The sequence below is a fragment of the Pantherophis guttatus genome, chromosome 2 (assembly GCF_059756535.1).
Source record: "Pantherophis guttatus breed Tessera chromosome 2, ASM5975653v1, whole genome shotgun sequence".
In the NCBI taxonomy this organism is placed as follows: domain Eukaryota; kingdom Metazoa; phylum Chordata; class Lepidosauria; order Squamata; family Colubridae; genus Pantherophis; species Pantherophis guttatus.
In genome coordinates this window covers 200232907-200304995 of record NC_142064.1, presented here as the reverse complement: position 1 = coordinate 200304995, position 72089 = coordinate 200232907, and the positions used below count along the sequence as shown (strand labels likewise).

General features: G+C 37.7%; 2 protein-coding genes and 1 long non-coding RNA gene across 6 annotated transcripts; 2 read left to right on the top strand and 1 right to left on the bottom strand.

Annotated features, from left to right (window-relative positions):
* Positions 1-19606: 19606 nt before the first annotated feature.
* MFAP3 (microfibril associated protein 3) lies at positions 19607-27340 on the bottom strand. The gene is made up of 3 exons (XM_034401908.3): positions 27271-27340; positions 24575-24988; positions 19607-23415 (listed from the first exon to the last, which is right to left on the bottom strand). Exons 2-3 carry the CDS (start codon positions 24855-24857, stop codon positions 22640-22642), a joined length of 1059 nt encoding a protein of 352 aa, XP_034257799.1. The 5' UTR covers positions 24858-24988; positions 27271-27340; the 3' UTR covers positions 19607-22639.
* FAM114A2 (family with sequence similarity 114 member A2) lies at positions 27232-48858 on the top strand. Of its 4 annotated transcripts, none has more exons than XM_034401889.3 (15): positions 27232-27397; positions 27930-28012; positions 31723-31916; positions 33141-33240; positions 34612-34707; positions 35169-35281; positions 37525-37659; positions 37833-37991; positions 38435-38564; positions 40450-40529; positions 42981-43109; positions 43314-43453; positions 45586-45658; positions 46637-46690; positions 47955-48858. In XM_034401889.3, the coding sequence occupies exons 3-15, from the start codon at positions 31737-31739 to the stop codon at positions 48054-48056; spliced, it is 1491 nt and encodes a 496-aa protein (XP_034257780.2). In that variant the 5' UTR covers positions 27232-27397; positions 27930-28012; positions 31723-31736; the 3' UTR covers positions 48057-48858. The 4 variants fall into 4 exon arrangements, with proteins under 4 accessions (XP_034257780.2, XP_087743649.1, XP_034257773.2 ...); XM_087887523.1 differs by having other exon boundaries at positions 27366-27397; positions 27904-28012; XM_034401882.3 differs by having other exon boundaries at positions 27384-27549; positions 27904-28012.
* A 4593-nt stretch (positions 48859-53451) lies between these two features.
* LOC117654944 (uncharacterized) lies at positions 53452-68740 on the top strand. The gene is made up of 5 exons (XR_015732591.1): positions 53452-53586; positions 54290-54426; positions 57631-57749; positions 67650-67706; positions 68572-68740. It is a non-coding gene; the product is annotated as an uncharacterized LOC117654944 (long non-coding RNA).
* The last annotated feature ends 3349 nt before the right edge of the window (positions 68741-72089 follow it).

The following is a 72089-nucleotide window of genomic DNA, read 5'->3' as shown; positions in this document are numbered from 1 at the left end:
TCTCATGTAGTTGAAAATGTTCTTGAATCTGCTATATCAGATTCAAGCATCAAGCATTATAGCATCACCAGGAAAACATTTTTTTACAGTAAAAAATCTTGTGTAAACTATGTGTAAACTTAAATCTAAACGATTTAGTGAAAAAATGATGAACAATGAAGAATACCAGAAGTTTCAGTAATAAATAGAGTACGTTAAACTTTGCAAGACCATAAGAAAATGTATCCAAGAAGAAATGCTTCAGTTTAACATGAGGTTTGTGAAAAAGGCAATTGAAGAAAACAAAGGGCAAAGATGCAAGCTTATATACAAGAAAGAAGGTTTTAGCATTAAAACGTGAAGGTGGCTCTGTGTGTAGAACAAGATAGTTAGAAATGTTAGAAATTATTGGAAAATTCTATTCAGAGCTATACAAAGATCAAGATCACGCAAAAGCAACAACACTCACAAAAGAGGAGATGCCGGACATCCTAGTGGAGGAAGTATCAAGTGCCATAACATCAGGGGTGAAATGCTCCCAGTTCGGACTGGCTCGGGCGAGTAGGTAGCAATGGTGGTGGGCAGTTCGGAGAACCATAGCAAAAATCCCTTCCCGCCCCCCAGCCTCCAGCTTGCTTACCTTCGCACGCCTGCCTTGCTTCGCTTGCTATAATCCCTGCAATCGATTGCATCAGCAAGCAACTGAATCTCCCTACCTGCAATCAAACTCATCGGTGAGCAGTTCTTTCTGCCTGCCTACCTGCCTGTAAGTATTTTTCCCCTTTGGGAGCTTAAAAAAAAATAGTTAATTGGAGTTTTTTTTAGTTGTTGTTTTTTTAGACCTAGCCATTTAAAGTTTAAGAAGTTTTAAATTTAGCTGCTTTTATATAAAAATAAAAATAAAATAAAATAAAATAATATTTGTGCAGCTTTCTGAGATTTTGTGTGTTTCTGTAGTGTTTCACTCTAACTACACAAACAAACAAAATCTCACAAAGCTGTATGTGGAATTTTGTGTGTGTAAAGTGTGAAAGTTGGTTTTTTGGACTTTTTGTGGCTGTGTGAGGTTCCTGCTTGTTGCAGGGGCCATTTTGGGTCTAGCACAGCTGCTTTTACATTGTGGGTGAGCCAGTTGTGTTGTGTTGTGTTTTGTAGGTTAAAAAAGGGCAATGAAGTGACATCGACTTGGCCACGCCCACCTGACCAACAAGCCACACCCACCCAGTCACCTGACCACAAAGCCCCACCCACTAATTAAGCCACGCCCACAGAACCGGTAGTGAAAATTTTTAGATTTCACCCCTGCATAACATCAATGAAAAATGGCAACGCTTCAGGAAATGACTGTGTTACAGTTGAAATACTGAAAGTTGGCAATCATAGTTTACACAAGATACTAGCAAAACTATACTCAAGATGCCCTAGAGAAGAAAAAATACCCAATGCATGGGAAAATGCTGAAGTGATTCTTATACACAAGAAAGGAGCCCAAGATACTTTAAAGAACTATTGCCCAATAAGCCTTCTTTCAGTCATCTATAAGATTTTCACCAAGATAATAGCAAAAAGAATATTGAGAATATTAAATGATGCACAACCAAAGGAGCAGGCAGGGTTCAGAAGTGGCTACAGCACAATGGATCACATCCAGGTTGTTCAGCAAGTCATTGAAAAACACAAGATGTTCACCATACCTCTGTGCATGACTTTCATTGACTATGAAATGGCGTTTGACTCAGTATTCCAGCAAGTAATAATTAATGCGTTGCTCAGCCAAGGCATAGACACCGCTTACATAAACTTACTACAATCAGTATATGAAAAAAATGGTGACAATTTGCCTTAATGATCTTAAAGTGGAAATCAACATAGAACGAGGTGTATGACAAGTTGATACAATATCACCTATCCATTTTTCCGTATGCCTTGAAGAAATATTTCGCAAACTAGATTGGGCAAAAGATGGAATAAAAATCAATGGCGCAGATGATGTTGTTCTCTTTGCACAAGACCCAGAAGATCTACAAAGACACATACAAGAGCTGCACAAAGTAGGAAAATTATTTGGTTTAAAAATAAACCTGAAAAAGAGCCAGGTTATGTTTATTAAATTCATCAAAGGAAAAAAAAAAGGTATCTGGAGAAGAACTAGACATACCGTGTTTCCCCAAAAATAAGACAGGATCTTATTTTCTTTTGAACCCTGAAATAAGGGCTTGGCCTTATTATTGGGCGATCTGGCAGAGAGAGGCTCCCTCTATGCGCCATCAAGACCCATCCCTCCTGCATGGGGGATGCGAGCAGCCAGAGCAGAGAGTCTTCCGACAGCGGCTGCTCTGGGAGTGCGCTTCCCGCTCTATGGTTCCAACTCCATGCGGCTGCCCTGGCTCCCAGAAGACTCGACAGCAGGCGGTTAGCCCAACCAACCTCTTCACATAGCAAGAAGAATTAATGGCAGGTAGACCAAGGCAGTCATAGAATGGATTCCACTTGATAAAAAACCTCCATGAAAGAGACCCAAAACAAGATGGATCAACGACATCAACACATATTGCAGGCCCAATTGGCAAAAGAAAGCTCGAGACCGTATTGGTTGGAAACATGCAGAAGAGGCCTTCGTCCTGCAGTGGATAAACAATGGCTAAAGTGATGAGCTGATATCAAAGTATTCAAAATGGAGAATTATTCCATAATATCCAATGCTGGTATTGCTAGGAATTCTGGATGCTTAAAGCAACACCAGTATATCTGATTGCACTCTCAACATTGTGCATAGACTGTTTTTCTCATAACCGAATCTTCATTTTTGCTGTAAAAAGTTAACTACAGCACTGTAATAGGGATTAAAAAGGTAGGCCTGTTTTTATTTTGCCATCCCATATCATGCCCCCTAGGCTTAGCACCTCACTGATGAAGCTCAGGCTGCCCTATCTTGAGAACCCCTTCAGGAGAAACTTTTCAGTGGCCAATCACATGCCTCCCAGCTTCAGAATATAGCTCTGCATTCAACTTTTCAATTTTATGCTAATTTATCCACAAAAATAGCCTACGAGTATATAAAACTGGAATAAAGACCCAACAGCAATCACAATACTGGGAAGCACAGCAATAAAATAAACAGTGATTCATTTCTGATAAATGAATGATACATTTCAGTTGGCAAAAAATAGCACAATCAATTTATGAAGCCTGAATCCTCAACATTTTTGTGCCAGTGAAGATGTCTGAAATCTTGAGATCATGTTAATAACCCATTTGCAAAATGCCATGATGGATATGGCCAATACTAGTAATCATACAATGCATTAGAGTGCTGTCCCCTGCTCTTCTTCCTAAGATGCTTCTAGCATCCAGCACTATTTGGAACACAAGTTATAATTCAGGCACATGTTTTGCTTTGCAGCAGTTAGCTTTCCATTCATTTTTAAAGCTAAAAATATCTTTAAAACAAAAAACAATACAGAGCAGGAAGTTTGCCATTTTCCCTCCCCACCTAAAAGTGTTGGAGTTATGCTGTCATCCCAGGTGGCATTCTAGGGACTTAGGCCCCAGAATAAATCTTTTGAATTTGTCATGCTGATCTACCTTATAACGAGCGTTAGGCGTACAATATATAAATTGAAGAAAAATAGGAAGGGATGTAAGCAATATATTAAATCCTTAATGCCCAATCTTGCTCCTTCCTTCAGTCATACTGGTTGGAAATTATGAGAATTGAGCTCCAAGACCTCTTGGACCAAGGTGGGCTGGCCTGATTGACACAAAAAATAGGGGAAATGCCAGATTATGCTTGTAGGTCTGTTGGTGAAGTTATAGTCCCATGTTGATGTGGAAAACAGAGTTGCTGCTGGGAAAGGTTAAGTTTGAAGTAAGAGTTCTGGATATCTTCTAATGACTAGCTGCATCTTGCGCTGTATGAGAAAATTTATACTGAACTTCACATTGACCTTGCCTTTCCCATGTACCCCCCTGCTAAAGACCCAAGATTGTGCCAGGAGGAGGAGAAGGAGGAGGTGAAAAAATCATGTTGATGTCCTTAGGACCACACACACATAAAGTAAGGAAATTGAAGGCCATGCTTTTTTCTAAATGCCATCAGCTGAGTATTATTTAAGTAAATATCAGTGTTGATCCCTAATTCACATTTTGCATGGAGGAAGGCATCATCAGAAATCAAACACTTGAGTTTTAATTTCCTACATCAATATGTTTCACTCAGCTTGATGAATGTTCATCTATTTATGCTGTGGTGTTCCTGAAATCAAATTCCGTAAGTGGCTCTAAATTGGATTTCTTCACTCCTTTTACTGTAAGACAAGTGCTTAATGTCAGATGAATCAAGAGGAAATGTCTAAAAGAAGGCAACGCAAATGCCTATAGCTATGAAATAATTAGAGAATTAACAGCAGCTTCCTGTTATTTAAAAGCTACCCTGAGCAAAGAAATAATCCATCCTACTTGGTTTATCCTATCAATTACACATTTTATGTAAAGTCAAAATTAAAGTCAGGGGAAAAAAGTCATTCTGAATCTGGCCAGGTTACTATGAGCATTTTCATTAAAATAAGAGTTGTACCCAGAAAACAAATGTGTAATCTAACCCTAGGCTTATTTATTCCAAATTATGCCCTACTGAATTCAGTGCCGTTTACACTCCAGTGAGTACAATTGGATTGCAATGAATATTCATTTTTCTACCAATATAGCCATGCATGAAATGAATGTCGAAATATTCACTGATTCATTTATTGTAAACATTTTAGTAAGACAATTTCCAAATACAGTGCCGTTATAACAATTAGGAAAAAAAAACATGCAAGAGCATCAGTGGAATAAAAAAAAAATGTAACAATTCATTATAAACATTTGTTGAATGCACTAAATTAGATGTTCAAATATAGGACAGCATGGAATGCCCTGTATGTAATGTTTCTATTCATTCCAAATTTTGATGCATTCAGAAAAATGTTATAAAACACTTATGTGCTTTTTCATGAAGGGTTCAATTAAATGCTGGGGATATTTTGTTCCAACTGCAGCACTACAGCAGTTGACTAGATCATGTGATGTGATCATAGGCTAGTATAGGTCCCTATGGAGCAGAAATCATTTCAAGTATTCATGTTATTCTGGAAGACTCATTGGTCTTTATTGATGCTGACGGGCATTAGGTCAATAGTTTGGGAGCTAAAAATACAATGGGAATGAAAAATGCTCATCTTTATGACTGCAAATAAGCTGATACCACTGTATAATGCAAGAAGGGCATCAACTTTGGTTTAGTTATGCAATGCATGGAAGAATTCACTTCTCTTTCTACATTTGAATAAGTATTTTATATTGGGAACTCCATTTGGGGGGCAATTTGCTTAAACACAGAAGTATACTGATTACTTCATTCACATGACTACGGGATCATTTCCAAGTCTCTAAGACAGATGATTAGGCTATCTGAGAACGATAGGAGAGGAGGATTGATATTTTTTCTCTCAGAACTCCATCTTGTTCTTCTGCTAGATGTTCCTTCCAGATTATATGCCTCAGTGGTAAAATCTAATTTTTTTTACTACCAGTTCTGTGGACGTGGCTTGGTGGGCATGGTGTGCTTGGTGGGCATGGCAGGAGAAGGATACTGCAAAATCTCCATTCCCACCCCACTCCAGCAGAAGGATACTGCAAAATCCCCATTCCCTTCCCACTCCTGGAGGAAGGATATTGCAAAATCTCCATTCCCACCACACTCTGGGGCCAACCAGAGGTGGTATTTGCCGGTTCTCTGAACTACTCAAAATTTCCGCTACCAGTTCTCCAGAATCTGTCAGAACCTGCTGGATTTCACCCCTGATATGCCACCGTTGTTATGTTTTCTGTTTCACTGGTATTTCTGCAGCATTCCCAAAGATTCCAGTAATCCTTTGAAGTCGCGATTTGACTGGGGGCTATCAGCCTTGTCTTTGGTCTTTGTGACTGTCTCTTCAGGCTGTCCAGTCAATGCCTAAGAGGCCAGTCGCTATGATATCAGCACCCATTTATTGGTTGGTTAATTGGGATAACCAATAATTGCCAAATTTCAAGAGTTACTTGTAGTTGCAAATAAACTTAACAGTCATGAAGTTTGGAGCACTTTTAAGCATACAAAATTAGGCAGAGAGCAATCAATATTGGGTAATTATCAAGTGGTATTGTCATATTTCCATGTATAGTTCTTCTATATTAAAACTGGAGGCACAGTGCTGTTTTTATCTGAAAATAAATCCAGACAAGCAAGGGCTGATATTACCTAGTTAGGTAATAAAACCTTTGAAGCAAACCACCAAGGTCACAAGAGCACCAAGATCTCCACAAATAAAATCTTGGAAGAATTCTAGCCCCATATGAAATACAGGATAAGGAAATGTCAAGTAAGATAATTAAAATTTCCTTATACTTCATATACTCATTTATGCGGTTTTCTTGGGGTTTGCATTCTCTCTCTGTCTGTCTCTGTCTGTGTCTGTCTCCCCCTAGTCTATTCTACAGCCCTGGTATTCATTGCAGATCTCTCCTACAAGTACTTACCTTCTGAACTGAGACAAGATGGGCCAAGTACCTTCTAAGGTAAAAAAAAAAAGCCTCTTCCTAAAGATACAAAGGTAGCCTGATGAGGGGAAAAAAAGTGTATCCAGAGCTAGCAGGGTAGACTTTAATTATTTGTTTACAATTTCTTGTATTACTCTGACATCATATTAATTTATCCTGGCACTCAACTTGAGAATGAATACAATAGAGAATTATTATTTCATTGCAGTGCAATACTTGATCAGCGATGTTGTTTTATATTTAGAAGCATTTCATAGGTGACATGCTATGATATGCAATATAGCTGGTAGGAACTGACAGGAGAGATGCATTGGTAATACACCTTTACAGTTTCAAAACTTTGATTTATTTAAAATTTAATGGGTCCCCATAACTATGTAAGAAAGTTAGCACCCACCCATCTCCTAGAAGAATGAGACATTCCAGGAAATATTAAAAAGGCAGAATATTATATTTCCCTGGATGAGAAAAGGAGAAACATGTTTTTAAATACAAAGCAGCTCCCTGCAGCTCCCTGCCCCCCACTTCAGCTCCAGGGTAATGGTATTAAGACCTTCACCCTCAGGACATGATAGGATTAGCTTCATTACCTCATCACCCAACAAGATTCAACCAAGCCTGGTACTCAAGATATCCTACAAAGTTACCCCTGCATAGCCCCATGGGAGTCTGACAACCAATCAGGATACCTGCCCTTACACAGGAACAGGAAGCTCCAAGGCGGGGCCCAAGAGAGGGTATAAATCTCTCTCTCTCTCACATACACACACACACCCATGTGCTCGATTGCCCAGGACCTCAAACCATGTGGTCCTGTCCACCATTAAACCATCTATCCAATCAGCCTCCATGTTTCCAAGTATCTTTCTTCCCACTTGGAACTGAACCCAGCTGGACATTTCTTCCAACAACTACATACACATAAGTATTAAATATTTATATTTGGAGATAATCAAAATTCAAACAAAAATACGAAGATTTAAGTTTTTGTTTAGAGATGTTTGATTCAGCTCTGTGATGAAGATGATAAGTATATGCCACAGGACATTGGAAGCAACCAATCCAGTGGTGGGTTCCTCCTGGTTCGGTCCGGTTTGGCCGAGCCGGTAGTGGTGACGATATGACGTCACCGAACCGGTTCTCCCACCCCCCCACCCCCCCACCCCCCCACCCCCCCACTTTATTCTTACCTTTTATTTGGTCCCACCCCCAATCTATTGCTGCCTCCTGAGTCCCAGCTGATGACTAGAGGGAAAAAAACTGTTTAAACTCTTGCTGCGGGACTTCAAAGGGCCGTCCTACAGCTGATCAGTGTTAAAAGCAAACAAATGAGTTGGGTCGTAAGTGCGAGGACTGGTCGTAAATGCAAGGACCTTCCAGAAATGACTGACCAGCTAGCCACGCCCATCTAGTCACATGACCTCCAAGCCACACCCACAAAATAAGCCACGCCCATAGAACCGGTAGTAAAAAAATTTAGAACCCACCCCTGAACCAATGTCCTTCTATAGGGAAACTGAATCCAGATAACATTGATTCTGGAACTTCTCACTACATCCAGGGAGATGGTAGCAATGTTCTGAGGTTAATATATTGCTTGGTCAATAAAACCAAGACTGGTGTGAAAGTAAAACCACTTTAAGCAAATTATTTAATATCACTTACTATTTTTCAACTCCTCCAAATTTTGCAATGCAGTCAATTCAAAGCATTGTAAGTTTTAGGCCAAAATACATTAATCCCAGAGTTCTCAAACCTGTGAATTTGTGCAATTGCTCGTCTTTTATAAAATTAATAATAATGGTTTGCTTATGCTCAATTAATAGAGAGGTTTAAATTGGATAAGAAGAGTTATGTAATTACCAATGAGAAAACTGACTTTGAGTTAGACATATATGTTAATGCTGATTGTGTGATTGCTAAATAGTACAACCTACTGGAAAATGAATGCTGAAGATGAATATGTCAAAGATTGCATGATTAAATGGGCAAGCAAATTTGACTAGGCAATTTTGATTATGATATAATATAGGATCAAGATGACAGTATGTGGAGTAAAAGACAGAAATTTACACTGACTTATAATTTGAAGGATACTTTTTAAAAGATGATATATTGGTACCTAACAACTGAAAATATTATATCTGGTATACCAAAGATATGTTGGAAATGTAAACAATCTGAAAGCATTTTTTGCCATCTCTGGTGGACATGTAAGAAAACTAAGAATTACTGAAATCTGATTTGTATTTTAATTCAGAGAATTCTTAAGCTGGAATGTACAAATGAAGCCAGAGGCTTTACTTTTAGATCTGATGGACAAACAGATTTAAAAATATGAAACTTTATTTTTATGCATGATAACTGCAGTATCACACTTCTTTATGTACAGCAATGGAAAGGCTCACAAATACCAAAATGGAAAAATGGATGGTGAAACTAATGGAGATGATGGAGATGACAAAATTGACTGATTTGGTTAAATTAAAAAAACTTTGTTTAGCTTTATCTTTACTTGGAAATCATCCTTGGACATTTGCGTGAAATGGAAAGAAATTAAAATTTAACTTTGGAATTTGATGACTAGACTTGTTCATTGATTATAGAAGTATTGTACATTACGATATAACATAGTTCAAAAAATGATTGCATTTTATGCTTGTGTCTGCACTGAACAAAGTTGGAAATTAATTTCTTTCATAGCTCTTTTCCTGTTCGACTGCCACCCCTTATTTTGTTTTTGCTCTCTCTTTTTCCCTTCCCTTGAATGTCTTTTTTCTCCATTTCTTCATATTTTATACATTTTTTAAATGCATTTTTAAAAAATCCTATAAAACTAATAATGATTCTTTGGCATTAGGGCTGGACAAGAAGTAAATATACAATTTATTTTTATTAATTACATTTTAAGCTATTTTTTCAAATAAAGAAGCAATGATAGAACTTTTAGTTGTGTCTTATTTCCTAATCACTGCCTGGACAAGTCCACACAGTTTTCTTGGCAACATTTTTAGAAGTGGTTTGCCATTTTTCTTTCTTTCTGGGGCTGAGAGAAAATACTATAATTGGCCCAAAGTTGCCCAGCTGGCTTGGTGCCTAAGTGAGGAATAGAACCCACAATCGTCTTCTTTTTAGCCTGGTGCATTCAAGAATTACACTGGAATGTTATAAAACTATTTCACTGAGGGAAAGTAAAAACAAGGAAATCACATTTCAACAATTTTTTTTTTTTATTAGGAGCTTGGTTATTTTTGCCATGCAGCTGGAAGGCAGAACATTGTTCTATTTACTTAGCAAAATATCCCTCTCCCACGTTCCTTAATGGTATACTGTTATTTTTGCTCTCCAAAGTCAGGAATGTTTTTTAAAATATTGAGCACCAGACATAACAGTGTCCCTGTGGCTCAAGTCAGTTTCTTTTAAACTGCTTTTATATTCCTGCTGTTTGCAAAACATAGGCAGACTGTAAATTGTTTTTGGGACTCTTTCCCAATGCAGCTACACTAAGCTTCCTCCATCATTTCTACAAGCGTGATACTTCTAAACCTTTCCCTCTCTCTTGTAATTCCATCCTCACTGCAGTTTAACAGCCCTTTCTCTCTTTCCCACAGTTTGTAATTCCCTCTGTAGAGAGAGAAACAAATCAGAGGTTTGCATACCTTTTCTCTGAAGGACAAAGGCAAATTAAAACAACAACATAAGCACTCAAACTCTGGAAACCTTGCTTTGTACTCATATGTTTGCATCAAACTGGGTATGCCACCTTGAGAGGATTTGCTAGAAAAGCCCATTAACATGCCTACCATCCATTATCTTGAGACCCGGTGGTGTTTGTGTGTGTGTGTGTGGGTGGGTGGGTTGAGGGGGATGAACCTTGTTGAGAATCACTGTATTCATTTACATGTAATTGGAGAGAAATGAGAAAAGCTATTTGAAGAGTGCATATTTGAATCCCTGTGATTTTCCAAAGAAATATGTCAATTCATAAGAAATGGAGCTGGGATGAATCCACGTGACATTGTCATGGATCATCAATAATATGATCATCATCCTGCAGTGCTCTAGCAAGCAATAAGAGGGAGGGAAGGGAGAGGAAGGAAGGAATAGCTGTAGACCAAAAGAGGTTTCTAAGTTTGTCTTTTCACAAAGAGAAATGATTGATTTTAGCTTTTTGAAAGTGTTCTGTTTGGGTCTGACTGCTCCTTGTTTAGATTGGCATTGAAAATATGAAAACAGCAAATATGTATATCATTCAGGCATGCTTATTGAAAGCCGTGACTGGCTGCAGCTTCCTATTGAAATGACAATTCTAGATTTCCCTCTGCATCAGGTTATGAAGTGACATCATTAATTTCTGATTCGGATGCCCATATTTATGTATGCTTAATGGCTACTGAAATAGATGACTGTAGGAGGACATGACTGGACAGAGGATTACAGCCAAAGGGAACATATTCATCTTAATGTTTTGGAAATTCTAGTCATTGCACAATGGCAATTTGGCCAGAGTCTCACACAGAGGGAAATACATTGCCTAGAACTAGAAGCCAAGTTTTTAATAGGAACCAAGGGGCCATTTTACTCAAGCAAGCAAACAATGTTGAGCTAATATGCTAGTTCAGTTGTTCTTAGGCAGTGGTGCTGAAATTATGTGGTTGTTGACTTATTCAACTGGCTTACCATGATACTGCCGATCCAATTACAGATCTGAAACAGTATTATTTCTCTCTGATATCTTGCATGGATGGGTGATTAAATCCAAGGCCATTTAATGCTTTCACAACTTCTGTGCTCCCATTGCGCTTTCAGAATGGCTGGCTATTCTGCATTCCTTTATATATTCCATGCCTGTCTCACTCTGGGTGTCAGCAGGTGTTTTTCAGGCATTTCTCTCTTTTTAGCTTTTATGGCCTTTGTAGTTGATATTTTATATATGCCAGCAGTTCTACTCGCATCTGAAATGCTGCACAAATGGAAGGAGGAAGCAGGGTGGAAGGGGAGGGAAGGCTAGCGAACAAGCCCCAAACAATGATTTCTTTTACTTTTTGAAATGAGTCCAGTGTTGCTTCCTCCAGCCTATTTATGTATGATGGAGTTTGCAGACTGCCTCTTTTATGAGGGCATTCTCAAGCTGTAAGCATTTTGAAATCTAAGAGGGTGAACGAAGTAGATAGATTGCCAGTCATTCTGCAGTATGAAGATGACAAGAGTTGCTAATTCCCACCATCCTAGCCACAGACCCTTACACTCCCAACTGTAATCACACCATGTATTATCCATAATTCAGCGTGATCATCTTTGGCTGATGTGGCTATTTGCTATGGCAGCTGTGAATAATGAGATTTATATTTTGGCACATTTAGAGAACACCAAGTTGGAGAAGACTTTTTCACATAGGAGAGGTCTACCAATATTGTCATTCTTAGTGTTTGCTATTGCTGGGTCTCTAGAGTATAGTGAGCTTGACCTTTATAGTCCAGGATATGTATCATCCTAACATTCTTCTTACAATCATTCACTCCCAGCCCTCCTTTATACTGTAATGATGACTTTACCTCACTATCTTCGACCATCTCCACTTCCTTTTCCAGCTGTAAATGATATGTAACCCTTTGCTGTTGAAAGCCCCATGGACATTACCTGTGGTGTCCTGCAAGTCACTTTTACATAGGCCAAACTGACAGGCTCAACTCATGTTCAACACTGAAGTTTTTATTCTGACTATGAGTATTGGAGTCCCAGCCAACCTGTCTAATGATGTGAGATGCTGGGAGCCTCAGTTCAGCAACATCTGAAAGGTCCCCAGTTTCTATCTTCCTGCCCCTTTTTTCCCCACCTTCCCCCCATATAACATGTCTGACTTTTTGTACCTGTTTCATTCTAGGATCACACAGAGTTTTTGGTTCAAGTTTTATGATAGCTCTCCCTTATGCACAGATGGTGGCATTTTGGTACCAGGGCTTGAACTTTCAGAAATAAAGGCTGTGGCATTTATAACTGGATACCATAGAACATAAATTGTACTCTATAATCGGTAAGCAGTGAGCCGCACTTTAATATCCTTCATTTGGGACTCTGCAGTGCCATGTATATGCAAAACTTGTATGCTACTTCTGGCTTATATGCTTGGCATGTGTCTGAACTATTTTCCTGGTCATTGTATGTGGATGGATTCTGTAGCAGACGCAAAGAGGGCACATGTGTTAACTGAACAGTAATTATGCCTGATGTGAACAAAATATCAATAGCAATTGATTCAGCGGCACGGTGAATCCAGATTAACATTGACCATCCATCCTCTTCACCATCAAACTAATGCCTGGACCATTGGCTTGCAATTTTTGGGTATGTGTGTGCCCTTTCTGCCCAGAAAACATGACTGACGTGCCAGACTTTACATGGGAAGCTTGCATTGGAAATGCAAGCATTGGAAATGCAAAATGACCACCACTTAACTATAATTGTTTGAGAAGTCCATTGCAATGGTGTGTTGCATCAGACCAGCTTGCAGGCTCTCCAATGAGGCAGCAGTTCATTGTGGGTAGCAGGAGAGATTTAGGCCCTCAAGTCACCATGTAAGATTTAAGTCTTTCTTGGGAGTTCAAAGAGGTACATTTAGTACCCTTCCAATTTGACCTTCAGGATGAGTCCTCTGTGTAGGTAACTGTGCTGCCATGAGGCAGCTGATAGCCCAAGACACTCTATCACCTTCCAAGGCTAATAATCATAGACTTGAACCTGGACTTCTTTCATCCTAATATAGTTCTAATCCATATCATGATCTTGTACTTCTCTCCCTTTCTCTATTTGTTTTATGTTTCTCTGGCAGCACTAGGACATAAAGCTAACACTGTGATCAGCATGATGGGGATAAACCTGGGACCCTAGCATACCTATATGAAGAAGAGAGAAGGATTTGTTTTTGATCTTCAACTAATTTTAGTTTCCTGTCATATCTGAAATGGGTAATGCTGCTAATTTTAGTTTATCTAAGCCAAGATTATGTACCACGGTTGTAAGATATATAACAACAATATGGAAACCAATATCAAAGAAAATCATAATCTTTTGAACATATAATAAACTTAAATGCTTATTTGTCCAGCGAAGTAAAATAGTTCAAGGTTGCTAGTATTTTAAAACATGTCTTCTGGCTGACTTGATATTGTCTCCATGTTCTTCAAAACAACAGCTGCCTCTAGCGTTAAATGCATATAATTACAATTTTTTTTTAAAAAAAAACACCTTACATTTAAGGAGGACAGAACCAAAAATAAATATATGATTACCAGCAAGGTTCCATCACTGGCTGACTCTAGAATAATTCTTTATAAGGTAATGGGTGTGTTAGATTAATTTAGCTGAAAATAAGCCCCACAAAAATAAATGAAATCCAAATACGTAGTGCCTTCCAATATATATGTGCAGATAACCAACAAGAGATAGACAAATTCTTTATACAGATATTTTTCTTAGGTTGGAGGGTTTATATGTTTAATGGTGCTCTAAACCCACTACATTTTCTTTTGATTTTGCTATTATGCAAGAATTGTGAATTTACCCTATTATTTAGTGATTAGTATTACACATAAGGATTTTACATTCTACTGGCTTGTTTAGAATAGTCAACCATTATATAATTGTCCCCTCTTGAATTGTATTAGATGATCAAACAGTGTGAATGGAATGAAAGCAGATACAGTAATACTATTTTAAAATACCCGTATGTACTCACAGATAAGCTCTTCCTTGGATAAGCCAACCCTTGAATTTTTAACCCAAATACCGTGAAAAAATGTGCCACCCACAGATAAATCAACTGTGAAGATTAAAATGTATATAAATTATGAGGGTCATCTTATCACAAGTGGTACATTTTTCACAGTATTTTGGTTAAAAAAATTAGGGTTGGCTTATCCAAGGATGGGCAATGTGTATGTATATACAGCACTTTATTTTGATAAAGGTTCCTCCAATGAGTACCCTTCCCTTATTGCTGATTGTGCTATATCTTGATTTAGGAATGGAGAATAAAGTAGGACCTTTCTGAATATTATATAGTGCTTAGCAAATTTAAGCTAAGGGCTGAGCGTTATGGATGAAAAAAAGTAAGGGAGGAAAATAAGAATTGATTGTCTAAGTGATGCTCAAGACTTTTTAGAACAACTAAGGGGAGGAGAGGAGGAACAAACCAGTAAGGAGGATAATGAGATAGCAAATACGGAAGAAGAGATATCCCAAGAGCAAATTACTAGGGAAGACATAGAAGAGGAGAAGAAAAAGGAGGATACTGAGGAAAGAGGGAAAAAATCAAGGCCAGTGAGAGCAGTAACTTTAAAAGGTAAATAAGAACAAGAGTCTAGAAACTAATTTCAGGAATGAACGATACCAAGATCATATCGGTAAATGTGAATGGATTAAACGATTACAAAAAAAGAAGGATAATACTGTCGAAATTGGTGAAACAAAATCCCGATATTATCTGCATCCAAGAGGTCCATATAAAAAAAGATGAAGCCGAATATTTAAATTACTGTAAATTTGGTAAAGTATTTTCCTCACTAGCTGAGAAAAGGAAAAGGGGGGTTGCTATCTATGTTAAGAAAGGAATAACGGCAGAATGTAAATATAAAGATGAAAAAGGGAGAATACTCATAGTTGAAATAATGAGAGGTAATTCTAGACTGTTATTAGTAGGGGTTTATGCACCGAATAAAAAACAAGGGAAATTCTATAGGAAACTGCAGGAACAGTTGGCAAATTGGGCACATCTTGAAATATGTATGCTAGGGGATTTTAATGGAATTGTAGATCCAAAGCTTGATTATAAGTGCGATATAACCAAAAAGAATAAAAGACCTCCCTTACCAAAGATTTTCTTTGATTTGGTGGATGAGATAAATTTAATTGACATGTGGCGTACCTTACACCCCCAGGACAGACAATATACATTTTACTCCATCCCACAGAACTCCTGGTCCAGAATCGATATGGTTTGGGTTACTAGAAAATTGGCATTAGAAATCAAGAAAGTTAACATGGGCATCAATACTTGGGCAGATCATAAGCTCCTTGAAATCAGTTGGTCCCATGATACGAAGAAAATACAACAGAGATGGAGCTTAAGGACCAATCTCCTAAATGAAAAAGAGTTCACACTCAAATTGAATGAAGAAATCAAACGCTTCTTCTTAGAAAATGGAAATCGAGGGACAGCCAAAGAAATTGTGTGGGACACTATGAAGGCCTATGTCAGAGGAGTAGCCATCTCATATACTGCCTTTAAAAATAAGGAAAAAAGAAAGAATAGAGAAGAACTTACTCAAAAATTATTACAAACTGAGGCTGAATTACAGCAACGACCGGGAGATGAGGCGACGAAACAACAGTGGTTGATGATGAGACATAGACTGAATCTATTGGACCAGGAGGAGGTAGCTCAAAAAATAAGAAGATCTAAGCACTATTGTTTCGAGAACGCTAACAAGTTGGGGAGATGGCTGGCATATAAATTAAAAAAAGAGAAGGAAAAAAACCAAATACTAGCCTTAGAAGATCCACAGGGCATCCTGTTGACGAAGGAAGAAGACAAATTAGAAAGCATAAGAAAATTTTATGAATGTCTTTACAAAAATGAAGGAATTGAGTTAAACAAGGTAGAACAGTATTTGTTGGAAGCCAACCTTCCTCAAATTCCGGAAGAAGAAAAGGAAATGTTAAATGGGAAGATCACCATAGGGGAGTTAAAAACCACCTTATCCAAAATAAAGAAGAATAAAACCCCAGGCCCTGATGGTCTCCCCGGAGAATTATATCAAAAATTTGATGACGCTCTGAAACTGGAATTGTTAGAAATTCTAAATGATGTTATTGCTGGCATAACAATCCCAGACTCCTGGAGGGAAGCGTACCTGACGATCATTCTGAAAGAAGGTGCCGACCCGAAGCAGATTTCCAACTATAGACCTATCTCACTGCTTAACGCAGATTACAAATTATTTATGACTATAATAGCGGAGAGATTCAAGAAAATTTTAAATAGATGGATACATAAGGATCAAAATGGTTTTCTCCCAGGGAGACAGATTAGAGACAATTTGAGAACAGTTTTAAATACCATTGAATATTATGAACAATACCCTGGAAAACAGATGGCTTTAATGTTTGTCGATGCCCAAAAGGCATTCGACAATCTGAATTGGACCTTCATGATAAACCAAATAGATCTAATGGGATTCGGGACTAACTTTAGGAGGATGATAGAGAATATTTACCAAAACCAGAGGGCAAATATATTAGTTAACGGAGACAGAACCCAGACATTTCAGATCCAAAGAGGAGTCAGGCAGGGATGTCCCCTATCCCCCTTACTTTACATTCTAGCATTAGAGGTCTTACTCAGAAGGATTAGAACTAATGAAAATATCAAAGGCTTGAAGATTAGGAAGGAAATATTTAAAACACAGGCTTTTGCGGATGACATTGCCTTCATATTAGAAGACCCATTAGACACCGGCCCAAAATTAATGCAGGAAGTTCAGAATTATGGAGAAGTCGCGGGCCTTAAACTTAATAAGAACAAAACCAAAATAATTGTGAAAAATATGACGAACCCACAAACGAAAGAATTAGAAGATTTATTAGGCCTCCAGGTAGTTAAGAAGATAAAATATCTGGGAATATGGATTACGGCGAGACTCTCTTCATTAAAAGATGATAACTATATCCCTTTATTGCAGAAAACTAATCAAGACCTTGATAGGTGGAGGAGGCTTAAATTGTCCCTGACTGGTAAAATTGCGGCGATCAAAATGAATATTTTACCGAAATTTCTATTTCTATTTCAAAATATACCGATATCACTAGATAAAAAAAATTTTTCGGATCTGAATAAACATATCAGGAATTTTTTGTGGGAGGGTAAGAAATCGAGGATTTCTCTCAAGACACTTCAAGGGAAAAGAAATTTGGGAGGGTTCGGGCTCCCTGACTGGGAATCATATCAAAAGGAGGCAAAAATAATTTGGATAAAGGAGTGGATCAAATTACAAGAAGGTAGAATCTTGACACTAGAAGGACACGATCTCCTTGAAGGATGGCACGCTTATCTCTGGGACATAAAGGATAGGAAGAAAACTCATTTCTATAAACATAAAATTAGAGAGACATTGATCCGTACGTGGCTGGAAATTAGACAGAAGATATATACCAAGGTTCCTAGCTGGTTGTCGATTATGGATGCTCTAGTGGCCCCAAATAGAAGAGAGAACTATAAAATGGGCACATATAAGGATATCTTGGATGAAGAAGGGAAGCTCAAGCCCTTGGAAGAGCTGAGGGACCAGGGGTTTATTCTGGATTGGTGGAAATATCTTCAGATTAAGTCTAGATTTCAAGAAGATAGAGATAAACGTGGTATTGAAATGAAATATGGATATTTTGACAAAATTATTTGGGGACCAGATAAGAAAATGCTATCGAAAATCTATAACTTTATATTAGATGAGGATAGAGCTGAGAAGATAGCTAAAAATCAGCTAAGCATTTGGGAGAAAAATTTAGGATATGGCCTTAATTTCAATGACTGGGAGATAGCTTGGAACAGAAATCTCAAAATAACGAAATCGGTAACATTCAGGGAAAATCACTACAAAATGCTGCATAGGTGGTACCTAGCCCCGGACAGGCTGGCCAAAATATTTCCAAATTCTTCTGCTTTATGTTGGAAATGTGGAAAGACGGTCGGCACCTTTTACCATCTGTGGTGGACTTGCCCTGAGACCAAAAAGTTTTGGTTAAAGATCCGACTCTGGCTCTCGGAAATAATGGGACAAGAGATAGCCCTGGCCCCGGAATCCTTCCTCCTAGGTATGATTGAAGATGGTCTCGACAACAATAAAACCCAATTGGCAATTCAAATTATTACTGCGGCTAGATTAGCCTTTGCGAAACTCTGGAAATCCAACTCTACCCCCTCTGAAGAAGCATTAATAAATAAAATTCTAGAGTGCGCAGAGATGGCTAAATTGACGAGCGAGCTAAAAAATGAAGAGAACTTCAAGTACTATGAAATATGGGGAATTTGGTATAACTGGTTAAAGAATAGGATAAAAATATGATAATAGGCTACGATTTGTTAGACACCCGAAATGGACTTAATTGTATAGAAATGTAGAGAATTGTATAGAACTGTATATTGTATAGCTATGGATGAAATTCACTTAATGTTTGATCTATGAAATGTGTAAACATTGCACCTCGGATCAAGATTGTGATTGTACATTGTCTTTTTAAAAAATTGGAAAATTCAATAAAGTATTTAAAAAAAAAGAAAAAAAAGAAAAAAAGTAATGAAGCTAGGGTAAAGGCAGGGTAAGATTTTGCTAAAGAAACAAATCCTACAGAAAAACAGGAATAAGATGACAAGGAAGCAACTGTGTGTTCCTCAGTGATCAATATTCAGATGCCACATAGGAGTACTGTGTAAGAAATGGAAGGGAAGTTTAAAGCAGAGAAGCAGCACAGTACTTGAGGCTCCGCTGTGATCTCTGAGAAGGAGGTCATACAATGGTTTTCTATTCAATTATAATGGAAACTTTAGTTCAATATGTCTGGAAGATATCAGACAGAGGATCAGTGTATGATGATATTAGACGTTGAGATAAACCAGAATGTTGGTGCTGCTATAGTTTCTATTTTTTGCAGCTCTTTTGATATGAACACACTAAAGCAAAATTCAGGCAAGCTATTCATTAATTATTTTTGCATTTTAAATCCCTATTGCTATATGTATGTAATCTTAAATATTTTAAAAGCAGATTTATGTATAATGGTTTCTTTTCTTATTTTCCATGTAACCAGATAGAAAAATCAATCAATAATGCATATATAACAGAGGACCAACTGGCGAAAATTGCAGAAGGCTACAATCGCTTGCATATGTAACATATGTAAATGATTGCATATGGCTGCAGGGCTTTAAGGCATTAAAATAGCATATAGGATATAGCATATAGATAATGATACATAAAACCAGAAACACAGTTCAGACATTTAATAGTAGATTTTATTGTTGGAAGAAAGCACCATCTTATTTTTATATAAAAGTATGAAATACAACTGTGGCAACTCCCAAGCTACAAAAGTGCTGAAACCACATTTTGGTGAACAGAGTTAAGTTTTCTAATACTTTCACAAAACACTACAGCTAAAGAAATAAGAACACAACCTCATGCCGAACATAAATTAGCTTACACACTCAAAAAAAGTACACAGGCAGAACTGAACCTCCAATTAGCATTAGGTAATAATACAGCTGGGCTCTTGCCCCTATTATTCATTAAAATCTGTTGGCCATTTGAGAAGTCTTGCGTTGTTTTTTTCATAAAGTTACATCAATTTTTAAAACAAGTACAACCCACCCACAATAGTTCTCCAAATATGTTCATAACACTACAAGAATGTTTGGTAAAAATATATGCTTAAAAAAAAAACTATCCACACTGCACCATGTATGATTTTTACATCTAATCCATCTAAATTACTTGCTTGTCTCTGTCCTGCCTTTGTTCCACGAAAGAAAGTGATGCAAACCAAGATTCTCTTTTTTTACATGTTATACATAAAAATGATTTATAGAAGGACAGAGAGAAATAGCCTCCTATATTTACAAATATATCCCTTTGCGAAGCTTAAACCTGCATGATCTATTTTGCTTCAGAAACAGAAACAACTATTAAGAAAATTAAGCTAAATATTGTGAGGTAAATGTTTTCTTAAACAATCTGTTAAACAGATGGGCATTACTGCCGATGACTCCAATTCCCAGGTGCCATTACTACTACTGCTTGCCACCCATTTGTGCTATAAACGTAACAGATTCCTTCAAAAATCATGTTTCTTCAACTTTTGCTACAGCAAGAGGGATTTCATACCTATCATAAATTTAGACTTGCACTATTTTAACTTTCTAGATTATGGGTCAAATATGTTTTCTCATTTTTTTTTAAAGCTAAGAAGGAAACTATGTGTTAGGGCTGTTCCCGCCGTGTGAAAAAAAAGCTTATATGAACTGGGTCAATTCAAATGGCTGGAAGAGAAAGGACAATCTTATTTCATTAGCAAATGTGACCTCGCAGCATAAGGACAGATCTGTTTCACATAACTGAACTGATGCAATCCATTATATCATCATCTCCTACTATGAGATGATGATATAATGGATTGCATCAGTTCAGTTATGTGAAGTAATTTTCCAGAAAGGTAAAAGCCTCATACAAAAGTATGTGAGGGAACAACAGGCAACAACTGACCAAACTAAACCCTCAACAATTTAATTTTGAATTTACAAGGTATCTGTTTTCCTTTAAAGTGAGATTTAACTGTATTATTTCATACCTATAGCCTGAAGCAATAGCAATAGCACTTATATACCACTTCATAGTGTTTTACAGCCCTCTCAAAATGGACTACAGAGTCAACATATTGTTCCCAAGAATCTGGATCCTCATTTTACGGACCTTGAAAGAATGGAAGGCCAAGTCAACTTTGAGCCGGTCAGGATTGAACTCCTGGCAATCGGCAGAATTAGCCTGCAGTATTGCATTCTAACCACTGTGCCACCATGGCTCTAATAGGCAATTACACTACTGTTGAACATAAGGAATCAGCCAAATGTCCATATTAAAGTTGCTTATTGTATAATGGTGTTGTTCTTTGAGGTTTCCTCAGGTTTTTTATTGAGGCCAGGCTCCGTAGATCACAATTCTCAGCCTACTTTCCTAACTCTGCATCTTTTTCACTCAAATTATCATTGGCTCATGTTAAGTTTTCCCCAGGTGATTTTCATGGAACACTTATAACTGCTATCAAATGACATTGTCCTCAACATTGGCCACTTAATATTAACAATTAAGAACATACTGCCTGAAGAAGAAGGCTGAAGTTATAAATGAGGTTACTGTAGACACTTCAAAATAGTTACTAGTACCGAAGTTGTCACTGTTTTTATCATAGTAACACTGAGAGAACCTGAAGATTTTGTCAGTTCACTGCAATTAAATGAAATAATATTCCAAAACTTGATATTATGAGTAACACCGAGAAAACAAGCCTCATTTATTAAAATATTTGGCAATTGACAGAATATTTAAGTGGTCTGTCCTTGGCTGCAATGCAAAGGTTGCACTTGGGTTCCTATTTTCTAATGCAAATACTGAATAGGAACATGCATACATACAATTGAATCTCTGAATATTTCCTATGTTTTTCACATAGTTTTCAGTTGTAACAATCACAGTTTCCTTATAGTATTTAAAAAAAGATGACCTGCCACGTTATAATTTCATGTACAGTACACTTGTGAACTGTAATAAAAGAACTGAGCACATATAAGAATTTAACTTTCTGGGTAGACATGACAGAAACTATTTATGTCAATGTATTATTTTGCTGTATCTCATGAACAGATAACTCACTAGCTTTCATTTTAGTTTTTAGAGGCAAGCTATCATGTATTGTGCCTCTTTTAGTCTTAGCTCACTGAAAAATGGGGAGAAATGTAACGAAGTCTCCAGTTATTTTTCATGACATCATGCTATTGGTGCCCTATTTGCTGCCATCTTTCTCTCACAAAAATAATAAATAAACTGTACTACATCAGCCAACAAAAGTTTGTCCACTCTATTATAACTGGAATAATCAATAATTGATAGAAAGGATCCTGCTGCAAAATAATTCTAAGATTAGTTATAATAAGAATTTTAAAATAGCTTCATCTACGCTGATTTTACAGTCACCTAACAAAATTTAACACAAAAAACAAACAAGGATCCTGCATCTGAGACTATGGTGACATTTTCCCTTTTCTCTTTGAGAGCATTCTCCCAAATCAGGAGGAACGTCACACAAGTAGCTTCGCTAGTCTATTTGGATTCAGCCCTCGGACAAGGCCGGATTTTCCTATAGGCTAACTAGGCTTCAGCCTAGGGCCTCAAGATCAAGAGGGGCCTACATTCAAATTGTTAGCAAAATTAAAATTACACTTTCACTATAGGTGAAAGGGCCTCATAAGTGGAATAGCCTAGGGCCTCTTTTCATCTAAATCCGGCCCTGCCCTCGGACCATCCTCTGATGGCAGGGAGGTGACACTATCGTGAGAAACAGTATCAATGCTTTGTGCTTCTGACTGAAGGTGGACAGATACCTCCACAGCTATTTCTTTGCCGTGGTCATTCACTGAACCATCATCTGAATCTCCTGCTGGTGAATTACTGCGCTTTATTTCTGGGTTTAAGGGATAGACTCCCTCTTGGGCACCAAGTGCTTGGGTCTGTTTCACTCCATCTCCTACTTCATCAGAGTCATCAACATGCACTGCTTCAAATATTTCTTCCATAAAGGCCCTGCAGTTAAGGATTAGAGGTGGCAGAGGGATACTTCTGGCAAGTTCTTCAATGTAGCGAGCAAATTCCATGGTTTTAAACTGGGTGACTTTGGCCAACTCTAGAGTTTTGGCAGAGGTAATAATAGGAATGCGTTTGGCTATTTCAAAAGCCTTCTGTAGCTTCTCAGCCCCTTCAGTTCTGAAGAACTCATTGATGGCTTTCTCTGTTTTACGAAGATGGCTGCTCATCATGCACAGACGTGTAATATTTAAGATTAGGATGATGGTAAAAGCAACTAGGCAGACAATCATGTAATAAATGCCCATGTCTCCAGAGGTAGAGACCACTCTGAGGGTGACTGAATAATAAGAAGTGCCATTTTCATTTTTGACACTGCAAGTATATCGTCCCCGGTCAGCAAATATTACACCTGTGATATTGAGGATATTGTCAGAGATCACCAGTCTTCCATCTAAAGACACAAATAGAATTAAAAAAAAAACATTGCAAGATCAAATTATGCTTTCGTATTTCTCAGGTCAGCATGCATGAAATATGGAACCATTTCAGTTGTGGTCCCTTCTCGCAATAGCAATAGCAATAGCAATAGCAATAGCAATAGCAATAGCAATAGCAATAGCAATAGCACTTAGACTTATATACCACGTCATAGTGCTTTACAGCCCACTCTTAAGTGGTTTACAGAGTCAGCATATTGCCCCCAACAGTCTGGGTCCTCATTTTACACACCTTGGAAGGATAGAAGGCTGAGTCAACCTTGAGCCGATGAGATTTGAACTGCCGAACTGCAGCTAGCAGTCAGCTGAAGTAGCCTGCAGTGCTGCACTCTAACCACTGCGCCACCTCGGCTCTATAAATATATGCCCAGAATTTCTGTTTAATTAGTTATAAATTGATTTTAAATATTCTTTTATTCTAATCTGCCTTTAATTCTGGTAGCTGTTCTGAATTTTAAAAACTGTTGTTCCTCATGCTCTAGAACAGGGCTATCAAACTCCCGGCCCATGGGCCGGATGCATCATGCGCTGGCCATGCCCACCCCCATTTTAGCAAAGGGGAAAAAAGTCCAGATAAGTCACATGACGTCACTGTGATGTGAGTTTGACACCCCTGCTCTAGAACAAGCATAAACCACATGAAGTTTAGCAGGAAAAAATATTTCGTACCAGATTGTCTACAATTACCTTTTATTTTGGATTAATGTTATCCATTTATTTTCCTTTTCATCCCTATGAAAATATCTAATAATGAATATTTTCACTGCAGCGTAACAGCATTCCGTGCGCCTTTGGCGTTTAGTCATGCTGGCAACATGACCACGGAGACGTCTTTGGACAGCGCTGGCTCTTCAGCTTTGAAACGGAGATGAGCACCACCCCCTAGAGTTGGGAACAACTAGCACATATGTGCAAGGGGAACCTTTAGCTTTACCTTATTGTAATTTAAGACAGATTTGTAGTACATTGTAATATAGGTACCTTTAGGCACTATGATTGCATATCTGTTATTTTTTTCCCTTTGTTCTTTTTATGGAATGTGATAAGAAACCCTCTACAAGCATTATATATTGAGTCAAGCTTATTGTAAGTTTAGACACATATGCATCTTACCTTTTCCACCTTGCTCCAGAAGATGCCCCTTTGAGTTGTACCAGAGTATGGTGTCCTGCTGGCTAATGTTCAAATTACATTCAATGAAAACACAGGTACCTTCTTTTGCTATGATGTCCTGAGGAACTGGATATTTTGTCAAGGCTTGAAAGATTGGGAGAAGTGATATGTTGAGAGGCAAGGGCCTTGATCCCACAGTAAATGTCAGGTTGGAAGTAACATTTTCTTGAGCAAAAACACTGAGGTTAAGAACCAGAATCAACAGGCAGCAGCTGAACTTCATGGAAGCTTAAAATTAAGGGCTTCTTTTGTTGAATTTAATTACTGAAGAAAGTTAGCACTGAAACAATACACATTATCTTGATCACCATAGAAGATATTGAGTGATGCATCAACCATTGTCTTTGAAGATGCCTAAAAAGCAAGTACATGAGAAACCCAACTAAAATACTAAAAAAACATGAATGTGAGTTATTAAAAATACAAAACTGTATAGGTTTGTTAAACTTATGAAAAGGGTATTACAGCTAGAACCACCATAACTGCAACTTGTCTACATATTAGTACCAAAAAAGAAAGAAAGAAAAGAAAAGAATCTTTTTCTTACACAAGTAAGTGATTTGTGATGGCAATTTCATTCACCCATTTTCATTCCTATATTATAAGATTGGATATAGAGTTTCCACAGATAGAAGGTAACCAATACCTTCTATCTGTGGAAGTTAGCATCAAAAAAACAAATTCTACTGACAAAAGAATCTTCCCCCATTTTTCTACCTGAGCTTTCTTAGTAGCTTATTTGCCATGGATTCTTCCCTGATCAACTCCATAGAACTGATTAGGTCACATTACATTTTAACACTTTCCTTCAACATTTTGGGGGGGGAAATAACATAGTTCAAAAATATAATACAAATATAGCTTCTATTTGTATTTTATTATTTGCTAAATGGAAATGAAAGATAAGTTAACAGATCTGATAACCAATCTCAGTCTAAAATAATTCTAATACTAAAAAACCAAAGTCTTATATGATGCTTGAGTTACTAATTTTAAGAAGTATTGAGTATCTAATAAACTTCTTCCCCAGTTTTATTTTTTATTTTCGTAAAACCTCATAGAATCTTATCAGAGGTGATAATAAGTCCCTTATTTCTAACTGAGAAAATAACCAGCTTTCAAAAACTCAAGGTAATTATATGCACCAATTGCATATGTTCCCTAAGATATCGACCCAGGTTTGCATAATACACAATAGTTTTGAATGCTACTGAATTTTTCCATCATTCCTCAGACTTATTTTTGCTATCTAATCTTTCCTAATCCAGTGACTACTATTTTCCATACCTGTTTACAAACTGAATCCCTCACTACTAAATCATTTGGTAAGACATTAATCATTAAACCATTACATGTTAGTTAACAACTAATATAAAAGACAACAATTAATTGAAAAAACATACTTTTCAATTAATCTTTGGATTAAATGAAAAATATCTTTGAAAGCAACAAGTATGTACATGAAGCAACCAAGAACTGAGCTTGACATTTTACATCCAGTCCCCAAAGGTTTCTTAAGAATTATTAGCTATAATTACTAAGATTAACTGCTTCACAACATCAGCTTTCATAAGGAATGCAATTATTCAGACAATTCAACATAATCGAACAACTCTGGAATCTAATTCAGCAAAGATAACACTGGGTACCCATATTTCATTTTACTGAAATAATCCAGAGGTGGGCACAGCCAATATTTAGGGGAAACAAGGGGTGTGCTTGAGAGTATCCAGATGCTTCTGAAATCTTTGGTGTTAAATTTTTGGAATGCTTGTTTTCCAATTGTAGACTGATACTCTTATGGACCCTTTCTTTGGATCGTTCTGAGTTTATTCATTTATTTATTTAGGGTGACTTCGAATCACCTGGATACTGTTTGTGCCTGTCCCTGCAGTTTTCTTGGCAAGGTTTTTCTGAACCTTGCCTTCTTCCTAAGACTGGGAAGAAAGAATGACTGGCCCAACGTCACTCCCCTGTCTTCATATTTAAACCGGGACTAAAAGTGCCGGCTTCCCAGGTTCTAGCCTGGTGCCTTCACCACTACTACACCATCCTTCTGAGTTTACTACTACGATTATCATTACTCCATCGAGAGGCAAGGAGACGCTGCCTCGAGTTAAAACTGCCTGGAAAATCTGTGGCTCACCTCGAGAGACCAGACTGAGGGAGACAGCCGCACGCAGGCTCCTTCTCCGACCCTCTTGAGTTAGGGCAGAGGTGGGGGAACGATGGCCCTTTAATGACTTGTGGACTTCAACTCCCAGAATTCCTGAGTCAGCCATACTAGCTCAGGAATTCTGGGAGTTGAAGTCCACAAGTCATAAAAGGGCCATCGTTTCCCCACCCCCGAGTTAGGGTATCTAATTCAATTACTGTATCTGCATTACTTCTCCGATACAACAGCCTGGCCTATCCCTCCGCGGGGCAATACTCCTGGCGGGCAGTTTCCCCACCAACAGAGTTCTGGTGTGCAAAGACTCCTATTCACAACATGACGTCCCGACAGCGCCAACGTCATCCTTCCCTCCCCCCCCCCGCCTCCCATCACGCTTGATCGCCCCGAGGAGCGTCGGCAGCGGAATCCCTTCTCGGACCCTATGTCCATCCTCGCCCACCGCGAAGACAAACAACCCTACCTGTCCAACCACCCAGCCGGTCGGTAACTTTTCCTGCAAATTCGTCATATCCGGTAACGAGAAAAAAAAGAGCGAGATCACCCGACTTCCGGCTCAGTGACGCTCTTTCCTCCTCTCCATGGTTGAGGTACTGTAATCTGGCGTGTTTGGGGGGGGGGGGCATAGAGACGTGGCTGTTTCTGGTGTGATATTTCAGTGGAGAAAAAGGGAAGGAAAAAAAAAAAGCTGCAGAGTCCGGAGAGGACAGTCCCTGCGCTTCGAGTTTGTTTTTATAACAAGGTGTATTTTTCTTACTTGGAAATGCCTTTTTTTTATATGCCTTTGCTGCTTTGCTCTGGTTAGGAACATTTATTCCCATAAGTTTCCATTAGTGGTGATGCCAGTTAAAATCCACGCGAGTTGAATGGAATAAATCTTCCCTTCGGGATGGATATATTCCGAACCACCCCACCCTTCCCTACCAGGCTGGACTACAACTCCCAGTGGGCTTCTGGCTAACTAGGGAGGATGGTAGTTGCAGTCTTCAGTGTTTGTTTCAGTGTTTCAACAGAAAAGTTGATTTGCTGGAAGTGTATATGCGTCAGAAAAAGAGAGTAATAAAAGACTTTTTGTATTTACTTGCCCTACCCGCAGATTCTCAGAGGATTCTTTTGTTTTAGATCTTGACCTTTTAGATCCGACAGAAGTAGCTGAGTTTGGACTGGTGATTACAATTTGGCTGGAGTCCATCCTCTAAATTCAGGTAGGTGTCTCTCTTCTTTTTCATACCAAAGGTTGCATCCTGGAACAAAAGTGGCTTTTGTAGCTAAAACTTGTCTTTACTGACTCCTACTTACACGTTTTGCTTACTCTTTACTATTTCGTCCTCCTCCCTCTTGATTGCCACATTTAATAAACTTATCCCCTTCTCCATATTGTTTTTTTCTTCTTCTTCTGCCTTTCTTATATAAAGTTGTACGACTAAAGTTTTTGAACCTTATGCAACGCTGATGTAATACTCTAAATATCAACAGTTGGCTGAAAGGTCACTTGGATAAGTGGGATACTCTATGAGTAAGCATGCATAATAAGAGCACAGGCCTGGAAAATAAGATAGGCATCATATGCTATGCTGAAAGATTGTCTGAAGGAAATGCAAGGAAAAGGGAGGGATGATTGGTGGTGGACACCAATTTATTGTATTAACTCTGATTTTCGTTATAAAAACAAAATTCTAGCATGATTTCATATATTAAGTGCAAGGCACTAAACAGGTAATTCTCACTGTATCAAATAAGCAAAAGGAATTATTTCTTTGAAATTATGATTTGTCTCTCATTTATTCTTAGATATGTCTGCCTATGCTGCAGTTAGGTTGGGGGAAAGGGGGCCAAAGCAGGAAAAAACATAGGAATCTGATATATAAATTATCTTGAAACACCAGTTCATTTACTATCTCTCAAAATAGACCAAGGTTTTTCACACTTTTTGATGCATTAGAAGCACATTATTTTCTAGTTAAACCAGAATGTTTCATGCGTTTACTTTTGTATTTCTTGAAATGATAATGTATCCTAGCCTTGGCCTTCGATTTCTGTTGCTCAAATGCTCATGCTTCTGACACTTTCCCACTCTTGTGTTAAAACAACTTGACATATCTCTTGGGATGGTGTCATCATCCACATATTAAATGAAAGCTGTATAAGACTTGTCTCAAGAGTTATAGAGTAGCTATCTATTATACAAGTTATTCATATTCTTCCATTTTCAGATCGTCTACACAAAATAAAAAACAACAGCCCGATAAGTGCAGAATATGTAACAGTAAAAGCTCATATTAATTTAAATACGGTGGAAAGCTAACGAGGGCACAAGATAGCTGTCTTAATGAAAGGATTTTCAAAGTCTGTGTGAAGTAGAAGACAAGAACTTGCTTTGTTCCATGCAAATAATTGGTTGTATTATTTATTCTAAATAAGTGTATTTAATTAAACATCGGATCAGTAGCAGAATTTGGGTAGTCGATCTAAATAAGCAAAAAGAAGTGGAAAACATTAAGATTCCTTCATCATGTATCCTATAAGGCAGGATATAATTAAATAATTAAACACATAAAAATAAACACTAACCAATATAGGGCCTTGAAAGAAATATGAAGCCATTGTTTCAGCAATATAACGATGTGTTTTTAGAATCAAATTGTGGTTAATAGCTTTCTTGCCATTATGGGCTGAAACCTCTGGGCATTGAAAATATTCAGTTTGATGTGGAATGACTTGTCATGATCCAATTATAAATCACCATGGTCAGAAACATTTGGAACTGCTACTGTAGAATAAATTGGACAAAGACATTTCTATCCATAAAGCTGCACACATGTATGCGGGATCAAAACTAGGAAGAGTAATTGTATCTAATATGACTTAGCTCTTCACAATACTCTTTAGTTTTAGAAAAGTGTGTAGAGTTTAAGAGTTGCTGTCATGTGGGAAGCTGTATGTTTCATTTAAAGTTATTTGTGTTATTAAAAACACAGCTGTAAAATATAATCTGTTTTGTTATCTAATTGCTTTGCAATCAATTTCAAAGCCATTCTAATTACCGTATTTTCCGGCGTTTAAGACGACTTTTTAACACAGGAAAATCTTCTCAAAAGTCGGGGGTCGTCTTATACGCCGGGCATAAGCCTACCTACAGACTGACGGAAGCGGTTAGAGCAGCTACTACCATCTCTAGTCATTGCTAGAGATTTCTAACCCGAATCTGAGTTGCCGGCGCTGACTGATGACGCTACAGGAGCGCCGTAGCGCATTGAGGGGAAGCTGTGCCGATGTCGTCAAGGCTGCATGCCGCTGAATGCTGGACCCAGCTGGTTGCTGTGCGGAGCTTCCCCCACCGTCCCAGGCATCCAGGTGGATATTACCGACACTCTGACTTCCCCAGACAGCTGGGGCTCGCCATCACTGGGGTCTGGGGAAGTCGGAGCATCGGTAATATCCACCTGGATGCCTGGGACGGTGGGGAAAGCTCCATGCAGCAACCAGCTGGGTCCAGCATTGAGCGGCATGCAGCCTTGACGAGATCGGCACAGCTTCTCCTTAATGTTGTCGGCACTCCCGTAGCATCATCAGTCAGCGCCGGCAACTCAGATTCGGGAAGCTGTGCCGATCTCATCAAGGCTGCATGCCGCTCAATGCTGGACCCAGCTGGTTGCTGCGCGGAGCTTCCCCCACCGTCCCAGGCATCCAGGTGGATATTACCAATGCTCCGACTTCCCCAGACCCCCAGTGATGGCGAGCCTCAGCTGTCTGGGGAAGTCGGACGGTGGGGGAAGCTCCGCGCAGCAACCAGCTGGGTCCAGCATTCAGCGGCATGCAGCCTTGACGACATCGGCACAGCTTCCCGAATCTGAGTTGCTGGCGCTGACCGATGATGCTACGGGAGTGCTGACAACATTGAGAGGAAGCTGTGCCGATCTCATCAAGGCTGCATGGGTGACAGGACATGGGTGACAGGACAGAGTGACGGGAAAAAAACCTGGTACGAAATAGCCCTCTTGCCGCTACACGTGGCCGTTACCTTGACAGATGGGCAGCCTGGCTTGTAAGTATCTGTACCAGTTCTGTTAAGAAAACAAACAGCATGGCAGCTCCCATGAGTTTATTGTCTTATCCTTCCGTTCAGCTTTAGAGTGAATTAGGAAAAATTTAATCCAATTGCACTGTTTTATGTTTACATGTTTGATGACAAACAGCCTTATGTTTATAAGTGACAGTTTTCCTGCTAAGTACCTGCATGTCATAAGCATTTGAATTAAAATTACCATATTGAAATCAAATCTGATTTTTTTAATTTTTATTTGGTGTGCGTTGGAAGAGGGGTAGTCTTATTCAGCGAGTATAAGCCCAAACCCTATATTTTAACAGGAAAAGTAGGGGGTCGTCTTATACGCCCAGTCATCTTATATGCCGGAAAATACGGTATTTAATTTATATGTATGCCAAACAAAGGACTTCTTCTTATTCTCCTCTGCCTGCTGGCTTAAAGGAGAGGAAAGTAGTTAGCTGTTTAAGAATAAAATGATGAATCTAGAGAGTCTCAGTAAAATAGTTATATTTTCTCAAAGGAGTTGAAATAACTAATAGTTATTCTAATATGCCTATTATTTTTGACCTTGCTTGAGCGATATCCCTATGCAAACCACTGAATCAGAGATGCTTACTTCTGAGTAAACAGCATAGGATTGTGTTATGTATGTGCTTTAATACAGGGGCCTCCAACCTTGGCAACTTTAAGACTTGTGGACTTGAACTCCCAGAGTTCCTCAGCCAGCTTTGATTTTTACATACTTATTAGCTTGTAAACTGTTTTGCTGTACTGATGTGCTTTATTTAACTAGTCAAATGGACTCAATTAAGTTAAAAATATAATTAAGCTAAAATAAATAATTATAATAATTACTTATAAAACAAGGATATGCTTTGGTCATGTCCCAAATGGAAAATGAACCACTGAGAGAAGATGTGGGTGAACCTGATGAAAACGTGCAGAAGGCAGTGGATGAAGATGTGACCAAGAATAATGGCGAGGAAGTCGAACCTATGTTGATGACCCAGAAAAGATCAGAAGCCAAAACCACTGAGCTCAGTGCAGCACAACAGCCACAGGTGCAAAATATACTAGTATTTATGCTAAAACCTGTTAATAATTTTCAGTTTTATCTTAAAATATTCACTCTTTCTATCTTCCAAAGTGAAACATTTGGGGTTGGGAGTAGGGGGAGGGGGAGGGCGTGCTGGCTACAAAAGTCAGTTATTTTAATTCTGTAATTTAAACAGAATCTATCAATTTCAATCTGCAGTTGGATTGTATCTCCTTCTGAGCTCGTAAGAAAGATAAATATATCATGTGCAATCAAGTTAGGTCAGAATAATAATATAAATGAATTATATATCCTTATATATAATTATATAAGGATATATATAATTATATATCCTTACATTTTAGAGCATTAATTTGAAAGCAATTTGTAGCCATTCTGTTACTATAGGTCTGCTTGCATAGGTGACTATAATCGCTGAAACATAGAAATAAATATACAGTTTATCTATTAAGAGAATATTTTCATATTCTTGACAAAATTGATTCACAAGAGATGAAGAGTTGTATTAACGCAATATAGTTAACAAATACAAATAGTTTTTTTCATAGTATTGATAAATGTGAGGATTGTGTACAACTATATCTTTAATGTTTTTAAACAATGCTTTATATTATATTACCATATTTTTTACTGTATAAGACGCACCGGGGTATAAAACGCAGCTTAGTTTTTGGAGAGGAAAATAGGAAAAAAAAATCTACCTACCAGGTATTCATCTGGCTAGCGTCCTTAGTCTGGTCAGCTTCAGCACATTTGTTTGCTGGTTTTGAGCACGCGGGCGCTTTTTAATCCCCTGTTTGGGGATAAAAAACAGCTTCTAAAGCACAGCTGAGAGTCAGAGGGAGCAGGCAAAACATGGAAGATTGCTAGAGCCTCGTTAGGACTGAAACAAAAGCTTTGAAAAAGCTACATTCGGAATATTAGACGTACCCAAATTTTCAGCCTCTTTTGGGGGGGGGGGGAGTGCTTCTTATACTCCGAAAAATACGGTAATAAGAATCCCCTTTTATGTGGAACAGAACATTATTTTTTATTTGAATATCTATTAGCTCTTTCTCCATTAAACATCTAGGTTTGCTAACAGAAAGAAAAGATTGTTCTGTAAAATAGTGATGTAAAAATGTATTATTTATTTTTTCCATATATTTCCTTTGCTAGAAATCAGTTTTAATAGTTTGGTTATTTAAAAAAGAATAAATAACTGCTTACCTTGTTCTGTTTTATTAAGGTCTCAGGTCCCATTGAGAAGACCCAAACAGGATGGGGTTATTGGGGAAACTGGGGGAAATCATTGCTTTCAAGTGCTTCTGCTACAATGGCCACTGTTGGTAAGGATAGCTAAAATATAGCAGACTCATAGAACCTACTTTACAAATCCAATGAACTTTCTTTTCTAATTCTTTTTTCTTTTAGAGGTTAATGGGGGCAACCACAAAAATACCTTATGAAAAGTAAAGAAAAATATAGAGCAAGATCAAAATATTTTTTAAAAATATGTATTTATAGAACAGTAACTATATCTTGGTGTTTTGATTATGCATCACTCAAACCAGTTCAAACCTACATAGCTTTTACAAGCTCTTAATGGTTTTTATGTTATTTCTAATACAGAGGAACCGTATAAAATTGAGATTAAGCTAGTGGCTAGACTGAGTAAAACAGTAGAATGCATCCTATTGACTTATTTTGCTTGCTTGGACAATACAGGCAAATCTAAGAGGACTCCAGCCTTCCTGTCATCAATAGATGCATCAATAAATGCATTGTCACATATTGTCACACAACCATAGGAAATTTTTCTTTTGTCATGCCTTTCCCTTTGCAGTGTTGGATGACAAACATAAAATAGTACAAGTGTGGTTCAGGAGAGCTGAAATAGCAATAGCACTTAGAGTTATATAGGCGGTTTACAGAGTCAGCATATTGACCCTACCAATCTGGGTCCTCATTTTACTGACCTTAGAAGGATGGAAGGTTGAGTCAACCTTGAGCTGGTCAGGACTGAACTCTTGGCAATGGGTAGAGTTAGCCTGCAATACTGCATTCTAATCCTTGCAGCACCATGGCTCTGGAAACCCCAGAACACATTCTTTGTTACTCCTTTTGTCGAGCCATTCAAAACAGATTTATTCTTCCTCTGATTAGTGATCCTGATTGTTCTGTCCTGGCCTATGAGCTGCCATTTATTGCAGTGCATATGGCTAAGTTTGGGTAGCAGCATGGAAGAGCTGGACCTTGATAGGTCAAGCTCCTGCTCTAAAGAAGTATTTTATGTCATTTTAGATATTACCAAATTTTATACAACTTTAGATATTATCACACTCCATGTAAATTTTAGAAATCGTATTTTTGTAATTTTACATGTTACGTTTTACGTAATTTTAGTGACTATCTCATTTATAGTTCAGAGATTGATTGTTTCTTTTGGGTCTTACTGGTGGGTCCTAGTCTGGATGTTTTAATTTCATGATGTATTTATATTTGTCTCAAATTTTATTTACTAATGTAGTTTCTTAAGATAGAGTTGTTGGTGCTAATAGATTCCTTATAGACATATTTGTGGTCTAAGACTGTTAATAAAATCATCTCTGCCAAAAAAATATATATCTCTTTGCATCCTATTGATTTTTATTTTGCTTTCTTGGGCAATTCATCTTATTTTTTTCCCTCAGGGTTAACATTATCTCTTCTTTCTCTAGGTCATGGAATCTCAAATGTCATTGAAAAAGCAGAAACATCCCTAGGGATCCCAAACCCTACTGACATATCGTCTGATGCCAGAGATGCAATAAAAGGTCAGATCTTATCTTAGCACATAAAATATTTTATATATATAATGATCTTTGTTACCTTTGAAGGGATCTCTTACTCTATGGCAGATAAGCTGAACATCAGGCTATCATATTACTGCCAAAGAACAAGACTTAGAAATATTGCTGTTGCTGGTATCTTAGAAATGTGTATATCCTGAAGGAAAAACACCTGCAACCTTTGTACTTCTGAACTTTGTTCAGGATATTAAATTTATGCCTGCATTTGGATAAACCTTTGATTTTGTGCAGTGTGAAGATGGCAGAGTTTCAGTTTTTGATACCAGTCTAGATAGAAATGGATGTTTATAACTGACAGCAGGAACTACTGGTTAGGGTCAGAGAATTTTTCTCTTTAGTTTTATATACCTACAGAGGGTTTAGGATACTTTGAAATATTCAAGGGCAGTTTTAACCCTTAAAAAAAATGAATGCTTTTGTTTCAGAAAGTCACAATTCTGAAGAAGTAAGTGATGACAAGAAAGAGACTGAAAATCCCTCACCTCTCAGTGGTGCTTTTGGAATGATTTCTACCATTTCTTCTGCTGTTCAGACCACAGTGAGTGAAATTGAAAGGGTTATGTTAACGTACCGTATTTTTCCGTGTATAAGACGATACTTTTTCTTAAAAATATTTACCTAAAAATGGAAGGCGTCTTCAACGTGGGGGTGGGGGTCTGAGAGGAGAATCGTGGTTGCAAGACTGCCAATACCTTATCTCTGCAAACTAGCCTCACGAGCAAAACTTCCGATTGCAGAGACAAGCTAACAGGCTTCCTCCAATCATGAGCCTTATGTAACTGACGTCAGCTGATGCTGCAGAGAGCGTGTAGCCAGGGCCCAGATGTGACAGGGAGCAGTAATGTTGGAGTATTCTGAGCCCATAAAAATGTCAGAAAACAAAAAAATAAAAAACCAGTACTGGTAAGCGAATGTCTTACTTTGCAAAATAAATGTCTTCTATTTAATCTTTACAATATTGATTTCTGAATCTTTGGTAAGAAAAGTGGAGGGCATCCTATACATGGGGGCATCTTATAGATGGAAAAATATAGTATGTATTTTTGATCAGTTTATGCTGTCAGCCCTTTAAAGTAGACCAGATCAGGAAATAGATGTCACCAAAGACTGGAACTATACATATTTGAGATGGGTTATAATAATAGAACCTTGCTAGTCTGTCTGTGTTTTTCCTTCTTTCCCCCTTACATCCCAGAGAGTTGGGTGTTTCGAGTCTCTTTGTAACCTTATCCGTCCTGGCTACATTTAGCAGATATTCCTTCTGCATCTGCTGCTTCCCTGACAGACTTTGGATTCTTTCTTCAACTTTCTCCCTGGCTCTGTGAAGGTTCATTAGATTGTCAATCAGGGATGCAGTTTTTTTCTTACTTTTATCTTTTAATAATTGCTTTGTTTATTGCCAGTAAATTATTTGTGACCTGTTTAGGGGTCTTGAATTACAAGCTTTTTCCTATCATAAAGAATTAGACTAAACTAATCTTGGCCATTTGAACTTTAGCAAATTCTTCAATTGATGAAGATGTAATGCGTTTACAAAGCACTGGTGTTTGAATGTTGTTATAATTTCATGTTATTTTATGACTTGGTTTTCTGAACAGAAATTCTCATGAAGTAAGATATATCTTAATGTCAGGATATACTGAAGATGTAATAATCATAAATCATTAAAATACAGAATGGGATAAAATAGTTATTAACAGTAGCCCACTTATTTATTGTATCTTTACCCCCCTCTTCTCAATGAGTCTGAGTAGCATATAAATTGAAAATCAAATAATGCAAGATAAGACAACAGCAGAAAAAAGAAGGAGAACCTTTCACAAAAGCAGCCGACAACTCACTGTAGGCCAAATCTGAGAAATAAGATAGATCCTCTGAGACTCATTTTTAAAGAAAACATGTGAATCTCCCATTTGGATCTCCCCCATTTGAATTTCTGGGGGAATGCTGCTCTCCGGATAAGTACTGTAGTAAATCCTATCTAGTAGGTAGCAATAGCAATAGCATTTAGACTTACATACTGCTTCACACAGTGCTTTACAGCCCTCTCTAAGCAGTTTAAGGAGTCAGCATATTGCCCTCAACAATCTGAGTCCTCATTTACTGTCCTCGGAAGGATGGAAGGCTGAGTCAACCTTGAGCTGGTTAGAAACAAACTGTTGGCAGTCAGCAGTCAGCCTGCAATATTGCATTCTACCCATCTGCCCCGCCACAGCTCTTATCCACGGATTCTATCAGATTGCATTGTTTAATGGATGGTATCCAGAGAAGACAACTCTGGCTGATATTACAGGATGAGAAGAAACAATGAGAGATGGCCCTTCAAATTACAAGGCCTTATTTTGCGTAGAAGATTTCTGTTCTGTAGCAGCTGAACTTTTATGGCAGTCTTCAAGCCCCATATAGAATGCATTGCAATAATCCACACAGTGAGGAAACCCAAGATATGTTGTTCTTTGCTAGGCTGATCTGAAATGAGGCAGAGTAAAATTGAGTGTTGGTATACACTCAAAGCTGAGCCTTTTTTTATGTAGCCAATTCAAGAGTTATAAATGCATACTCTGGAAATGCTTGCTTTCTGTCAACACATTTTTACGACTATTTATTTGTGTCCCGCTTTGCTACCTTGTTTCCAAGGAAAATGATATAAATCAATCCTGTATTTTGAACATTTGGCTTCTAGAAGTTCAAATGTGCACTTACAGTATATCTCTATCATAAAACTATTTCTTTCTTTCAAAGCCATATCTTAAAAAGTGCAAAACTCTTTTTTTTTTAAAGGGCAAAACAGTTATAAGTGGAAGTCTGGATGCATTAGAATACATTGGTAAAAAGACTATGGATGTGATAGCTGAAGGTGACCCTGGATTTAAGAAAACAAAAGGCTTGATGAACAGAAATTCCACACTATCTCAGGTATGGATTTCCCACACGAAACCTGGGAACGATTAATTTCTGATCCTCTCATTAACAAATTATTAATCAACAGAACAGTTCACAGCCTAGCACCAAATTTATAGCCGGCGACCTTTTCTCCATGCTTTTTTTTTTATGCTGCTGTTGTCACACTTCAGCTTCTTTATTTGTAGGTCTTGCGAGAGGCCAAGGAAAGAGAACAACAGAAGACAGCTGCTGAGGTTTCCATGACTACAGAGAAGAAAGCACATTATGGATTGCTTTTTGATGAGTTTCAGGGGCTTTCTCATTTGGAAGCCTTAGAGATGCTTTCCAGAGAGAGTGAATCAAAGGTAAATGACCTTAAGCAATATATATATTATAATTGAGGAAGAATAAGAATAGGGATCTATAGAAACTCTGGGAGATGAATCCATTTACAGATTCTTTGCAGCACCAGTAAATAAAAGCCAATCAAAGCAGGAAAAAAGATTTCCTGTGGTCATCAATTCCTTCTCTCTGCTTTAAGTGGGTCAGTGTGTTTTTAAATAAGAGGCCTAAAAAAGGGTTTTTATTTCCTGGTGGTATTATCTAACTGGGATGGTCCAAAGAAAATCAATTCCATTATATGATATGGAAGCACAAGTATATGGAAACTCTTTTTGCCTTTTGCTCCCATTTTCCAAAAATCATTTTTTTTTTGTTACTCAGGCTATTTTTTTAATACTCCTGCTGTATTTCTCATATCACATATGAAACTACCGGATCCACAGTTCTCATTGTATTTTTCAAACAGGTGAAATCTGTTATAAGTACACTTTCTGGTGAGGAGTTTGCTACTTTAAAAGAAGATCTGGAAAAGCTGAAAGAAGCGTTTTCATTAGCTGAATTTGATGACGATGAAGATGACGATGAAGAAAAAAGAGGTAATTTGGCAGATCCAACACTTGAATACTGGCCGTACAATAGTATATAAATACCTGTTGATCAATGGTGGGATTCAACCGGTTCTCTGCCCTAATGATTTCTTCCAACAACCAGTTTGCCAAACTGCTCAGAAAGTTAACAACCGGTTCTACCGAAGTGGTACGAACTGGCTGAATCCCACCACTGCTCTTGATGTGGGTGAGGTAGCTTTCTAACATTCTGTAGCATTCAGTCATTAATGCTTATATTTTAGAGGCTCTAGCTTTTCATTAATCAAGTGAAATAAATAAGGGATATTAAAAGCTTCTACATACGGGTAGGCCTTGACTTATGACCACAATGGAGCCCCAAATTTCTGTTGCTAAGCAAGACAGTTTTGCCCCTTTTTATGACTTTTCTTGCCACAGCTGTTAAGTGAATCACAGCAGTTGTTAGTAAGACAGTGATTAAGTGAATCTGGCTTTCCACATTGACTTTGCTTGTCTGGAGGTTGCAAATGTGATCCCATGATCCTGCAACTGTCATAAATACATGCCAGTTGCCGGGCATTCAAATTTTTATCACGTGACTGTGGGATTGCTGCAGCGAAAAACAGTCATAAGTCTCTTTTTTCAGTCCTGCTGTAATTTCAAATGGTTCACTAAATGAATAGTTGTAAGTCCAGGACTACCTGTGTTTTAAGGCTCTGTTCTTCTGAATACTGGCTAATTACCTGTACATTTAAATAAATGACATAATAATAATAATAATAATAATAATAATAATAATAATAATAATAATTTATTTAATTTTTATACCGCCCTTCTCCCGAAAGACTCAGGGCAGTGAACAGCCAGGATTAAAATACATACAATATGAAAATTAAAATAATTTAAAAAATAATTAAATCAATTTGGCTTCCCCAATTTAAAACCCCTTACCCATAAAATTAACCAATTAAAAATTTTAAGCCAGCCCGGTTTGCTGAAATAAGAAAGTCTTCAGCGCCCGGTGGAAAGTACGGAGGTCCGGGATTAGTCGTATCCCTGGGGATAGCTCATTCCAGAGGGCGGGTGCCCCCACAGAGAAGGCTCTCCCCCTGGGGGTTGCCAGTTGACATTGCTTGACCGACGGCACCCTGAGGAGACCCTCTCCGTGGGAGCGTATTGAGCGGTGGGAGGTTATCGGTGGCAGAAGGTGGTCTCGTAGATACCCAGGCCCTAAGCCATGGAGCGGTTTAAAGATGAGAACCAGTACCTTGAAGCGCACCCGGAAGACCACCGGAAGCCAGTGCAGCTCGCGCAGGAGAGGTGTTACATGGGAGCGCCATGTCACCCCCATAAACACCCGCGCGGCTGCATTCTGGACCAGTTGGAGCCTCCGGGTGCTCCTCAAGGGGAGCCCCATGTAGAGAGTATTACAGTAGTCCAGGCGGGAAGTAATGAGGGCATGAGTGACCGTGCATAAGGAGTCCCGATCCAGAAAGGGGTGCAACTGGGGTATCATGCGAACCTGATAAAAATGATAGCATGGGACTTCCTTAACTAACATAATGTAGAGAGAAACCCAGTGGTCACAGTGGCTGATTGGAACCTTAGGGAGGAGACTTATAATGGCTCCTGTCTATAAATCAGACAACTTGTAAGTGAAAAAGAAGAAGACAAAAAACACTCATGCTTGTTCCATTATTTTGCTAGTATTATGTTGGTTGCACAGCTGTTGACATGTACCTATTACCTTTAGAAAGCATCTTAGGGACCCCTATCTTTCGATCACAAAGATTCTTAAAAAGTGTGCTAATGTTCTGAAGAACAGAGATATGCCCCACCTGGGTAATGAAAAACAACAAACAAGCCTTTATATAATTATATTGAAAATACACAAACTACATCCTGTTGTTTTTAGAAGACGAAGATTTCACAATTGAAGTGGGCATACTCTTTTCACAGCTGCGCATCTCTCTAAAACCGGTTAAATTGCTCCAAGTGAGTAAATACTTATTTTTAGCTTTTAAGATTATGTGTAGAGTTGTTCTGGATGTAGTTTGGGCTTCTGAAATTTGTAGTAACTTGTACTAACTAGACTAACTTTAAATTTTTATTTTGATTAGTTTATATTAAATTGATTAATAATTAGTGATAACAGCAACTGAAGGATTTTATAACTTAAGAGATTTTCTGCCTGGGAAAGCCAAGGGAAATCATCAAAACCATTAAAAAATGAAAGTTAGAATATTTTGGGCATTTGATGCGACACCTGGAAAAATATGGCATACTTCACTTAATCCTCCAGGGGAAGATTGAAGGCAAACTAGGTGCAGGCAGAAGAAGAACATCATGGCTTCAAAATCTAAGGGACTGCTTTGGACAAAACTCAGTAGCACTTTTTCGTGCTGTTGATAAGAATAGGATCACCATCATGATCTCCAACGTCCGATGACAGATATGGCACAAGAAGAAGAAGAGAGACTATCAACAATTAGAAGTGCTTTTCAGTAATGGACATCTTTTTCCAATAGCTCTAGGCGAGATGGGTGGCAAACAAGCCAAATAAATAAATAAAATCTTCAAGTTGGCTCCGTTAGTGGTTATATTGTTGCAGCTCTTTAAAATATCCAGAATCTAAGCTAACTAAACTTAATTTCTGGGTATTGGATTGTTATCTTTTATAAGTTTTATATGGTAAAGTTTAAAGAGTAGCTTAAGGCAATAAAGTATTTTTTCTTTAAGAAGATAGATTAATAGAAATAGAATGAAACAAAAAATACATTTTGTTTTGAGTTTCAAACAAAACAGCTGTACCTGAACTTTCATATGAATATTCTGCTCTATTCTATCCTGCAATACAAGTCAGAATCGTTCAAGTATTCTAAAAAAAACCCCTGAAATATTTTGATTTCACCCTAGGAAACAATGCTGAGGGCCGGCTCCTCTTCCCTTGTGTTTTACAAGAGGGCCAGAGAAATAAGGGGGATTGTAGTTCATGCATCTGCCACCCCAAGCACAAAACAGAAAGTACAGTTGTGGTGCTTGAAATATTTCAAATGGCACAATTCAAAATGATCAGATTTTATTCAGTCTTAAAATTCTTGAAAAGTAGACTTTTCCCAGTCAGAATATTTCAAAATTAAACGACACACTTCCTTGTAGTAATGTGTACAAACAGTAAGTGGCGCTGTTTTCCAGGAGAGAATGGCAAAATTCCAATTTCTGCATTGTATTATGTTAATATATAGTATGGTGTTAATTGCTGAAAGAAAGAAAAAATACTGTTTTTAAACATTCACTTGCTAAAAGCAATTCATGTTTTCTTGATTTATGAAAGCTTTCATTAATTCAAGATAGGTGCTTATAGCAGAGCTATACAGATTGACTCTGATCTGTAATTGCCTATTTGGTTAGAATCATCACATTGAAGCAGTTGAATAGTGTGATCTATATTGTCTGTTCAGTTTGGAGATTAGGGCTTTTTGTGTATCCCACTTGGGATAAATCTCTGTGACTCAATTGCCATTCAATGTTATTTGTCTGATTTAAAAAAAAAATCTGGTGTATTCCTCTGATTTGGAAAGCTTATACATACATATATCTTTGTAATTATCTTGCACATACTTATACATGAGATTACATGCTTATATACATTTTTAGATGTATGAAACATCTTGGCTTGGTCGGGTGGGCGAGTGGAGTTTCCCAGGCCACAGGAATAAAATTATATCTTTTATGTTAATCTAAACACTTGCTTATATTTATATAGTACATGTTTACCCAATCACTGCACTGTACCCTTCCTCCAACAAACAAGAAGAAAAAAATGGGACTGAGCTGTTTCAGTCTTGAATGGGAAAGATTACAGACTTCAGCATTATGCTGCAGCATTTACACATCTATTTACCAAACGCTTCATTCTATACCACTATGACTGAAGAACCATAATGGCAATGCACAGATAGAAGCAGTGTTGATTTCCAGTGGCTAGAATTGGGAAGGCAGGGAGCAGTTCATGTAATCAATGAATAGTGACCACTTACTTATAGGGAAATGCGTTGTGGTGGAGATACACTGTTTGCACTCTCCTCATGGACATGATGCTATCTTGAGATTTTGCTACAAATTGGGAATGAAGAACATGAAGACTTATAGATGTTATTCTCTCTGGCATCTATTGTCACTGGTCATATTGGCTGGGGGATGCTGGTAATTCAACCGTACCTAGAAGGCTCAACATTCCCCATACCTCTATAAGGAAAATAATGTATTTCTTTAAAGAAATCAGTTTCCTTGCCATGTATCAGGCCTCTGACATTTTGTTATCACCATCACTTGGGAACAATTATGAACTGGGATCTTTTACTTTTTCCCTGCAGAGACTGGATAGGGGCATTCTCCTGATCAGCAATTTGTTGATGTATCTCTTTTTTCCCCCCTCTTGGGCAGGCAAGGAAGTCTGCTCATGAATTAGTTAAAAACCTCAACGTGCAAGTGGTCAAAGAAGCAGAACAGCATGAAGGAGAAGGAGACCAGGAAGTGGGCCCAGGAGATACTGAGAATAAAAAGTCAGTGGAGGTAATCATTGTAATCAAAAGAACGCTGCAGTACAGTTTAAATGGATACACCCATCGAAGAGTTATCACCATAGCCCTTCATATTCAAGTTATGATCTCTTCATGAAGTCTTTGGGGGGAGGGGGTGGTGGAATTGGATGTGAAACTAATGTCATGGCTTCCTCTTTTAAACAAAATAGAATAATATCCATTTTTAACTTTGCAGGATATTCACATGGTTGCAATCAGAAGCCTGGCTGAGTTGACAGCTTATTCCATTGAAATGTTCCACAAAACTGCAGCATTGGTTCTTCATGGGCAAAAAGAAGATGTGTTGGCTATAATCCGAGCAAAAACCCTTTCCCAGTAAGATTAATCATGCCTGTCTTCTCTATTTCTTTCCCTTCTTCTAAAAAAATGTAAAAAGATTAACAAATACCTGGTTCCTGCTAACCAGTCTTGTTTAGGGCAGTGGAATAAAAGCCCAAAGATTCTCCTATGCAATTCCTTACTTTTGTATGTCCATATCTAGTATAACACAATGCCATGGAAAGTCTTAAGTTTATAAGCATTCCAGTACTTCCTATAGGAATTGTTTTTACTACCATGCTTACAGGCCTCCTTCTGCTTGCTTATGGCTCCAAGAGGTTATAGAGTTCTTTCAAGGCACATATTTGAATGTTTTCTTTCAGTTGAACCTTCTTATTTCTCTTTAGTAATGGAAATGATCGGTCAAAATAATGGATGAATGAGATGAGGAAGGGGCATATAGAAGGGAGGCCACACTGAAAAACAGCCTGATTTATCTCTAGCAGTCAGAGAGTGCCCAGTTCTAATCATGTTCTGAATCTAAAATTTTGATAAAGCAATCAAAGTCTCCATGTCTTACTATCTATCACTGGAAATTTAGAAATGAGTACACCCTCTCTTCATTTATTGTTTAGCGTTCCATTCCAATAGTCATTAAATGAAATGGTTGCTAAATGAACATGAAAGAGAGAGAGAGAGAGACATTGCTAAGTTAGCTGGCTGCTATCTGATTCAGATAAAGTTATCTTGTACAATGTCCTATGCCTGACCCATTTCCCCCCTTTTTTGCCTCCTCACAGGCAGAGAGATTGCTTAAACAAGCTGTCTCTTCCTAAGTTGCTTTTCTTCATAGCTCAGTGCTTCCCTGAAACTCGCTAACCCAAATTAACAAGCTCAGCTCCCTGTCCTTAATTAGTTGATTAGAATCTTCTGGCCCATTGGTGAAATTGACCAGGTCTTAATCAGTTCTACACTGAAGACTTTTATTGTCAGATGCCCAAAATTTGGTCTTAAATGTGTGCATGGGTTAGAAAATGAATTTTTAATTACCATTTATTACTGTCGTATTTGTGAATGATCACTGAGGTAATCGTGAGGTAAATGAGAAGTGGCAGTACAGTAAATAGTTTTCTGCCTGATAGAATTGGGTATTTGGGGATATATATCCTGAGTCTCTTTCTGAGAAACTGAAATCTGACAAGTTTTAAATGAATCGGTTCAGGTAGTTGTGTGCAATAACATATTTAAAAATTACTTGTCCCAGAAAGAGACATTTATGTTCCTTTCTGTAAAATTTGTATGAAAATAGTACATATCAAGATGATCTTTTTTTTGTTGGAAATCTACTAAACAGGTATGGGGCTTAAGTGCAAAATAAAAAGCAATATAAAGACTTTAAAATTTTGCTCGATATCAGCAATAGGAGGATCATGGGTGAGTAGCTTTCAAAGAAACACCCTCTCGGGTCTCATCGGCATCAGTATTTTTTTAAAAAAATATTCTTCGTTCCAGGAAAAAGAAGTAATAAAGAACTCTAATGATAAAGAATATTTGTAGCTGTAGGTTTAAATGAGAGGTCCTTGGTCCTCTCTGAGCTTGGTTGTTTTCTTGCAGACATTTCATTACTCAAACTAGGTAACATCATCAGTGCTGGTGCAATGATTAGCATTGATGATGTTAGCTAGTTTGAAATGTCTGCAAGGAAACAGCCATGATCAGAGCACCTAGGACCCCCCCCCCAAGAGCACTAAATAATACAGCAATCTTGCACCATTCTTTTTTCAACATCTTTCCCAGAAAGTGTATCAATTTAATAACCCTACAGAAAGAACTGACGCTGATTAGAAGCTAAACCTGTCCTCAACGCTTTTTTTTCCCCTTCTTTCTACACACAGCTAAAGGAAATATTTGCAAGTTAATTGGAATCTGTGTTTCCTATGTTTTCATATCCCTTCAAGAACCTGCTTTAGAAAGGCTTGATTTTCTATTCATGTATTTTTCAAATCAGCTCATTATGGCAAAATCAGAGCATACCTCTAGTAGGATCCCAGGCATACTAGTTGCAAATTATGCAGGATATTTAGAGACTGACTGACTAAAAGCTTGTAGATCATCCTTAGTCCTATACATGGTAAAAGAAATAAAAAAGATATATATTTTATTTATGATGTATTGTTGTTTTTTTTTAGAATGACGATTATGTTATGCAAAGAATTGTCATCTCTCTCGAAAGAATTTGCCACATGCTTAACAACTGCAGGGGTAAGATGCTCTATGATGTCTAGCGGTAAAAAGCTTTTTATGAGAAAATAGAAAGATTCAGCCTACAGGACACATATTACTGTTTTTGTTTTATGCTATTTCAAAGAAGGGTGTCCTGCTATTTCCTGTAACTGCTACAATCAGTAAAGTATTTTACTTCGTTTTATTAGTAAGACGTTAGCGTTTACCATTTTTAAAAGATTTTTTTTCCCCCAGATAAATCAGAAATGGTTACTAGGGTTGGACTTTTTCATAGATTTCTTCATATCAGTTGTTTCCTCTATTTTGCTTTAGATCAGGGGTGTCAAACTCAATTTCATTGAGCGCCGCATCAGGGTTGTGTTTGACCTCAGACAGCTGGAGGGCGTGGCCATGGTGGGCGTGGCCATGGTGGGTGTGACATGGGACTCATGTCCAGAGGGCACCTGTGGTAGCCAAGCGCTAAGGCAGGACTTCCCTGAGACCCTCACTCACTCTCATTATATCCTTCCTTCCTTCCTTCCTTCCTTCCTTCCTTCCTTCCTTCCTTCCTTCCTTCCTTCCTTCCTTCCTTCCTTCCTTCCTCCCTCCCTCCCTCCCTCCCTCCCTCCCTCCCTCCCCATCTTTTCTTCTTTTTCTTTCTTTCCTCTTTCCCTTTCTCCTTTCCTGCCCCTTCTTGCATGCTCAAATCTAAACACCCCACGGGCCAGATCTAAGCACCCCACAGGCCGGATCCGGCTTGTGGGCCTTGAGTTTGACACCCCTGCTTTAGATGCTCACATTACTAGTATGAGAGGATCCATGCCAGATATTTAGCATCATTTCCACCTTGACTCTGAATATTACACAGATTCATTTCTGTACCATGGGGAAATACATTATTTAACTGATCAAAAATCAAAGGTTTTGAAGAGAATACACACAGCCTGTATTCTCTTCAAGATTTTTCTTATTTCGGCTTGGTTTTCAAATGTAACTTAATATGTTGAATCTTTTCAGGTGGAAGAGAAGGCTGATGTGCTCAACCCTTTAATCACAGGAGTGTTTTTGGAGGTCAGTTACATATACAAATGCTTGCGAGGGATGGATTCTGAGAAAAATATTTTGACACCTGGCCTGATATCTGGCCTGATATAGCTGTGAAACTAGTACAGGTGGTCCTTGACCTATGATCATAATTGAGCCCAAAATATCTGTTGCTAAACAAGGTAGTTGTTAAGTAAGTTGTGCCACATTTAACAGTCTTTTTTGCTACAGTTGTTAAGCGAATCTCCTATTAACTTTGCTTGTTAGAAGCCAGCTGGGAAGATTATAAATACTGATCACATGACCCCAGGACAGAGCAATTGTCATAAATACACGCCAGCCAAGCCAAGCACCCACATTTTGATCATGTGACCATGGGGATGCTGCAACGGTTGTAAGTGTGAAAACTGGTCATAAATAACTTTTTCCGGTGCCATTGTAACTTCATATGGTCACTAAATAAAAGGTTGTTAGTTGAGGACTGCCCGTATTTGGTTCATAGTACCTGTTTCTGAACTTCTATTGTGTAGAGAGAAGGGGAGTACATAAAATGGCAAATGTTTTGGGATGTTCTTTTGCTTGGGACAAAACAATTCTATCCAATTTGGGATGAACAAATCAAATAAATAAAACATTTGAAACATATAACACAATTTAGGTTAGAACGATCCACTTTAGAACTCTCTTCTGGGATCAGAACAATTAGTTTTTGCAGCTTAAAACAGTCAAATTTTAATCTGAACTCAGGCAGATAAATGTCTTCGAACATGCGATCTGGACTTTTTGCTCAAATATTCAAAATGGCAGTTCAGACTTGAAACACTTTGCATATTTCTATTAAAATATGATAGTGCCACATGATTTATTGCCCTAGATACTAAGGATTATGAGCAGTGTAGAGATTTTATGCAAAGGGTTTTGGCTAGGGTTTCAAAACACTTCCTTATCTTCATAGCATAACCTTATACAGACTAAATACGTAACAATGAAGATTAATATTCCATTCTCCAATCTCCATCCAACTGAAAAAATTATATAATTCCCATAGATTAGAACAAAACTGAAATAATGTAAAAAGGGTTTTAAGAAATAGATGGATGGCATTAAGTGAATATGGAACAACTTGTTCATGTAATATGCCCAGGTCCCAATCAAATTACTTATATACCTATTCGTCACTATTTATTTTACTAAAGCAATTAATTAGAGACAGATGCCAACCAAACTCTGATCTTTAGAATGTATGAATGTTCTTTATTCATTTGACAAGCCTTTTCATTTTCCTTTATAGGCTTCCAACAGTGCCTCTTATATCCAAGATGCCTTCCAACTACTTTTGCCAGTGCTGCAGATCTCGCATATCCAGACTCAGAAAGAGTTATCTCAGCAATAAATCAAGTCTGACTAAACTGGAACATCACTTCCAATGGACCTGAATGGAAGTTCCCTCGTTCCATAAGAAGATGAAAGCATCTTTAATACAAATTAAGACAGATGTGTTGACTTGTGATTTTCCACTGACCAGGATAAGATGCTGAAAGGACATGATGTAGTTACCTACCTACGTAGACAAGATGATCTATAGGCAGCATAGGAAGTTTGTAATACAATTTATCTTTGTCATTTTGCTGGATAATGTCCTATGTGCTTCTGCTCTTTAGACCCGCTGCATTATGCTCCTTGAGATAAGAGCATTATGAAGGAAAGACTCATAGGGCAAGCATAATAATGTTCATGGCATGAGACCTTAGATTATTGGAGTCAGTAACTGCTGCAAATTGCATTATACTCACATTGAAATGCTAGTTTAAGTAAAAATGCCTAGCACTCCAAAGAGATACTGAGAAAATAAGATTTGTTTCAGGACATGTGAATGATTTTTCAATTGTCTATTCTAAGTTCTGGAGATCCCAAAGGGGGAAAAAAACTTTTTAAAAAGGTTTAAGGCTAAGGTTGCATCTCTAAGGGTTATTTGAAAGGAGAAAAAGGGCCATTTATATAACTTGACTTGCTCCCCAGTAAGCATGATTATGCTTCAGGTGTGAAAAGGTTTTAGACAAATTAATAGTCTGACCTTTTATTGATGTACACTCTCTACTAGTGCTAGTTTAGAGAGAGATTTAGGTTGTTTTTTAAAGAAACACTTTTATGTAATAGCATTTGACGTTTAAATAAACACATTTTGCTAGACCTCACTTAGTCAATAGATTTTCAGTGTCATATATATATATGTGTGTGTGTGTATGTGTGTGTGTGTGTGTGTGTATAGTTAATATTTCGGGTTTCTTCCCGTGTAATTGTGGATATATCCCTAAAAGGGTAGAAGCGACGTTTCGGCAGAATCCCATCTGCCATCATCAGGCTTATGTCAGCAGTCATTTTGCACGAAATATTAACTATACACACATACATACCCGTGAAAACTTACATATACACACACACACACACACACATATATATATATATATGACTCTGGACACTTCTATGAAAATAATTTTTCAGGTTCTGGAACTTTGTCTGAATTCCCAAACTCTGATTTAATTCTTCATATCATAACTCTAAAGACTTTAGAATACAAATTCCTCTTGTCCTTTTTGTCCAATTGTTAACGTTGTACAATTTTGTCCTGTTCTATAATGTATATGTTTATTTACTTGTTTCTTCCTAGAATCTGCTCAGGGAAATTCTACTAACTTTTATGTTTTGAACAAGCAGCTTGCTATGATTACAGTGACTCAAATATCACTTCAGCAAAGAAAAAAAAAAGATGTATTGCAACTTGTTTTACTTTAGTGAATGTTCGTGCTTTTACATTTATTAGCTTGTCTTTGTTTTAACTGGGATTCTAAATTTCCACCTGGTTGCTTGATGGTCTTAGAATTACTAAATTACTTTATTACCATATTGTAGCATTAGCAAGGAATGTTGGAACAATGCATTATATAGATATACATACATATGTGTATTTAAAAATATATAAACACATATATGTGTACGTACATACACACACAGACACACACACAGAGTAAAAAATACCCCTTAACTTTACAAATAAATTAGGCTTTTTAGATAGTTTAATTTCTAGCAAAGAATCTATTTTATCTATTCTAAATATGTATATTGTATACAGAGAATAAATGTCTTATGATGCAATAAGAAAATGGCTGCTTATTAAATAGGTTGATCATTGAATACCGACAGTTACTAATGTTCAGGTCAACAAAACTATATTTTGCCAAGTGCTGCTTTCATACATTTTCTTGTTTATTCTTGAACGGAAGAAATCTGCATTGTTTAAGATAGTGGGAGTGATAGCATATGTGGTGAATATACAGTATTTTGGGCAGAGAACATGCATTTTGTTTGTCTACCTGTGTAAAGTTTATGTTTAAACTTAAAATGCAGATTCCACCATATTGTTTTACTCTAATAGAAGAGAGCAGCTATCTGTTCAAATGGAACAATTGCATATTTTCTCTAATAGTTGCCCAGCCCTTGTTTCATTTTTAGATCTTTTCAAATGAGTCATAGATTTTGTGAAATATTTTGCATTTGATTATAGAATTGTAGTCGTGTTATAGACTACAGAGTAATAGCACTTCCAATTAATAAAAATGGCCTGAATGTAACATTAGAAATGTAGTGCATTTGTAGGACAGTATGTGAATGAACAAAGCAAGACCATAACTTGAAGTCTTCAAACAAAGTGACTACAGGTTTGGATTTTTAAGACTATTGAGATTAAATTTAAATGCAAAAGAAAAGAAAGCTGGAACTATTTGTTATGCATCCCTCTGTCCTGTTCTTGTTTTTGGAATCAAGTTCCAAATATACTCCGAAGTAAGCAAGCTTACTTGGAAATATAAATGTTTAAATGCTGAGTACATTTAACTAAATTTAATTGGATTATGTCTTCAATACCTATGCCTATCTCTTTTGCCATTTTTATTCCCCTGTATTGTTTTTGTTCTGCACTATTTTTCCATGGGATAAGGCAGTGATGGCTAACCTTTTTGCCCTCGCATCCAAAAGTGGGGGGAGCATGGGGGGTTTGCGCGCATGTGTGTCCACACCCATAATTCAATGCGCCCCGCACATGTGTGCATGACCCCCCTGCGCTCCCCCCACTTTTGGCACACGATGGCATGATGGGCCCGGTAGGCCTGTTTTTTGCCCTCCCCAGGCTCCAAGAAAGCTGGGGAGGGCGAAAACTGCTTCCCCACTCCCACAGAGGCCCTCTGGAGTCCAGAAACGGCCCGTTTCCTGACTTCCAGTGGGCCCAGAAGGCCCATTTTTCACCCTCCCCAGGCTCCAGAGGAACCTGGGAGGGCAAAAACTGCCTCTCCCCTCCCCCACCCGGAGGCCGGAAACAGCCCATTTCCTGACTTCCGGTGGGCTTGGAAGGGCCAAAAATCAGGTGGCCGGCACACGCATGCGTGCTGGAGCTGAGCTAGGGCAATGCTCGCATGCCCACAGATACGGTTCTGCGTGCCACCTGTGGCATGCGTGCCATAGGTTCGCCATCACCTATGGTATAAGGCTTTGGAGCATGCTGGATGAGGAATTCTGGGAGTGAAGTCCACATCTCTTAGAGTTTCCAAGCTTGAAAAACATTGCTTTAAAACCCATTGATCATCTTCCATTGGGTTTAGAAAGGGATGAGATTAGTGACAGTTAAATTCTCACATAGTTTTATGCTTCTGCAAATAACATTGAGAAGTTTGGATTATACAGAACAAAAGACAGCTCTGTATCTAAGGAAATAGTTTGCAAACCAAATTCTCAGCTTTAAGCCAATTGTTAGGGATCTTGTAGTTTCAACACAAGTAAGGGTTGAACTCAATGAACTTTTAAGTCTTTTTTTTAATTTGTATAATTCAGTATCAAAGAAATGGTAGTACAGTAGTCTAAGGCACCCTATTATTAAACTGGTTATTAAGACCAGCTGCCTGCAATTACTGCAGGTTCGAATCTCGCCAAGGCTCAAGGTTGACTCAGCCTTCCATCTTTTCTAAGGTAGGTAAATTGAGGACCCAGTTGTGGGGGCAATAAGCTGATTTTGTATAAATATACAAAAGAATGAAGGCTATTGCTTAGCGCATTGTAAGCCTCCCTGAGTCTCCGGAGAAGGGCGGCATATAAATCAAAAATAAATAAATAAAATAAAAAAATAAAGACATGAAAGAGAGACCATCACTTCTTGTTCAAATAACTGCTCAAAAACAATACAACGGGTTTTATGAAATAGGCTTGGGTAAGCAGAACAAAATGTAGCAGAAGAAGCCAATTGCACAAATTATTATAGCAATAATTACAAGACCAAAAGAGGCACAAGTTGCCCACTTCAAACATATGCTAACAGCATGATCATCGGTCTCCATCTTGGCTTCTGGCAACACTTGTTCGAGGCTGAAAATGGGCAGCAATCCTTTCAAACCTGGTCTTTGGCATGTCGGATATGTAAATTTTAATACTAAAAATGGAGGCCAACTGTGAACCATGATTATTCTTTTAAAAAATGGAAAACAGCTCTGGGAAGTGTCCCAAAGGTGCTTTTTTAACAGGTCACTGGAATTTCTTGTGGGTTTCTTTTCCCCTTGAAAATGTTTTACTGCTCATCCAAGAAGTTTCTTCAGTTCTCAAGAAGCTTCTTGGATGAGAAGTGAAACTTTTTCAAGGAAAAAACTCAAAAAAGTCCAGTTGCCTTTTGAAAAGCACCTTTGGAACAACCATGACCTGAATGATTAAGAATCTTCATGGATGCTCTGGGAAATTGATGGATAAATTCTCATAAAACAACATACAGGTAATTCTAATATTGGACTTTTCCTATTTATACTTATATCTACATAAGTTAGAATGATCAATTATTGTACTATTCTTAATTTATACTATGAAGCATACTTCAAGCACTTCTGATAAAAACAATCAAATAGCTTAATTTGGAACACTAATATGATCAATCGTGTAGTTATATAAGAAATTGATTATTATTTACTCCAGAAAGCCTACTCTTCTCTCAATGTGATTGAAAATACCTAAAGGAATATACGCATGTGCAACGTTACATACTTTGCACATGTGTATATTCCTTTAGATATCTTCAAGACACTTCTTCAATACTGACTCAACTCAGTGGAATTCTTATCTCTGTGGAAGAATCTCAGTTACAAAATCAGTTGCTTTCAAGATATGTGTGTAGAAATGTTTTAGTTGCTAAGTCTTGCTGACATTTTGAATGATTGCTGAAATTGACATGTCCTTATCACTTGACTAATCAAATAACCTCTCTGTTGTTTTCTTTCTTTTCTGGTCAAATCTCTTGCAAAAAAGGAAGGTAAAAGTAGAATCAATCTATATTCAGTTTTGAGTGAAAACTCTTTTGGTCACATTGTAAAAAGCAAATAAGGTGTGACTTTAGGTGTCATGAAGGAACATAACAATTGTAACTGAAGTTATGATTAGGAATTATATTATTATATATTACTCCAAAAGAGGCATTTGCTGGATTTTTTTTCCATAGATGGTAAAATAATTTAGGCAATTTTTAGTATAATTGCACTTGATAAATTCTTGGTCAACATATTGTGCTCCACCATAAATTCTGCACTGAATTATTCTCAATGAGATTATAGGATTTAATAGCCATTTGTGAAGTAAATTGGTCAAATAAAGACAACCTGTCTGACACTCAGGCCTGTCAAAACTGGCCGGAATAATCAGGATTTAAGAACGAAGTTAGTCTGAGCAACTGTATACATACTGCCCATTTATTTTATGTGGGACGTATAAGCTTGGTGCTGGGTGGAACCAGTTTTTCTTCTTTCCCAAATCATAAAAGGGGAGGTATCTCTGCAGCAGGAGCTACAGCTCTGCTAGTCAAGTCTGCATTGAAAGGCTTGCTTCTCTTTCCAGTTCCCCAGGTAAGAGGGCTTTCTTATATACTGTACCTTTCTGTCTTTTCTGTGAATGATTTTTTTTCTACCCCAGCTGGCATTATAGATAGAAAGCACTTTAGAAGACTCTGTCTTGATTGGGACTGGGTTCTGCATGAATCAGAGTGAAGATATTTTGCTTTGACGTTTAATCTCCTCAGATTTCAGGAGAGCAAGCAATTATTTCAGTAATGCTTAAAACTCAGGAAGAGCAAATCCATAGGAGAAATCAACGTTAGGGCTTGTCAAATTTTATTTGGTGCATGAATAGTGGTTATGAAAACTCATGCAGTTTATACATCTGTAGTAGCAGTATGAGTGCTTATTTGCTCCGTAATTAAGGAAGATGAATGAGAAACCAAAACTTTTTCCATTAAGGTCTCAAATTAGAGAATCTTATTTATCATATTTGAATTTTCTGCATAAAGAACCTAAGCATAGAGAACCTGTACAAATTCTCTGTATTGTTTGTTATGGGGCTGAAGTTGGGTGAGGCCAAATGGAAACTGGTGAAACCAGATTCTTAAGAAGAGGTTTGGAAATCTGATAGTTTTGTTTATCTAATCTTCTAAAGCAAGACTTGTGAGTTCTTTTTTAAAGTCAGTCTGGGTTTACTTCATGTCAAGAATTTTTGCAACTTTTTTATAGATAAAAAATAAGTCCATAACTATTTTTACTCCTTTTATCCTAGGTATCCTCCAGTCCAGCTTAGATTCAACTTAATTTATACTGATCTGACCTAAGAATTTTAGTGTGGAGCCTTGACAAATTAATTATATATTTTGTAATAACTGAACTGTTACTGAACAATGTCTTCAATTTTAAAAGGTAGGTTTCCTTTTTCATTTGGAAAAAGAAAAGGAAAGAAAACAAATCACCATAGGTGTCTTTTTGTGTCATATGAGATATAAATAAATAATCCCTTTTCTTCCTAGCACTGATACTGAATTTTATTGTTTTTGTCTTGCCTTGCATTCTGTATATCTAGCTATGCATACTATGACATGCTGAAAATGGGCAATTGTTAACATGAATGTTTCTAAAGAATAAAAATTAATTAAATTAATAATGTATTATTATTAATTAATAATATATTTTTTATATTTTATATTTTAAAATAATTTTAAAAATTAAAATTAAAAAATTAAAAAATAAAGAAAAAATCATTATTCAGTGGAGTTTTCAGATTTGAATTCCTCAGTCCTTTCCTATCTCACTTGAACTATTTCTGTATCACATAATCTTGGGAGTCCCACATAGTTTCAACTTGGAACTCATCTTCTATTTTCTTGTCTTTTTCAGAAGGTAATTCTTTTCTTCATTTTAGTTTTGTGTTCCATTTTGTTGTATCTCTGTTTTTCTACTGATAAGCTGGTTTCAAAATTCTTCCCAAATCATTAGTGAAAGACACTACTTTCAGTAGAAATGTAGTCTCTTCATCAGAATGCTGTAATTTCTTTGTAGATAAAAAACAAAGTTAATCATTAAACTGAACTTCAGCAATTAACAGATAATAGAGCAATAGTAGCAAAGGTTAAACAGTAGTCGCCTTAGTTTTGATTCACTGATTTTATTGTCCAGTGATTTATAACTTTCCTATGTTTTTCCATCATTTCATCCATTTTTTTTTCTTTTCCAAGGAAGGATTGTGGAAATTTCAAGGATAAAATAAGGATGACTTTTATGTGTCTAGAAAGTCCCATATACATACAAAGGGATACTTTGCCACACCATTTTTGAGGCCCTGTTCCTTTCTTTTTTTTAATTTAATTTTTGTTACTATAACAAATTGGTTTGGATTGATTCTAAGGTGTAACCTACTCTATATAAAATAAACTTATCCTCAGTATAAAAAGTAATGAGATTCACAAACCCAACCCAACCAACAAAAAGTGCTAGAGACAAAGATATAGTTACATTTGACTTTATGGAGCCTCTGGTAATTTACTTCTTACAACATATTAACTTCTGTTCTACTAGTTTCTTTTTGCTTTTAATCTAGATGCTTGCAGAAAAACAAAACAAAGAATGGAATTTGTCCCTGTTAACACTTTAGTTTTTATATTATTTATTCATTTAACTTATATACCACTCCATTAATGCTAAGTGTCTCACCAATTTAATACCGGTATAATAGGATTAAAAACCTAAACCAATTAATAGAACAATAACCAATCAATCTGATGAACCACTATGGCTAGGGGGCCTTTGCACACATTTGTGTTGTGCACCAATGTTGCTCTTTCTTGCCTGAGTTGGGAAGCCTTGATCATAGTAACTCTGCACCACGGATACTTCTCATTTGGATTATTGCCATGTGGTTATCTGGGACTGCCCCGGAATTTACAGTTGGTTGTTAATGCAGCAGTATGCAATGTTGGGCATCTCTAAATTTGCTCATATTATACACTTGTTACACTGGTTACCCTGCATTGGTTCCTAGTTCTCTTCTGTGAACAATTCAAGGTTATTACGTTTCAAGCTCTGTATGGCAGGAGACCAGGATATCTCTGGGACCGCCTCTCCCTGAGAACATCTGTCCTTCCCACCAGAATGGATAGGTTGGGCATGCTCCAGGTCCTTTCCCTTAAACATTTCCATCTTGTGAGTCCTCAGAAGTTTATGTGGCAGCCCCTGCCCTGTAGAACAACCCCCCTCACAGAGATTTGAAAGGCCCCTATTCTTCCACCTTTTTTGAGAACACCTAAAACCTGACTCTTGCCTCAGGCATCAGGTAAGGTCAGAGTGGGACAAAAAAATAGGTACATCAGAGAAGTGTGGTTATGGTGCCAGGTTTTCCTGTTTGAGTTTGATTGCTATTGGTTGTTACTGTTTATATTGCTTTAATTGTTTTATTGGTTATGAGCCTCCCAGAGTTGTTTCAAGATGAGCGGCTATACAAATATTTTAAATCCATAAATAAATTTGCAGTAGGTTAATCCATAGATCCATGGAATGCCTTTTTGTAGAGCCATGTTATTAAACTCTCTGCTCTCTTTCTTGGAGAGAGGCCATCGAATATCCAGAAAGTAAATAAATCTAATGAGAAGGATCAATGGTCCACAAAGGTGGCCTTCCTTTAGTACTGGGTCCTTCAGTAAGCCCTCTTTCTTACCAGCTGAGCATATTCTACCTCTATTCTAAGTACTCAGACATATTTAGACCCCTACCCATAAAGCCATATGCTTGTTTTCATGCTGAATATAGCTTAGCCAAATTTGGCCAAGTTCTTGCTTGGTCCTCTTGCACGATTCAGCAGAGTTACCTAACTTTAGCCTTTGGAATAGGAGTCTTTAGAGAAGGTAAGGACTTTTGAGATGATTTCAGCTACACAGTTAATGGTACTGAACACCTTTCGTACACCAGTTTCAGGGCTGTGTCTTTATTAGGTAGAATGACATCACCCGCTCAGATGGAATGGTGGAGAAACAGAACTAGTGTTGAAAGAAGGAATGGCTTATGCCATATTCTTCACCTAGACTAGTCTCCAATGTATAAATTTCCCTTTTGTAAAGTCCATGGAAATAGGGGACTGTGGCCCTTTAAACAACCTATCTGTACATACTATAAAGCTATTCTAATGCATGAGATTATATTGCATGTGGAGAAAGCATTCTCATGCAACATAATAATGATTTTGTGCAACTATCTAATGCTGGTCCTAACTGGAAATCTTAGATAAAACATATTTTTCCATCAAAGAGTAATCTTTTTTCATTTCAATTGCCACTAACCTGTTTCCCACGAGCAATAGTTAAAAAAAAACATCTACCAAATCAATCTTAATTGTTGGTCTTCTGTCCTCAAAGCTTGCCCTTGAGCTCTATCCTTCCTATGAAGTTTGAATAGCTATTCAGCACTACAACACATAGTATACAGGAAAATGTTGGCTTGCACTGAAAAGGCCTTTGAAAATGTCCTTGTTAGGAAATCAAGGCATATGATAGATTATTCCCTTCGTTCTCTACTTTTCTGATCTGTGAATGTCCCAGCTGATTTCCCTATATTCTGAAATCTCATTGCCATTCTTAGCATTTGGGCGAGAAGACAAAGACAAGAAAGATGAAAAGGACAAAGGAAAAGAACATAAAGACCATAAGGATGGAGACAAAAAGGACAAGAAAAAGAAAAAAGAGAAGAAGGAGAAAAAGGTAAGATGAGAATGGAAGAATAGAAATGGCTTCAGGTAAAAAAAAGTATCCATGCCTTCCATCACTTTTTGAGGGTGACCTTATAATGTATAACATTTTCTGTAGATCTAATTCAGCTCTTTATCTCCTTTCATTCTAGTGTAATGTATAGGTTAAGGTGTTGCATTAAGAATTAAAATGTAAATTCAAATTTTGTATTGTTCAAATTCACTCTCTATTATGGAAACTCCCAGGTAGTTCTCAACTTACCAAAATTGATTCAGTGACCGTTTATAGTTACAATGGCACTGAAAAAAGTGAGTTATGACTGTTTTTCACACTTATGACCATTGCAGCATCCCCATGGTCACATGATAAAAATTTGGATGCTTAGCAACTGCCATTTATTCATGAAGGTTGCAATGCCCCATGGTCATGTGATCACTTTTTGAGACCTTCTAACAAACAAATTCAAAGGGAAGCCAGATTCACTTAATAACTATGTTACTAACTTAACAAATAAAGTGATTCACTTAAAAACTGTGGGAAACGTCGTAAAAAGGGGGAAAATTCACTTAATGACTGCCTTCTTAGCAATGGAAATTTTTGGCTCAATTGTCATAAATCAAGGACTACTTTTTGATCTAGCCATCGACTGACCTCAACTTACATCATTTCCCTCTTGTAGGAAAGACTGAAGGAAGGAAGGTTGCCATGAGGATGTACTGTAAATCAAACAAAATTTAAATTACCCTACATGTCTTAAAACTTCAATACAGAAATAGTTTTCACAGAAATCTTATGGACTGGAAGGGAATTTATGGGATCATGAGCAATGCTTAAACCAGTATTCAAATGAATGTGAATTTTGTTAAATCATGGTTACATTCCTCAGTGTTAGCCAATTTCATCTGCTGAAGTGGAAGGCCGTATAAAAGCATACCACATTACAAATACAAATGCATATAAGAAGTGGCAGGAAAATCTTTTGTCATTAATTCACTTTTTTGTTGTCTGTTTTCCTCCTATTTGGCTCTTAGCCATGCTAAATTGTCAAACTGATACAATCTTGTAAGATTGGTTTAGTGAGCAGAGCTGATCATTTGTTCAAAAGAATCAGAAGCATCAGAAAGGTAGAGTTGCATCATAAATTAAAAATATCTATCTTGCTTCATAAACCCAGATGAGCTAATTTGGCAATGCTGCAGAGAACAGCTGGGTTAAAATGAATGGAAGAACAAGTAAAGGCAATACTGTTGTTATGTCTACCTAGCCAACCAGGAAAGTAATGTTGATGATGTCTTCCAAAAGAAAATGTTCAGAGAGACATGAAGTTAGTAATGATGGGGAACTTTAATTGCTCTGGCAGCTGTTGGAAAACAAACCCTGCTAAGCATGGTACTTCTGGGCACTTTCCCTTTTGTCTTCTCTTTGACAGAGTAAAAGATGAAAAAGAGAATAAACCGTCCTTGTTTTGATCTAATCAATAGAAAATAATTAGTTGGATAGTGGAAGTAGGAGGAACATTGGAGGAAAGCAACCATGTAATGCTGTAGTTCTTGGTTTTAAAGGAAACTATAAGTGAAGGCCACAATAACATGGACTTCAGAAAAAAGGAATAAACTTAGATCAATTATAAATTGATCCCAGGAGAAATGGGCTGGAAATAAGAATTAGTGAAGACACAGATATATTAAAAGCAAGAAGTAGTAATAAGGATAAAAAATGGAAGATGGCAAACAAAGAGAAGTGCAAAGTTCAGATCAAATGCATAAATATACTGTACCTATCACGATAACAGTGCTTGCAGAAAAGATTTGGGAATTGCAGTTGGGTGCAAATTGAATATGAGAAAGAGAAGAAAATTCAATTTTTTGACTGCATCAACCAACGTATAAATTTCCATTCCAAGTAATCATTCTAATCTATTCTGCTTTAGAATACAAGACCACTTTTTATTGCCTCGGTTCTGGGCACTAAACCTGTAGAATTCATAGAAAATGGAATAGGATAAATGAAGGGTTACAAAGGTGATTGGAAGTCAAAATTAAGACCTGTGAAGAGAGATTGGAGCTGGCTTTATGTAATCCTGAACTAAAGGAGATAAAATAGCATTCTTCAAATACTTGAAGAAATATCTCATAGCAAAAGATCAAAATTTGCTCTCTTTCATCCCATATCCTGTAGGAGACAGGATAATGAATTTCAGTTAGTGGAAGACAGATTCTGGTTGAATGTTAGAGGCAAAAAACCATTTCTAACAGTAAGAGCATTCTGACAGGTGAACCAATTAGCCATAGAGATGATGGATACCCCTTCACTGGATGTTTTCGAGTAGAAGTTTAGACAACCATTTGTCTGGGAAACTAATATTTTGCATTCTTACACTGAGCAGGAAAAGTTGAGCTCAATCTGAAGGACTTCTTCCAGCCCAGTAATTGCATTCTACATCAGCCACTGTGGCAAGGTTTTACTAAAATTTTCACTTAATCTTCAGGCCTTCAGAACTTTCATATTTGAGGCCTGGCAGCAAGTATTTTCTATGAAGAGTAAATATATGTGGATAAATATGTCTGAGAGCAATGGTCTCAATGCATTGGCTTCTCTCTGAGACAGCTTAACATCTCTTACTCAAAATTATCCTGGGTGGCAAGGAGAAAGGATTGAAAGGTGAAAATCAGTGAAAGGTTTAAGATAAATGAAGATGACTAGAGGCCTTGTGAAGAAGGCAAATCATCATTAAGGGTGGTCTGAAACATCAAAACATCAATCAGAAACATCAATTTAAAAATGTATACATGGAAATATACTTTCCATGCATTTTCCTATTTAGATCAAGGTAGAGTTTCTTTTCCATTTCTCCTGACTCAGTCTCAGTTCGCTTCAATGTTTTTATGAAATCTGTAATGCTCAGAAAATGTTTTTGGAGCTAAATATTAGGCATCTTCTGAATTGTGGAGAACTAAAACTTCTGTGTTTTCAAAATATATTGAGGGAATACACTGTGGGAATTTGAAGCAATGGAAAATGTGGTCAGTGTGATAGTTGTGGTCAGCAAATTTTCCCCAATTGTCACACATCATTTTCCAAAAATGTGGAAGACTGCACTGGTAAGCAGATTTAATAACTAATGTGTGGATCAACCTGTCATATTCAATTCACATTAATGCTTGGCTATTATGATGGAAGAGAAAGTGCAAGACAAACTGCCTCCAATATTGAGTGATTAATAATCACTCATGTAGTAGAACTTTCCTCTTCTTTCCACCTACCTCCACCCATGCATCTCCAAAAATCTTTCCATGGATCCTTTAACTTTCCAGATCAGATTCTGGGAGGAAGAAAGCTCAACTGGCAAATGCCATTCTATCAACAGACAAGCACATTTGGATCTGTCTCCTACTGTGATCCCTTTTGTGTGCATATTTGAGGGGATATAAACATGCCTCGGATAATAGAGTAGGAGGAAAACTGTCCAAAATTGTCTAAGTGCAGAAGGCATAATGCAGAAAGCTTTTTAGAAGAATGCATCTAAAATCAGTTAGTGAAGAGAGATTCTTGGTAAGGGTGGAGAAGAAGTGTGTGTTAATCTAATCCAAAGTCTGACTTTTGTATTGAGTTTTTATGTACTGTGATAACATGCCAAGCATTAATCTCATCTCAGCACTGAGTTGTTTTAAATCTTTTATGAACAATTCAAGTTCAGTTGGCTCTTTCTTCCCTGTTATGAATATGAGTCAGCCTGGACCCAGCCAAGTTAACTAAAACAAAAAGTTAAATAGGAAGAGGCACTGGGCATGTAAGAATTTCCTTTGCAAAACATGGATTAAAGAAGGAAGTCATTCAAAGGCTACATTGTGAATGAGCTTTCAGAGTAGAGTAAGAATGAGATAGAAAGTTTGCCTTTTAAACATTTACCTTCTTATACCTCAGCATTTTATGGCATAGGGCATGCTAATATGTACTGAAGGTATGGAAAAAAGGTACTGAATGGTGCGCTTCAGTTCTTTTTTTCCTCTGAAGGGGTGTGGCAACTTTGATTCATTCATAACAAACGCTCAGTGAGATGTATTCATTAGTCAATGCATTTAATAACTCTTGTCACATAACTTTCTATTTACTGTACATGAAGTCCATGGAAAAATTGCTGAGAAAAGGATCCCACCCATTTAACAACTAAGTGGTGATAAATTCTAGCCTATAGGAGCTCCACGTGATAATCTGCATCATCATGCCACAAGGAAAGTCCCATAATTACACCTGTCCAAAGCTACCCCCTCCCTTTAAATGAGCTAATTACTATAGTAGTCTGAGCTGGCAAAAAGGGACATTGTGATTAGACTTTGAACTTTGGCTGGGAAGTCCTGGATTAACTTCTATAACCACACAGGGTCGGTACTGGAGGGCATGGGTGCTCAACAGTGTAAGTGTTCTGGGTAATGTCTGATTTTGCTTTTTCAGGAATCTAGTCATTGTTTTAACTATTTGTGTGAACTAAGCCCTCACATTAAGCCATGATGTGATTCATTTCTTTGGATACAACTTGTTCTATGTATGCAGTCATTGTAGTTTATTAACCCAGACTTAAAATTTAGGTGCTGTGTGAACCCAGCAACGAGTCTAGATTAGTTTATGAACTTGTTCTGAAGGTAGAGTTGGCTAACCCATGCCTATGCTCAGTCTGGGATTCAAAATATGAATAATGTCCGAGTATTATTTAATACAGAAAGATGCCACCCAAAATCCATGGACCACTTTTACTCCTCTCAAAGTGCTAATAAAGAAATTGAGCGTTCTAACTGGAATTGCATTGCTTTCTATAGCAAGAGGTTAGGACAGCTGTATTCCAAGATTAATACCAAGAGCTTTGGGTTCTTGTACAACAGTAATTTAAGACCCTAAACACAAAATCAAGCAGTAAAAGAGTCATTAGTAATCAGCTCACACTTATTTCATCACACATTCAAACTTGCATGCCATCTCTCAACCAGGTTGGCCAAACTTTAGTCTTGGGAAAGACAGATGCAGAACCTCAGATGTGTTCCAGCAAGCTTTCTGATTCTATATTTTTATACCATTCTTATTTACTTTAGCACAGGATGCACTGTTTATGGGTTTGTCTCTGGGTGCATATTTTTTTCAGTGTACTCTGCCATTAAGCTATTTTCAGAATTGGATATTAAGCCTTTCCAGACACCTAAACCCAGACGATTTCCCATTCTTCCCATCTTTGAGATGATGGGCTCTTTGTTATACTATCAACCTGTTCTTTTCTGCTGTCAATTACTTAGAGTTCATTGTGACTCTACTTTAGTTCTTACTTGTTTCGGTAACAACGCAGCACCCTAACTCCCTTCCCCAGTTTCTGCTAAAGTAGCAACAGCATGACATTGTTTTCCCAAACTGGCATAACCACTTCTCCGATCTACACCTTTCTTCTTTCTTTGCCATCTGCTCCATGTTACCCTATATTTTTGCTGCCACCACCTCATTCTACCCTTCCCTAAATCAGCTGCATCCTGGGCTAGAGAACAAAACTAAGTCAAACATGGGATAGGATGAGCCTTCTTCTAAGCCTGGCTGTGTGTCCTGTCCTACAGTATCTGCCAACAGTCATGAACAATTTCCTCTGCTGAACTATATTAATTAATTTATCAATTATTAAATTTTTTACGCCACCCATCTCACTGATATAGTCCTGGTTCCCCTTCTCACCTCTCTTAATTGATATCTTCTCATTTGGCTCATCTCCATTTGTCCCTATTTTGCTTCATGCTGGTGCTGTTGCCATCTATTCTATGCCCCCTTCTGGTCAATTTACATTGCATTTGTGCCCCTGGCCCCATTTTCTAACTGTTCTACTCCAGCCACTCCTGTCTCTCATCCAATTTTTATCATGTTCTACTGGTTTTACCTTCCTTCACTCCACTTTTTCTTTCCCTTTGCTTTTCCACTCCAGCCTGTTCCCCCTGTTCCAGTCTCCATCTTGTCTACCCATCCAACTGACTTAAGGATGGGTAAAGCAAAAGCAACCAGAAAAAAACCCCACAAAAAACAAAATAGGATTGATACACTGAGATGGTTTTATTTTTACAGGAGGTGGAGAGCAAACATAGAGCTTGTTACCGTTTCCCCCCAAAAATAAGACATCCCCTGATAATAAGCCCAATTGGGCTTTTGAGCACATCCCTGAAAATAAGCCCTCCTCAAAAATAAGCCCTCCTCAAAAATAAGCCCTCCTCAAAAATATTTAAACACGTGCGCAGCCGGTCCCCGCCATTTCCTCTGGTTAGGGTTAGGGAGACAGAGCTGGAAATCAGGTAAGATGGCAAGAGGAGCCCTATCTTGCTCCACACACCCCAAAATAGTAAGACCTCCCCCAAAATAAGGCCAAGCGCTTATTTCGGGGTTAAAAAAATATAAGACAGGGTCTTATTTTCGGGGAAACACGGTATAACAGAGATTGTCTCTGCCTCCTCCCTATATTTTTACTTTGTATGTGTATGAGATATTTATTTTACAATAGTTGCTCTTTGCCCAGTGTTCTTTCAAAGGTAGGGAATAGTGGGAAAGGAAGAGGTCCGTGTGATTCATTTGAAACTCATGGCTACTAAGTGGAGATGGGGAACAGAGAGCATTTTTTAAGAAAGGAGCAAACTGGGCTTCTTATCCTTCATCCTTACAGGTGCAAATCCCTAATTTGCTATTGTGGGGACAAGAAAACTATAAACAGCTTGCCAGGAGATAGATGTATTTGTTACTGTGCATACTGTGACTCTCTGTGCTGTGAATTGTATTGTTCCCCAAACTAAGTTTTAAGTCTTCAGTGAGAAAGCAAGGATTACATTGATTTCATTTGACGGATTCTGCTTTGGAATGGAATTGCAAGAATATAAAATCTGTGGGTTGCATTTATCTTTATTAGACATCACTTGAATAGATTTTACATAATATGCACAATATTTTATTGTATCACGGCATAAATGTGAGTTCCAATATAGTAAGAGAACTGAATTCCTTTAAAAGTTTTATGGATTTAGTCTTTTAGATAGCTTTAACAATTTTTAGGTTCTGCTCATTTTTATAGATTAAAAGGCTTTTATAGAACTACAAACCTAGACATGGCTTAGTTTTATACATTTTAGTTAGAATTTATTTCTACTTGTCTATTTTATTATACTGTATTATACATATGCCAGTCATTAACTAAAAAAACCCATCTTTCTTTTGTGTTTCAAGTAAACTAATATAATTCTTTTACATTCTATAATAGTTTTTTCTCCATCTATTTTTAAATTACTTCTGGAGACTGGAGGGCCAATTCAGTTTGTATCTTTCAGTTGAACTAAAATTGCATACCATGATTCAACCCAACAGTCAGTACTTCTCTGGTTGTTTTGTAACAAATTGGTAAGGATTTCTGACTCCTAATTACTTCATAATTCCAAAAACACTATTAATCAATTAGTGATTAATATCAATATATTATCATGATATATGATGATATATATCATTATCATATATATGATAATGATAATAATCATTATCATTGTCAACTTGGATAACCAGACTCTTTGATGGATCTTAAGAGTGTCACTACACACACGTACAGGTAATTGCTTCTATAAATGTGACATCTGCCCTCTCTTAATTTATTGCACTTCACAGTTCAATAGCGAGGCTTAGTCTGAATGATTATCGGATACTTAATGCTACAGTCTAATAGATCTTTAATATAAAGAGCAGAGACAGGATATTTTCCTTTTTTTATTACTGTCATTGCTTTCCCTCTTAAAAGAAAAAAAAAAGATCCTTCACTATATTACTTCAAAAAAAACTAGGAAAAAAACTTTTTTGCCCCTTATTCTTCTTGCCTAATGACTGAGATGATTTTCTGGGCTAAAACTTAGCTTTTTCCAATGTAAAAAGTAAAATACATGTAGGCCAATAATAGAATGGCTTACAGCAATTAGGACAAGAACAGAAGACCCATGGGAAAATTATAATATATTCAAAGTTTGAACGCATTGATGTTGTTCAATGAAAAGATTACAGTGGGCTGGCCTCACCTAAGTATAATTTGGGCAGAAGATTGGCAATTCTGTGACTGAAAATCAAGGGAATTATTCTCTCTCTCTGTCATGTATGAGTACTGAAGCATGTGGAATGCTGTTACCTTTGGACCGAAGTGGTACCTATTTGACTACTTGCATTTGCATGCTTTTGAACTGCTAGGTTGGCAAGCAGTTCTTGAGCTGGGGCAAGAATGGGAGCTCACCCTGACAAGGAGTACTTGGGTCACAAACTGTCAATCTTCTCATTGACAAGCCCAGCATTTTATAATACACACACACACACACACACACACACTGTGTGTGTAATATATATATCATGTAAGATTGAGAGTATCTTGGTGACGTTTCGACGAGGTCCCACTCGTCATCTTCAGGCTGGTGTCTTCGGCTTCATGTTTGTGCGAGGAAAGCGTGATTGGAGCTGCGGTCTCTCTATAAATACTGGTGAGGAGGTGTGGGGTGCTGGCTTTGTTGCTGTGAGCTGTGTTGTTACATCTTGATGAGTTGATGTTTGCAGATTAGTCAGCTGTTTTGTAACATCCTATGTGGGTGAGGTCCTTGATGTGTGCCCATTAGTCTTTTGTGTTTTAATGACCTGGGTAATGGGCTGTGTGTTAACATCCTGAGTTCTAGTGTTGTGACCTCATCGAAACATCGCCAAGATACTCTCAATCTTACACGGGAAAAGACCCAAATACACCAAAACTTGCATACCTCTACCCGTGAAAATCTACGAAAACAAATACACACACACACACACACACACACACACACACACACACACACACATATATATACATACTTTATATATATATATAATATATATTCAGATATTAATTGTCCCTTATCAAACTGAAAGGCTGTTTGGCAGAGTGTCATCAGATCACCCAAACCTTCAAGTTTTCCACATTTTTCTTAAAGTTCTTAATAAAATAGCTTCTTGAGTTCTTCGTTTAGGAGTCAGAATGAAATGCATAGATATAGAAGAGATATGTCTAGCTTAGCCATACTAGAAAAAGATCTTGGAAGAGTAACTGGTTACAAACTGAATGTGAGTTCTGTGGGTGTAGAAAAACAATTCACTTCAATTTTAGGTTGCTGCAGAGTATAGTTGTCCTATCGGAGGCAGTGATGATCTTACTTTATCCTTCTATGAAACATTGGTTCAGATGCTAAGCATCAAACTTTAAGATGACTCAGATAAATCGGGACAGGTTCAGAGAAGGGTATAATCTGAGGCCTGGAAATTAAGTTCTATCCCAAGAGATAGAAGTAACTGAAAATATTCAGGAAAAATTGAACGTGGTATAACAACACTCTTCAAGTATCTGAAATTTAATCAAGGCATGGTTTGTACTGCCCCAAAGCATAAGAAACTGAATAATGGATCTACATTAGAGGAGAGCAACTTCTGATTTATTTTAAGAGACAAAGTATTTGTAGCAATAAGAACAGTTTTACAGTTGGAAGAGTTAACAGGAGACGACATGAGTTTTCTCTCACTGGATATATTCAGGTAGTGATTGAAAATCAGGGATGTTTTCATATGGATCCTTGCGCTGAATAGGGGTTGGAATAGATGACTTAAATGACCCCTTCCAACTCTCTGATTGTCTCTCCGCCAAGCTCATTACTGCCAGTTTTACTGCGAGCAACCCTCTAAATTTGTATGTGGGATTATTTTCCTATTGTAAGTATAGATGGCAGGGCCTGAATATGGGACTTTCTGGGTGAAAAATAAGGACTCTACCATTTAGGTACCGGCTGTCACATATAATGTAAGTTGATTTGCAAATTCCATGTTTTATCCTGCTGTTGGCCTAATCTCTTGGGTTTTATTTTCTAGCATGGGCAAGATGACGACAGCTCCAGCAGCAGCAGCTCTGACAGTGATTCTGGCAAGGTAAAACAAATTGAATAGATACAATAGATCAGTGATGGTGAACCTTTTCTGGACCGAGTGCCCAAAGCGCATGTGTGCACACAGAAATGCACATGTGCGTGGCTGAATCCCCAAAATGCAATGCGTGCCCAGCCCCCGTGCACATCCCCTGGGCCCTGCGCATGTGTGTGTGGTCCACCATGCTCCCAGCCCCCCCCATGCGCATGCGGCCCCCTGTTCGTTCCCTGCCCCCCGCGCATGCGCGGGAGAGACCGGCTGGTGGGAGGCGCACTCGCATGCGCAGCGGAGCTGAACTGGGGCGACGGCTCGCATGCCATCAGAGAGGGCGCTGCATGCCACCTCTGGCCCGTGTGCCATAGGTTCGCCATTACGGCGATAGATCGAAGAGAAATGTATCAATAATTAGAGTTGCCAATTATTTTCACCAGCTTGGTGTTCCCAGATGTGTGGCATTTCATCAACTCCCAGACAGCAAGGACGGGCAATTTATGGAATTTTTAGAGTTGAAGGTGGATTATCAATATGAAATGTTATCAGTTAAAAAAGGCTGTTTTTAGCTACTACTATTAATAGCCTTTCTGCAGTCCTGCTAGAAAATAACTTTCCACTAGCGGTGTAGAAAACATTTAAAGCTGCAAAAGTTCCAACTTTGAAACATCTCACACTCCAAAATCCAAATTCTGGCTTCCAGCCTAATCAAAGTAATATAAATTGAAGTGAGCTATTCTCACTAAAGCAGAGTCAGGCCTGTTTTGCTTTCGTCCCTCCCTCCCTCCCTCCCTTTGTCTCTGCAGGACTATCATATTGAAAGGATAAAAGATTCCTCAATTTAAGCTCAAACAATGCTTTTCTTTTAATCACACAGACTCACAGTGGAGATAAGAAGAAAAAGGAAAAGAAATGACTTTGAGGCAGCCCACACCTTCCAGCTGAATTGAAGTTCAACTAGTGAAGGGTATTTGGGCATAGGGAGAGAAACAAAAATTATGTTCATTTTCTTCAAAATAAAATGTCTTTATTTTGGTTTATCTTAACATGCTTGTTTCATATTTTTTTTTTCATTTTTACTTATTTGACTGTGGCTTCATGTTAGGAATGATCAATAAATGAATGGGACCTATAATGAAACATACACACCCTTATGCTCTTGTTCAAGGTACTGCTGTAATAGGTTAACCAACTAATCTTGTCTTCTTACAGGTTATTGCATTCCAATTCCATATTTAGTTTTTCATCTTTCACCCAACAGACATTGGTTAATTGTTCTCACTGTCAGAAAATTTCTCCTTATTTCTAGGTTGAATTGCTCCTTGATCAGTTTCCATCCATCATTTCTTGTCTGGCCTTCAGGTGCTTTGGAAAATAGCTTGACATCTTCCTCTCTGTGGCAGCCCCTCAAATATTGGAATACTGCTATCATGTCTCCCCTGGTCCTTCTCTTCACTAGACTAGCCATGCCCAATTCCTTTGACCATTCTTCATATGCTTTAGTCTCCAGTCCCCTAATCATCCTGGTTGCTCTTCTCTGCACTTTTTCTAGAGTCTCAACATCTTTTTTATACTGTGGTAACCAAAACTGGATGCAGTATTCTAGGTGTGGTCTTACTAAGGCTTTATAGAATAGTATTAGTACCTCACTTGATTTTGATTGTATCCCTCTGTTAATGCAATTTAGGATTACATTGGCTTTTTTGGCTGCTGCTGCACACCTCTGGCTCATATTTAACTGGTTGTCCACTAAGACTCCATGATCCCTCTCACAGTTACTGCTATTAAGCCTGGTTTCACCCAGTCTATATGTGTACTTTCTATATGTGTTTTTCTGGCCTAAGTGTAAGACTTTACTTTTCTCTACATTGAATTTCATTTTGTTAGATAGGGCCCAGTGTTCAAGTCTGTCAAGATCCATCTGGATCTTGAGCCTATCATCTAAGGTGTTAGCTATTCCTGCCAGCTTAGTATCATCTGCAAATTTGGTAATTTCCTCTTCCATTCACTCATCTAAGTCATTTATGAAGATATTGAAGAATACTGGGCCTAAGACAGAACCTTGTGGTACCCCACTGCTTACTTCCCTCCATGTAGACGTAGACCCATTAAGGACTACTCGTTGAGTATGGTTTGTCAGCCAGTTATGAATTCATCTGGTGGTGATACTATCTATCCCACTTTTGTCTAGCTTACCAAGAAGTAGGTTGTGGTCTGCTTTGTTGAATGCCTTGCTGAAGTCTTAAGTATATTATGTCCACAGTATTTCGCTGGTCTACTAATTTAGTCATTATATTAAAGAATAGGGTTTCTTGCATCAGCAGGGGGTTGGACTAGAAGACCTTCAAGGCCCCTTCCAAATCTGTTATTCTGTTTTTCTGTCATTTAATAATATTCCATCATTAATGATCATATTCAATCTGCACTACTCTAGGAATAGTTCATCTGCAGAACATGACCTATGAAGATGACTGTATTCAGGGCAGGACATTACACTTACTTAAAATAAAAACTCAGCGTTGAATGGGTATTATTCAATATGTGAATGGTGATGAAATTCAATGGTGAAAAAAGTAAGGTTCTACATTTAGGTAAGAAAAACAAAATGCATGGGTACAGTATATATGGTACCTCGCTCAATAGTAGTAACTGTGAGACGGATGCTGGAGTCCTAGAGGGCAATCATTTAAATATGAGCCAGCATGTGCAGCAGCTGGCAAAAAAGCCAACACAGTTCTAGGCTGCATAAACAGAGGAATAGAATCAAGATCACTTGAAGTGTTAATACCACTTTATAATGCCTTGGTAAGGCCAGGCTTGGAATACTGCATCCAGTTTTGGTTGCCACAATATAAAAAGTATGTTGAGATTCTAGAAAGAGTGCAGAGAAGAGCAACAAAGATGATTAGGGGACTGGAGGCTAAAACATATGAAGAATGGTTGCAGGAACTGGATATGTCTAGTCTTATGTCTACACTTAAGGACTATCATTAAGTGTTGTACCTTATGATTCTTGATGATCATATCTTTTCTTTTATGTACGCTGAGAGCACCAAGACAAATTTGCACCAAGACAAATTCCTTGTGTGTCCAATCACACTTGGCTAATAAAAAATTCTATTCTATTCTATTCTATTATGAAAAGAAGGACTGGGGTGACATGATAGCAATGTTCCAATATCTCCGGGGCTGCCACAAAGAAGAGGGAATCAAGCTATTCTCCAAAGCACCTGAGGGCAGGACAAGAAGCAATGGGTGGAAACTAATCAAGGAGAGAAGCAATCTAGAACTAAGGAGAAATTTCCTGATAGAACAATTAATCAGTGGAATAACTTGCCTCCAGAAGATGTGAATGCTCCAACACTGGAAGTTTTTAAGAAGATATTGGATAAACATTTGTCTGAAGTAGTGTAGGCTTTCCTGCCTAGGCAGGGGGTTGGACTAGAAGACCTCCAAGGTCCCTTCCAACTCTGTTATCCTGTATTCTGTAATGAAGCAGTGATGTCATATTATTTATGAGGACAAGTTTAAGTAAGGAACTGAAATAGCAATTGCATGCTGGCAATTAAACCTAGCAATTACATGAACAGGTAACCTTACATGGGGACTGAATGCTACAAAATATAGTGGCAGTCATTTAAATGGCTTTAAGGTTAGATCAGTGGAAGTTCATATAACCAGTGTGAACAATATATTAATATGGTACATCCATGATTAAAGAAAGTATATCAAGCCATGGTTAAAATCAGCCTTGTAAAATAAACCAGACTAAGAAACCAAAGCCATTTAAATATGAAACTACTTTTATTGGAACCATTCTATAGCCAGGGTACAATGGCAATTAGGACCAGAATTACTGTCATTAGGTGACATAGTCATAGATCATGGTTCATGTGGCAGTGTTGCTTAATGACAGCAGTCTTGGCAGTCCTCGTTGCTGTTGTTAAGCAGGGACCTCATATGATTGACTTCCAACTTCCTGTCAGCTTCACCATTGATTTTGCTTGTGGGAAGCTGGCAAAAAACATAGGAGATCTTGTTCACGTAATTGCAGTTTGCTGCAATATTGTAATTGCCAGCTAGGCATCAAACATGATTAGTGATCATCTGAATGTAGGGATGCTGTGATGGCCAGAACTCCAAGGATTGATCATAAGTCCCCCCTAATTCAGAACCATCATAAGTCATTGCTGAACCATCATTGCTGAACAAGTAGTTGTAACCTGAAGAATACCTGTATTATCAGAATCTTGCAAGTTTGGATGGGTTTCCGTCCTTCTCCCTTGTGTGAATTAGGGACTCAAGCTGCGCTTATCTCATTGTTGCCTTTGTAGTGGCTCTTTCTCCTTCTAGGCCATTCCCTAAGTCCTTTACAGTTAACACCATTAATTCAAT

Excerpts from the sequence above, each read along its gene's own strand:
- MFAP3 (XM_034401908.3), bottom strand. The coding sequence starts at position 24,857 with ATGAAGTTCAGCTGCTGCCTGTTGATTCTGGTTCTTAACCTCAGTGTT. Across the intron at positions 23,416-24,574 it reads TCTGGAGCAAGGTGGAAAAG|ATGGAAGACTGGTGATCTCT; the intron begins GTAAGATGCATA and ends TTGTGTCTTTAG.
- FAM114A2 (XM_034401889.3), top strand. The coding sequence starts at position 31,737 with ATGTCCCAAATGGAAAATGAACCACTGAGAGAAGATGTGGGTGAACCT. Across the intron at positions 34,708-35,168 it reads TGCCAGAGATGCAATAAAAG|AAAGTCACAATTCTGAAGAA; the intron begins GTCAGATCTTAT and ends CTTTTGTTTCAG. Across the intron at positions 38,565-40,449 it reads TGACGATGAAGAAAAAAGAG|AAGACGAAGATTTCACAATT; the intron begins GTAATTTGGCAG and ends TGTTGTTTTTAG.